This window comes from Pteronotus mesoamericanus, unplaced genomic scaffold (genome assembly GCF_021234165.1).
Source record: "Pteronotus mesoamericanus isolate MK-2021 breed Mesoamerican mustached bat unplaced genomic scaffold, CSHL_Meso_final scaffold_507, whole genome shotgun sequence".
Taxonomy (NCBI): Eukaryota; Metazoa; Chordata; class Mammalia; order Chiroptera; family Mormoopidae; genus Pteronotus; species Pteronotus mesoamericanus.
Genome location: NW_026555319.1, coordinates 16,360,844 through 16,419,077, shown reverse-complemented (window position 1 = coordinate 16,419,077; position 58,234 = coordinate 16,360,844). Strand labels below are relative to the sequence as shown.

Below are 58,234 nucleotides of genomic sequence, written 5' to 3'. Positions count from 1 at the left end.
CTAAGTTGCTCACACCCTCAGCTGGCGTGAAAGAATGCTTCAAAGACCTGAGCTGGAGTTCTAAATCCTCCAGCGGACTTCAGCAAGTGACTTCCTCTCTGAATACAAGCTTCTTCATTTACTCAGTGGATGTAGATGATCTGGACTTCCAGTCAGCAGGAGAGGACAGAGCGAGTTAAATTACACAGTTCACTCAGTGCAGCACCTAGCACAGGGTTCTCCGCCGTTCCCCTCCCTAGGTCACCCTGCACACACTCCCTTTGCTGCCTGCAGGGCCAAGCTTTGACCTCTGGGTGGAGATGCAGGGTGGCCGAGAAGGAAGCCACTGAGAAAGGCAGGCCTGCTGTCACCTTATCTGTTGCCTCACCCCCTTCTCTGTTTATATCCAGTGGCCAGAGCTGTGGGTTCCCCTGTGTACCTACAAGTCTGACTGTGCTGCCATACCCCAACCACAGCCCCTTTCCTCATGGACTGAGCCACTGCGTCCTTTCAGAGCTCCACAGCCCTGCCCCTCTGCCTGGCTCCCCTCCCCTCCACTCTAGTCCTACTCACCTACCATCACATGCCTTGGGTCATTCTTTCCTCCTACTGTGTGCCAGGCCCTAGACACTGGTCTGGGGACACTGAATGAATCAGACACCATCCTGCCATCCCAAAGATAAGACACAGGCACCATCAACTAGAATGCAAGAGCCAGATATATGTCCCAGTACGTAGGAGCTACAGCTTAAAACAGGGGCTGTTTGTTTGGGTTGGAAGAATCATGTAAGTCTCCCGGGAGGAAGTGGCATTGGAGCTGGGACTGAGAATGTGGGGTGGGGAGAAAATAGACTCGTTCATTCCATGATGGCACAACAACATGAGCAAAGTTTTGGTGGTTTGTGGGAAGCATGGCTACAACCAGAGAGGAGAGGAAAGAAGGAGTAGGCAGGAAAGACAGACAGAACCTTGATGTGGCCCCGTTTAGCAGAATTTGTCCTGCTAGACTGTGAGGTCCTGGGGCATAAGGCCCTGTTCTGCTCATTTCTAAATCTGCACAAGCTCTCAATGCCCAGCAGAGTACATTGCACATGAGCTGTTAAATAAATGTATGCTGAGTGAATTAATGAAGGAATGCAAGAATTGTTCCAATAGTCACAGAGCCAGGTGCTGGGGGTGCGCTGGGAAGGAGGCATACGCATTGATCATTCAGGGACCAGGCAGCTCCCCTCACTTAACAGCTATGGAAGCTGAGGCCCAAAGAGGGCATGATTTGCCCCAAATCCTTAGTGGCATGATAGATGTGGAAAGTCTGGCCTGGTGCCTGTTACGTGAAAGATGCTCAGTCATGCCCCGGCTTTACTACCTAGAATTCATGCAGAGCTAAACCCAAGGGACTGTGGGCGCCCTGTCTCTAAGGATGGGCCCCCGCCACTTGCACACTCACATCTCCAGGAGAGTAGAAAGCAGAGCCCCCCCAGGCTCTCAGGGACAGAAGGCAGAGGCGAGCCACAGTGGGCCCATTAAAGACACTCAGGAGGCCTTCACTCTGCACCTGGTGTGGCCCCACCAGAGAGGCCTTTTGCAGGGCAAAGCGAGGAGGTCTCAGGTCAGCCCTGTGGCTGAGGGCCCCCACCCACCTCTGTGTGTTTTCAGGCAGTCCCAGAAGTCCTACCCTAGTTAAGGAATCATCAGTTTCTGGTTTAAGGCAGGGCACGGCTGCCTTCCTTACTGGATATGTGGCTGAGACCTTTATTTAAGACCCTTCCAGGAGCAAGATGTTCCCTTCAGCATGCAGCCTACTCAAAGGAAAATAGAAGAACAACACTTATGTTGGTTTAACACTTGACAGTTTACAAGGATCTAGCTTTTCATTTAAGCCCATGGTGACCCTCTCAGTGAGGAAGGTCCAGTGATTTGTTGAGGAACCTGAGGATAAGAGTACGTGCAGAGCTGGGAATCCAAGTTCCTGGTTTCTGGGCCATTGGCTCCCAGGTGCCTATGGGCCAGGGCATGGACTCACCTGGGAGCTACCTGCAGAGGCTGCCCTGGAAAGCACATGGAAAACATTCACCCAGGAGGAAATAGTCTCCAGCTCCAACCTACCCCACCGTGTGGAATCTGGGGTTATCCACGATAAAGACCTAAGTTAAATACCCCTCCTCCAGTCTGCTCTTCCCAGGTCCTGTGGCTTCCTTCTCCTTCCACCCCTGAACCTTATCTATCTCCAGCCCACTACGGAACAGCTAGTTAATCTGATAATATAAATGCTGGAATAATAATCTGGTAAACTCCTCTGAGCTAGTTACTAAGAGAGTCCCTCCTCCCCATCCTCACCTTTTCTCTAACCCTCAACCCCTGCCCAGCAGTTCTCCTTCCCTGCTAGGTTTGTTGCTCCTCTGCTCAAGACTCTGCAGTGGCTCCCTAGTTCTTTGACTTGCATTCCAGACCTACCCCATTCTCCTCCCAGCATCCTTTGTGGCCTCAACTGCCACTCATTTCCCCTCACACACTTTTGTTTCAGTAGGAGCAGCTTTGTGCTGTCCCTCAGATGCACCTCTGCCTGAGTTGCTGCCCTCACCTGTTCCCCCTGCTAGATATCCCCTGGCCTTCAAAGCCCTGATCCTGCCCTGGCCCGTTGGCTCAGTCGGTTGGAGCATCATCCCCTGCACCAAAAGGTTGTGGGTTCGATCCCTGGTCAGGACACATACTAAGACTGCAGTTTCAATCCCTGGGCAGGGCACGAATGGGAGGCAACCGATCGATGTTTCTCTTTCTCCCCACCCCACCCCCCTCTGATCAATAAACATTTCTTGGAGTGAGAATTTTTTGAAAAAAACAAAAAAAACAAAAAAAAAACAAACCCTGATCCAATGCTGTTTCCAGGAATCTCTCCCTGACCTACCCAAGTCAACATGGCCTCTGACAACCTGCAACCTCTCTCTCCTGACCATGACACTGACTACTTTATGTTACAGTGGTGACTTTCAAGCAGTAGCCTGGCCCAACAGGAAAAGCCCAGCCTCAGGGGTTAGACAGGCCTGACATGAGATCCAGGCCCTGCCACTTGGGATGAGTGTACTGTTTTGTGTACTCTTTGCTGGGAAGGTAGTGTGAATAACTGAAAGCAGGCTGCCGGAGCATAGAGGCAGGGGAAGAACATAGGGTGGCAGTTCTAGCCTCAGGAGTTATTGCCCTCGGGTTGAGATTTGTCTGGGAAGCAGCTCCAGGCACAGACAGGAGCACTGGATGGGCTGCTGGACCAAGTTCTTGAGTAAATGCACTGCAGTGACAATTCAGCGATGAGCACATGGGGGCCTCCTCAGGGCTGTTTGCCCTTGACCTCTGGGTCTTGGACGCCTCTCCTTGAACACAAGGGCATTGACCTCGAGATCAAAGGCCGCCGGGTTCCCTGTCCTCTGATTCTCTGGTGTCAGCGGGAAAGGGGTGGTGCAGAGACTGGCACAGTGAATTGAGCGCTGGGGAGAAGAGTCTTTAAATCCTTCTACAAATATTTGTGGAACACTCTACTTCCACAAGGACAGCAGGAACTCTCTGGAAAGCCCCTGTGCTGGCAGGCGCAGGCGACCATGCAGAAAAGCCCTGACTTGGGCCTCCCGGCTTCCTTGCCTCCTCCCAGCCGTGCTATGTGCGGCTGCCGCTGCCTCAAGTCCTTTTCCCACAAAGTGGGGACGGAATGAAGAAATCAGAGCTACCTGGGACTGCACGGCAGGGCCTCGACAGTAGAATGAGGAAGCAGGGCGATTGACTCACTCCTGTACCTGCTCTCCCCCTCCAGGTAGCCCAGGCTTTGGCTCCTGATCAGACCTGGGAGCCACAGCACCTTTCATTCCTTTGCTCCATAAGCACTGTTTGTGCAATGGGCAGGGTGCCTGGCATGGGGACACCTCAGAGGATGAGGTCAACTAGGCCCTGCCCTCAAGGAGTTCCTGGTCTGTAGGGACTACAGTCAAGGCAACTCCTATACCTGCCCTCCCTGTCCAGTACAGGCAGCCAGTGCCATCAGTCAGAGCGTGGGGGCATCCCAGGTTCCCCTGAGAAGGGATGGCTGAGCAGGAGCCAGCCGCATTACTGAGGAGGCCTTTTCATCTTTTTATTCATACATTCATTCATTCATTCAACATGTATTTAACTGAGCACTGTGCTAATCATGGAGTGAAAAATTGCCCTTGTAGCCCTGACTGGCATGGCTTGGTCGGTTGGAGCATCGTCCAGTAACTGAGAAAGATCGCCAATTCGATCCTGGTTCCATTCCTGGTCAGTCTACATGCCTGCGTAGTGAGCTTGATCCCGGTTGGGGCATTCAGGAGGCAGCTGATCAACGTTTCTCTCTTGCACGATGTTTCTCTCCCTCCTTTCCCTCTCTCTCAAATGAGAATAAAATAAGCCTTAAACACACACACACACACACACACACACACACACACACACACAAAACTGCCCTTGTGGAACTTAGAATATTGGGGGTGGGGAACATTCCCAGAATATGATGGGGCACTGGTCTCTAGGTGACTTCATTCCAGTTGCCAGCAGCGCAAGTTCCCATGGAGCGCACGGCAGCGCCTGGGCCCGGCGCGGGCCTCCCCCCTGCGCAAACGCTGTAAGAGCAGAGAAAGCAGCCCTGGGCCAGCAGCGGAGAGGTCTGGAGCCAAACCCCAGCTCTGTTGGTAGCAGTCACCTGCCTTCTCTGGGTGCCAGTAATCTGGGGAGAAAAGTAATCCTTGTCTCTTTCCCAAGGCCATTGTGAGAATTCCAAGTGAAATAAAGGCTGGAAAAGTGATGGGTGCACAAATGTGAGGATTATTGATGCTATTATGTGTTATTTCTGAAGACACAACAGAATGAGAGAAACTGAGCCCCATCCGGCTCCTCCCCAGGAGCCCAGCTCCTCCTCACTTCCGCAGTCCACCCTGGCTTTGTGAGGACGCCAATCCTCCCCCTGCCCCGCTTCCCACACCCCAACCCCTCTGATTAAGTCCCTTACCCTCCCAGATATCCTCATCTAATCCCTAAGCCCTTTCTCACCAGTCTCCAGTTGTCTCCTGGAGTCAAATCTCTTTAGAATGAGGTGGCCCAGTTCGCTGTGAACAGAGAGGCTGGGGGCAGGGAGCTGGGACTTCAGAACCCCCGCCCCACCCCTGGGGATTGGGGAACTGGATGCAGAGGGTGAAGGGATTGAGAAGTACAGATCTGTAGTTACAAAACAGTCATGGAGACATAAGGTACGGCGTAGGAAAGAGTCAATAGTATTACAGTAATTATGTATGGTGCCAGGTGGGTACCAGAAATATCAGGGGTAACCACTACTCTGTACACCTGAAATCAATACAAAATAATATTGAATGTAAACTGTAATTGAAAAAACTATAAAGTAACTCTGCCAGAGGGTTAGGGAAGGGAGGGCAGGAGAGGCTTGGAGACCCTGCGCCAGCTCTGACATTAGCTGGCACAAGCCTTCGCTTGGGAAGAGCGGGTTGTCATTCCTGTCCCCACGCCCTGCATTCAAGATAGAACGCAGAGTCTACAGCCAGACTCAGTCATTCCGCATTTGAGAAGCCGAACGGCACCCACCGACCCTGCAGCCGACTACCTGGGCCCAGGTCCCGCTCCGCTCACCTGCCAAAGCTACTTGACCCCTTGTTCCTCAATTTCTCATCTGTAAAATGGCAGTGATAATCTTACTACCTTATAACGATGTGATGAGATTACATGAGCCAATTCATGCAAAGGACCTAGGACAGTGTCTGGAACACAGTAAACGTAGCAGCTGTTTTTACTTGAACTTCCTGTTTCATCCCTCAGATACTCTTACCAGTCAGGTCTCAACACCACCTCTCGGAGAGGCCTCCCTTCGCCTGTACCAGAGCCGAGGCAGTCCCCCGGCCCCAGTCACTCTCTAATGTCATTTTGTCTCTTTCATATGGCACTTACCGTGGCCTAAAATTATCTTGCTTGTGGATGCAATTGTGGTTGACTATCAATTCTCAAGGGCAGGGACCACTGCTGGTCATGGTCACTGCTCCATGCCCTGTGCCCGGAACCCAGCAGACACTCAATGTGTATTTGTGGGTATGACCAACACTCTGCCTCCACCATCCCTCCGCTCTGTAGCCCTCCCCACCCCCCGCCCCGCACCCCACAGTTACACTGCGGCTACTCTGCACCTGTCCTGTGTGATCTTGGGTGAGTCTCCACCCCTCTCTGGGTGTCTGGAGGGAAATGGTGACTGAACTAGGCAACCAAGGGACAATCTAAGATTTCTTTAAGACAATTTGTGATATGTCCCGAGGCTCATGCCTAGAGTGAAGAGCTCTCAGCCCCTCAGCTTAACCCTTCCTCGTTGTCACTGGGCCTGAAGTTCCCAAGGCGAGTGTGTCCCTGTGAGCTAGGCATTGCCTCCCTGAAGTCCCCCTTGGTCAAAACAGCAGAGCCCAACGCTGAGCTCCCGCATGGCCCCTTTTCCTGTGGACTAGCCTGCCACCTAGTGGCCACTTGTCTACATTAGCCCCCTGCATCGTAAAGGGAGCCAAGGTTCAAGCTCATTGCAGCAGGCTCCTGTTCCGAATATGGATTTCCCTGCCCTTCAGCCTCCTGCCAGCACCTCCACCCGTGGGCTCATGGAATGCCTCGCTCGTGTTCATGCACAGCCTGGCGCCATATTGAAGAATGCATTTCATGCCTAGGGAATTCACCAGCCTTATCACACACCACATTCCTGGTACTGAGGCTTAAACATTTCATCATCCCTACCTTGTTCCTGTTTGGGACAACATGCTCCATGACTCACACTTTAATTAAGAGCTTCATTTCTTCCTAGGTCCCCCACAACTTTAGGATGTGAGGAGGGATGGGGCAGTGGGTGCCCCATACAGTTCACAGCCCAGCCCCGGGCCAGGTAACCTTGTATTCTAAGACACAAGCCCCACTTGGAATTACAGCATGTCTGTTGAAAGGAGCCTCTCCGCCTCCACAAATCTTTTAGTCCAACTCCCATTTTACAGTTGAACACAGGCCAAGAAAAAGGAATTGGCTTGTCTAGAGGTATGTGGTGAGAGAGTGACAGCCCCATCCCTGCCAGGTCCCCACCCAGCCCGGGACGCAAAAGGAGCTGGGACCTGGGGGCTCAGCTCCCTGACTGAGCACTCCGCCTGCCCCTCTGGGAGCCTGGCGGCCTACCTCTTCTCCCAGCTGGGATCCCTCCCTTCCCTCAGGGGTCCCCTGGCCTCCCCTGCCTTAGATGCTCTGTTCCCAAGCAGGGCTTGGCCTGGCACTCACCTTCCCGAAGTCAATCTCGGGCCCTTTGCTGCGCTGCCCCTGAGCTTAGACTCCCTCCAGCAGCAACTTCCACCTTTACTGCTTCTCCTCCAGCCCCGCTCCCACCGCACCCCAGGCAACAGCAGAAGGCCTGGGCTGGGCTGCACCTTCCCACACTGAGACTACATCCTCGAGTACAGTGGTACCTCGGTACTCATCGCTAACTCATTCCGGAACACGAGACGAGTGCAGAAACCTATGGATACCGATGAAGCGTTTTCTTTTCGGGGGTGGTGTTGTGACTCATACAAGTTCTAGCCAGTGTGACAAGTCCTGAGCAAGCGCTGAGTGCTGAAACATTTTTTTCTCATCAAAATACGACAAGTTCAGGGTTTGATGAGTTCTGAAGCCAGCAAGTACCAAGCTATGACTGTACTTGTCTCTTCCAGGATAACCAAGGGTTACCCTGTAGGAGGCGACCACAGGGTAATGAGTCTGGTTACTCACCAGGTTCACAGGGGCCCTCTGGCTCCCACTGATGGAAGGCTAGGATGTGTCTATTTGTGGGGAAACAGAAACGCTTTCTAGGCGGGGGACCAGTGTTAGCAAGGATATGTGTCTGGTCGGTGTATGAGTGTTGGTGAGGTAGTGAAGACCCCCTGCGTGGCTGGGGGGTAGGAGGCAAGTAGTGGGAGTAGATATAGGCAGATGGTGAGGCCAACAGACAGGCTAATTACAGGGTGTGACCTTGCAACCTTGTCATTGGGGCTGACAGATGGGCTGGGAGATCCACAGAACTGGAGATGCAAGACTCTCCCATGGACACCAAGGGGCCTCTAACTCATGAAGAGTGATCTCATACATACAAAAGAACGTTAGTAACTTACACAAAGAATAAAGAACGATATAATGAACACTCGTGTGACTTAAAAAGCAGAACGTCACCAACACCATTGGTGCCCCTAGGTGCCCCTCCCAATGACATCTCACTTGGGTGGAGTGAACTCAGCGTTTTTCATTCCCTTGATTTTCTTTATAGTTGTGTTACATGTGAATGTAATTCCTAAAAAATATAGTTAGTCCTGCATCTTTCTTTTTATTGAAGCGAAATTCACATAACACAAAATTAACCCTTTAAAGAAAAACTGCAATGAGCTTCATAATGTTGTGCAACCATCACCTCTATCTAGGTCCAAACATTTTTATCAGCCTGAAAGGAAATCCTGTATCCATTAAGCAGTCACTTACCATTTCCCTTTCTTCAGCCACCAGTCTGCTTTCTGTCTCTACAGATGTACCTATTCTGGATATATGATACAACAATACGTGTCCTCTTGTGTCCGGCTTATTTCATCTAGTGTAATGTTTTCAAGGTTCATCCATGTGGTAGCATGTGTCAGTATTTCATTACTATTTATGGCTAAATAATATTCCATCATATGGACATACCAGATTTGTTTATCCATTTATCCATTGATGAACATTTTGGTTGTTTCCACTGATGTATGAATATCTGTTCAAGTCCCTGCTTTCAATTCTTTGGGGTATATACATAGAAGTGGAATTGCTGGATCATACGGTAATTCTATGTTTAATCTTTTGAGGAACCACCATTTTACATTCCCACTGGTCACCAGTTCTGAGCTAATTTTTGAGTATGGTATGAGTTACGAGCCTAACCTTTTTCTTTTGCATGTGGATGTCCAGTTGTCACAGTATCTGTTAAAGAGGCTGTTCTTGACCTTGGCCCCTTCAATGTTGTTGAAAAGCAATTGGCCATAGACGTCTGGGTTTATTTCTGTCAATTCTATTCCATTTGTCTAATATCTGTCTTTATGCCTGTACTACACAGTTTTGACTACACTGTTTTGTACCATACAGTGTACTACACTGTAGCTTTGCAGTTTTAAAATTAGACAATGTGAGTCCTCTTTGTTCTTCTTTCTTCTTCTTCTTCTTTTTTTTTTTTAAATTCAGTATCCGTAGAGACTGTCAAAAATTGCCAATGACAACTATATTTCAAGTTGTCATGGCAGGGTATTGGGACAGTTTTCAATTAGCAAAAATCACACCTTGGATGATCCTCATTGGCTATGATACTGCCACTGCACAAAGTTTGTTCTTCTTTTTACAATATGAGCTATTCAGAGCCCCTTGCAATTTCACATAGACCTTAGAGTGGGCTTTTCCATGTCTTCAAAAAAGGTCATTAGAACTTTGGTAAGGATTGAATTGAATCTGCAGATTGCTTTGGGTAGTTTTGCCACCTTAACAAAATTAAATCTACCAATTCATTAAGATGGATGTCTTTCCATTTATTTAGGTCTTCTTTGGTTTATTTAAACAATGTTTTATGGGTTTCAGTGTGTATGTCTTTCACCTCCTTGTTTCAATCTGTCCCAAGTATTTTACTCTTTTGGATACTATTGTAAATAGAATTGTTGTTTGAATTTCCTTTTGGATTGTTTATTGCTGGTGTATAGAACACAACTGATTAATCTCATAAATCCTGATGGTTTTGAGCTTCAGTAGAATGTCTTATTTTGAGACTTGCTTTTTGTGCTCAGCATTGTTAGAATATCCATGGTGAGAAAGACAAATACCATATGATTTCACTTACATGAGGAATTTAAGAAACAAAATAAACGAACAAGCAAAACAGAAACAAACTCAGAGATACAAAGAACAAACTGATGGTTGCCATATGGGAAGGAGTTGGGGGGATGGGTGAAAAAGTTGAAAGGGATTAAGAAGTACAAACTGCCAGTTATAAAAATAGTAATGGGCCCCTGGCTGGTGTGGTTCAGTTAGTTGGAGCATCCTCCTGTAACAGAAAGGTTGTGGGTTCGATTCCCGGTCAGGGCACATACTTAGGCTATGGGTTTAATTTCCAGTTTGGGTGTGTATGATCCCCAGCCCTTCTCTCTCACATCGATATTTCTCTCTCTCTCCTTTCCTCTCTTTCTTAAATCAATGAGAAACTGTCCTCAGGTGAGGATTAAAAAATAAAAATAAAAACAAAAATAGTCATGGGGATATAAGGTACAGCATAGGGAATATAGTCAATAAAATTGTAATGATTATGTATGGGGTCATATGATTTTAGACTTATCAGGGTGATCGCTTTGTGAGTATATAAATATCTAATCACTATGTTGCATACCTGAAACTAATATTATATGTCAACTGACATTGGAAAATAAAATTTAAAAATAAATAACTATCCACAGCTAAATACATAACTAATTCATTCATTTTTTTCTATTGTGTTGTATTCTATACATGAAGTTACCACAGCTTATCTCTTCCAGGGATAGAGAACTGGGCTGTGTTCAGTTTTTACAGGGCTGTTCTGCACATACCCAAGAAATGGTTCTCAACCAGGGCTGCACATTGAAGTCACTTGGTTGAGCATTGGAGCAAGTTTTTCTGGTTTTGTTTTTTTTTTATCACTTCAAGCAACAAGTTCCCACCTCCAGAGATAACAATTCAGTTGATTTAGAGTAGAGGTTGGGTATCAATATTTTGTAGAAAATCCTTAGATGATTTTAATGTCAATCTCTGTTGAGACCACTGCTCTCAGCAGGAGTGGAATTACTGAGAATGTGCATTTGGTTTTATTTGATGTAAAATAGTTTCCAACATGGCTATACAACCAGGCCGTATGCCCATCAGCATTGTATAGCGTCCATTGCTCCACATCCCTAGCAACAGTTGACATTGTCCAACTCTTAAATTTTTGCCAGAGAGGGTCTAGGAATACTAGGCTAGATGGAGCAGGCCAGACACTGTTCCTCAATGGGGCTAGTGTTTTAATTTGTATTTCCCTGATTAGGCTGAGTATCTTTTCATATTTATTGACCATTCTTGTTTCCTCTTCTGTCAAATGCCTATTTGCATCTTGTAGCCCATATCATGTATTTATATTTTCTGCATACGAATCATTTGGGTGCAAATAACTTTGCCCAGTTTGTGGCTTTCTTTGCCACTTTATTACAATGTTTTGATTAACAGGAGTTTTTAATTTTATTATTGATAAGTTTTTTTTCAATCTTTGCCTTTATAATCTGCTTTTCTGTATTAAGAAATATCTCCTGATCTTAAAGTAATCAATATAGTCTATGTTTCTTTCTGATAATGTTTAAAGTATGACTTTTCATATTTAGATCTTTAATCTACATGGAATTGGTATTTTGTGTATGATATACAGTAGGGGTCCAATTTAATTTATTTTCTTACAATTAATCCATTTTCTTAGCACAATTTATCAAACAGTCCATCATACTTCCTCCTTCCCTCCCCTCGAGTTGCTTCCTCTGACATACTCATGTCTATGCATCTCAGCTTCTGTTTGATGCCCCATTTGTCTGTCTTTGGGCTAATATCAGGCCATCTTATTCTCTCCGTCTTATTATTCTGGAGCATCTTGATGATTCAGTTGATGTTGGTGGTTATACTGGTGTTCACTGTGAGAGTCTTTAATTTTCCTGTATGTTTGATATCTTTAATAATAGAGTATTAGAGAAAGGAGGGTCGTGGCTCATCTGGCTTTTGCCTTTTTATCACAGTGCAGATTTTTTCAATATTTAACTTTTATTATATTTTTTCCATTACCATTTAGTCCCCTTAACATTCCTCTCCCCCTCACAGTGCAGTTTTTAAAAGGCTTTCAGACTGAGTCTGCTCTTAGCAGCTGTAACCGTTGGAGAAAGGGACGAGTTTTAGGACATTCCGGTAGGTGTCAGAAATTACTAATTGGGAGAGTCTTACGTTGTGCCCATTTCACGGCTCAGGAAAGCGACTTCCCCAAGGACCCAGCCTTTCCGCTCTCTGTCACTCCCAAGATGCTTGCCTCAATCTCTACCGTCTGCCTCCCATGCCATTCTCTGGTTCTCTGCCTTCTGGAGTTCGGTCTGGAGGAGAAACAGAGGATCAAGGAAGAGGGGGTTACGATTTGGCCCAGGCCACACTGTGGGCCACTGCAGCCTCCAAGCCCCTAGACATCCCTCCTTCCTGCCCTTCTGCAGCCCTGATTGTATTTCCGCTCCCTATCCCCCGTCACCCCTTCCACACAAGTCACCCCTTTCAACCATCTCTCTTGCTCTTCTCTGTCCTGTCTCGGCTTCTGACAATCCAACAGCCTGTGAACACCTTCTCTCTGATTTCGCTCTTCAGCCACAGTGACCCGAAATCCGCTCTGCTGTAGCCCTCCCGGGTCGCCTGCTCCGGAGTTCCCCGCGACCACGAGGGGGCGCGCGTGGCCTGGCCTGAGCGCCCAAGCCTCCGAGAGCCTACCCTGCTCCCTGTGCCCCGCCCCGTCCGGCCACAGCCCCGCCCCCTCTCAGCGCCCCGCCCCGTCCGGCCGCGGAGTCCCTCCCTCTGCTACCCCTCGCACCCGGGACCCCCCGGACCCTTGTCTCGTCTGCTTGCTGGGTCCGGCAATGGGCCCCACTGCCCGCCCCGCGCTGAGGTCGCCTTCGCCACCTCCTCCTCCGCCGCCGTCGCCGCTGTTGCTGCTACTGCCACTGCTGCCGCTCTGGCTCGGCCTGGCAGGGCCCGGGGCCGCGGCTGACGGCGGCGAGCCCGCAACTGGTGCCGAGCGGGGAGGGGCCCGCGCTGTGCGAGTGGACGTGAGGCTGCCTCGGCAAGACGCTCTGGTCCTGGAGGGCGTCAGGATCGGCCCCAAGGCCGACCCAGCGCCCCCGCTGGGCGGCCGTCTGCTGCTGGTGAGCGCCGCTGAGCCATCTGGCCCTGGCCGCCACGTAGACCCCCGCACCCAGAACCGGCCTTCTTCCTGGACCAAGACCTGGCAGTCCAGCGCCCCTTCCCCAGGCTGCCCAGGCCCCCAGCCTTCCTTCCGGCTTCCAAAACCTGGGATCCAGATGCTTTCCCCTCCAAACTTGTTCTCAGACCCTGGCCTTGCATCCCTGTGTGCCTGATGCTCCTAACTTCCTCTCCTCCCCCTGCCTGTGGCCCCTTGCCCCACAGATGGACATCGTGGATGCTGAGGAGGAGGTGCCGGTAGATGGCTGGATTGCAGTGGCATACGTGGGCAAGGAGCAGGAGGCCCAGTTCCATCCGGAGAGTCAGAGCAGTGGCCCCCAGGCCTATCCAAAGGCCCTGGTCCAGCAGGTGCAGGGGATGTATGCGGGGAAGGGGGTTGAAGAAGGGGGGTTCAAGGCATTTGCCAGAGGCAGACTACCAAGTGGAATCCTTCAGAGCTTCCAGAAAACCCTTGGGTCTGGGTGGGGAAAGAGACCTCAGTTTGGAAAATTGAGTCAGTATAGTGTGGAAACAGGTTGGGGGAGGCCAGAGTGAGTCAGGAAACTCCACCAGGCCCTGAGAATATCCAATGGGGAGTTCCTGATGGGAGTCGATGGCAGGCCTGCCCTGCTAGGACCAGGGAAAGCACAGCATTGTTTGGGTCCCACAGAGCCTTTGGGGGAAAGGCAGAAGGAATAAGGGTTTCTGTTCTTAACCTCAAGGAGCTTATAACCAGTCTGTCCAGGAGAAGGGAACACTGCAGTGCCAGGACCTAAGAATAACTGTGGCGACAGGTGTATTGGTGAGGTGCAGGTAGGATGTGGACTAGCTTCTATCTCTGTCCTGCAGATGCGGCGGGCGCTCTTCCTGGGAGCCTCTGCCCTGCTCCTCCTCATCTTGAACCACAACGTGGTCCGAGAGGTAAACTGATTGAGGCTTTGGGGGCACACAGGCTGGGGGATGGGGGACCAAGGCCAGCTGACATCCCTGTTTCCCTACAGCTAGACATTTCACAGCTTCTGCTCAGGCCAGTGATCGTCCTCCATTATTCTTCCAACGTCACCAAGCTGTTGGAGGCACTGCTGCAGTGAGTTGGGGTTTGAGTTCCAAAGGGCTGGGCCTGGGAGCCTAGGTGTTGAGGATCCCTGTCTTTACCATGGGCTCAGGGGTCTTGGGACCGGGGCCTTTCCTATTATCCTTAGGACTGATCTGAAAAGTGGGTGAGGAGACACAGGAGTTCCTCACGGCCAGGCAGGGTCTGGCATGAGGAGATGGCTCTGTGAGCTGAAGAGGATTGGCCCTGGCAAGGAGGAAGCTGACTTCTGATTGACAGGCTCTTCCCTGGGCTTGTGGGCCTCCCTGGCCTGGCTGATATGAATGGGAAAAACCTATAGATGGGAAAGACCTGGGGGCCAAAGCAGAAGGGCTGCACAGTGATACTTGGCGTGTGCGGGGCTCTGGGCCTCGTCTCCCAAGAGCCCTTCCATCGGGCTCCTCAGTGGCTTTCCCTCCCAGGAGGACCCAGGCCACAGCTGAGATCACCAGTGGGGAGTCCCTGTCGGCCAACATTGAGTGGAAGCTGACGCTGTGGACCACCTGTGGCCTCTCTAAGGATGGCTATGGCGGATGGCAGGACTTGGTGTGCCTGGGAGGCAGTCGGGCCCAGGAGCAGGTGGGTGCTTGGGAGAGGTCGGTGCTTGGGTGGGCCCGCACACATGCCCTGTCTTGAATCCCGTAGCCTCTCCCTGCCTGGGTGGAAAGGGCTGCCTCTTCCACCTCCCAGAGCTATTGTGTGTGTTCAGTGACACGGTGGGTATTCGGTATGGTGCCTGATCCGGGGTCATGCACAATCAATGACTGTTGCTGTTGTCATGTCATTCTTTCACTCAGAAGCCTTCTTTGGCTCCCCATTGCCTGCAGAATAAAGTTCAGCCTCCTTAAGCTGGCTCTCACAGCTCTCCTGATCACTTGCTTTTTCCTAATATTCTTACACTCCACCACCTTGTGCCATTTACTGGCCTTCACACACACCCTGGTCTCCTGCCACTAAACCCTGCCCATGCCTTCTGCAGGCATGGACCCCTTATTCTCTGTCTCCATATGCCCCAATCCAGCCAGAGCCCTCACAGCTCATCCTGCCTGCCTTCTTTGGAAAGCACCCTAAGACCCTCAGCTCCCAGTCCCTCTCTCCCTCTTCTAAATCACAGCAGCACTTTGTGAGACCCTTCATAGGGCCCTCAGGACAGCCCGTCCTGTATATGTTGGAGAGCATGACCTTGTCTCCTCAAGACTGGGGTGTGTCTTATTTGTTTCTGGATTCCCCAGTGCTTGGCATCAGAGGGTTCAAAGGTATTCTGTCTGCAAGCATTTCTCAAGTCCCTACTTTGTGCAGGGTGGGCGTACTCCATGTGGTACGCAGCCTCCAGCAAGTGTCTGAGGACATGGGCCGTGCAAGGCAGCTCAAGTCAGGCAGACTTAGGTTCAGGTCCTGGCTCTGAAATCTTAGCTGAGTGATCTCAGGCTGAGTGTTTAACCTCTCTGGTCTCATGTTCCTCATTTGTGAACAAAGATAGCACATGGCCACAGGATTGTCAGGGAACTGTGTAGGCAAAACTCACGGTAGGCACTGAGCAAATGGGCAGCTACCGCTACTCTGAATATCTTTATTGCTTAAGTGCTTGATTAAATAAGCAGTCACCAAGTAACTTTTGAGATCCTCGGGCACTTGGGACTCTATGGGACGGGCTGTGGAGATACAAAAGGCTGTAGGACCTGGGCTCTGCCCTTGAAGGGCTCAAAGACAAGCAGGGAAGAGGAGCTCTTACCCAAAGGAGGCCTTGGAAGTTCAACCCAGACAGCACGTACTAATTCCTGTGTGCACTCCCTTCTGTGGAGGGAGGAGGTGCTGAGGCTGCAGGGAATAGAAGGGATTTCTAGAAAAGAAGGGAACCCCACTGTACCTCCTCTTGGAGGGCAGCCCACACAGACCTCTGGGCGGGACAGACATTTGTCTATCAGTTGAGAGGCCGGGAGGAGGTTTGGGCACAGAGGATAGAGCTAGAGGAGGAGCAGCCTGGGAGCGGGCCTGAGAGGTCTGCAGGTCAGTCTGGCTGGTACAGAGGGCAAAGCTGAGCAGCCATACCGCTGGCCGGGGTGGGCCAGGCAGGTGCTGGGTGGCTATAGGAGCTGAGGTGTCTGAGGGCTGCGGGGGCCATCTCTCAGCTCCAATGCCAGGGCCCCGTCAGCACCCCCCAGCCCCTGGGAATCAGCTGCAGCACTGGTGTATCAGAAAGGTCCGGTGAGCCACAGCCTTACTGCTCTGATAGACAAGCCCCAGCCCCACCTTCCCTCTTCACCTGGAGGTCCCCGAGACGCACTGAGCCTGGGGAGGCCAGTGTGTCTTGAAGCCAGCCATGCCTTCGGTCCACCCAGCGCTCACTGGTCCGCGCCAGGTCACGTAGCTGCAGGTTCTGCCCAGAGAGCTTACACTGCAGTGGCCACTCAGTGAGCCCTGCCACGTGTCAGCCTAGCTCAGCATGGCAGGGGGCACGAGAGCAGGCAGCTCCAGCCCTGGCTCGTGGGGTCCCCCTCTGGGGAGGATGTAGGCCAGAGATGCTGCCACTCTGCTGGGTTTAGTGCTGAGCTGGCGGTGGCACAGGCCTTCTGGGGCATAGTGAAGGCGCCTGAGCTTGGCTTAGGTTTGTAGGGAGAGCTTCCTGGAGCAGGTGCCACCACCCCACCGTGGATGGATGATGGGGACACAGAAACCAGCGGGGAGAGGAAAGGACAGAGCGGGGAGCTGGGACTCACAGATGCCTCTCAGCAGCGGCCCCCAGAGTGCCTCTGCCCTGAGTAAAAGCAATGTCTTATGACACTAGCAGCACCCAACCTTGTCCAGAGTAGTGGCCTCTTTTAACAACAAATAATTTCTTGGTTCCTCTGCCCCCGCATGGTGGTAGTTGAACTTCAGCATAGACTGGGGAAGAACATGATGGCAGAAAGCTACTAAGAATGTAGAAAGCCTTTAAGTGAATGTGTTTATTAGTCATCACACACCCACGGACGCTGTGGAGCAGCGGGCCGTGCGGTGAGCAGGCCGGGTTTTGCTCACAACGCCGTATCATTTCCTAAGCCAGCTGTTGAGTAGTCAAAGCCTCGCTGCCACACTGCATACGGTGGGAGTGAAGTCAGGGCAGTCCCCCAGGAACTGAGCCCCCCACACCCACCCCAGGGCCTCTCAAAGACTTGAGTGAGGCACGTCAGACATGGCTGGGCAGGGGTGGCAAGCAGGGGAGCATCTGTCCAACCCTGGTGGTCAGGGATTGCTTCCAGAGCAAGGGGTGTCTAAAGACATTAGCCAAGGGAAGGGGTCAGGAAGAAGAGGGTTCCCAAGAGGGACACAGTGTATGGAAAAGCAAAGACATAAGACGGGACAATGAGCAAGGGACACTGAGAGGAGGAAGGGCTGGGAGTTTGAGGGCCTTGAGGGGCAGGCTGAAGGGGTTTGGGTTTTTTCCTGTTGGCGGGGACGGGGATGGTAAAAAAGGAGGCCTGTTAAAGAAAGGTGTGGGGGTGGGGATCAGGTCACAGATGAGATGCCTGCGGGGAAACGGGTGGGTGAGGCAGGAGCAGGGGACCTAAAAGGCAGTAGAGAAGAGGGCGGGAGAGGAGGGCGATGAGACCCCTAGGAGAGCGAGGCAACAGTCCCTGGGGACTGGTGCCCTCTCAGAGGGTGTGTGAATGCTCAGCCTGGACGGAGGTGGGATGGTGGGTGGGTGACGGGGGCTAGAAAGAGGACCAAAGGGCGGGTCACAGGGTCCTGGGTTGGGGAGTCTGTGAGGCTGCCCAACAGACACTTCCATGAGTGCCAAAACAACGGGGTAGCTGCTCAGAAGAGGCCTAGGCTGGGGACAGCTGTGGGTCCCCTCACTGTGGAGGAGGGAGCATAGACAGCTTGGCAGACCCTGGGACGGAGGCTTCAGAAGAAGCCAGGAGCCTGGTGCTGAGGGACACAGTGCCCATGGACCTCACCTGCCCGGTCCTTGCGGTGGATTTACTGAGGGAAGAGGGTCGGGTGGCCCAGCGTCCCTGACACCCTGCTCCCCTCCGCAGAAGCCCCTGCAGCAGCTGTGGAACGCCATCCTGCTGGTGGCCATGCTCCTGTGCACAGGCCTCGTGGTCCAGGCCCAGCGGCAGGCATCCCGGCAGAGCCAGGGGGAGCCCGGAGGCCAGGTGGGAGCCAGCCCAAGGGAGTCCCGGCGCCCCCAGCCCTCGGGCCTGCCGAACTGTACCTGCCCTTCCCCCACAGGTGGACCTGCTCAACCGCCGCGTGTTGCAAAGACTGGCATCCCTCAAGACCCGGCGCTGCCGGTTGGGCAGGACGGCACAGGGTCCCCCGGAGACTGGTGCCGAGACCTGCGCCGTGTGTTTGGACTACTTCTGCAACAAACAGGTTAGCGCCCTAGGCGGAGGCCAGTCATTGTTCCTGTGATGTTCCCCAACCTGCTCCGGAGGCCTGGGAACCACCCCAACCAGGCCCTTCGCTTCTACCCCTAAAAGCAGGATAGAAAGCAGGATGCGGGAGGGGGCAGGCCACAGGGGTTTTAGTTCTCTAGCTCAGGTGAGGACACGGGGCCAGGCACCCCCACTTGGAGGCCTGTCACTGGGGCCTGAGCCCTCCCCCCCACCTCACAGTGGCTCCGGGTGCTGCCCTGTAAGCATGAGTTTCACCGGGACTGCGTGGACCCCTGGCTGATGCTGCAGCAGACCTGCCCACTGTGCAAATTCAACGTCCTGGGTGAGCATCAAGGGTGGGGGCCCTTGGCTGGCTCCACCTGGTGCCCACCTGACACCTCCTCCCTGTTATTCTTCCTCCTCCCTGCAGGCAATGGCTACTCAGATGATTAGCTGCCCCAGCTGGGTCTCTGAGCATGGAGATGGGGACCCCCTCCTCCTGCCCGTGCTCCGGCTCTCAGCCGGGGCTCTTGGAACAGGATAGTGGGATGGACAAGACAGAAAACCCCGTGAGTGGGAGGAGGGATACGGGCTTCCCCTGCTGAGGAGCAAGGGACCCCACCACTTCCACTCTGGCCAAGAGGTGCCCACATCCCCCAGGCCGAGGATGCAAGGCCCAGGCCTGCTGGGAAGTGAGAAAGAGAGGCCCCGTGGGGCTCTTTTGTACCATCCTGAGTTGTGTGTCTGCCTTCCTTAAAGGCAGCTCCCAGAACCCTGGGCAGGGGCCTGGGGAAAGAGGACGTGAGCAGCACAGCTGCTCCCAGGGCTCTGGATGCTCTCTGGCCTGCCTGTGAGCACCTCCTGGGGGCGGAGGCTGCCGTAGCCAGTTTCGTGCTTATTTATTGGGGGTGGGTTAGGGGAGGAGCTGTCTGGCCTCAGGGGCACCCTGGTCTGACCGTCTTTCAGAACACATCTTGGTCAAGGCTGTGATGTTAAACCCAGAGGCCTACGACCCTCGGTCCTTGGGCACTAGGAGCCACGTGTCCCACTGCCTGTCCAGCTGGGCTCCCTTCCTGGCCTGGTTGAGACAAGAGGCCTTAGAAACCATCCAGTCCTGTGCTTCTCAGTGGGGCTATGGCTTGCTGACCAGGATACTTGAAGCCACAGGATTAACGTGGTGCATCTTCCAAAGGCATCCTTTCCTTTTTTTTTTTTTTTTTTTTTTTAGAAGTTTTGGGGTAGGGGAGGTTTAATATTAAAATAAACATGGATATATTTTAACATAAGAAGTAAAACGTGTGAATGTTTTAAGATAAAAACAAATCACCTTGGGCTCTACTGCCTATGTGAAGCGGATTATAAGACAGCCCCCAAGACTCCCCCCCACCCCCATGAACAAGCCTGTATAACCCTGGTACTATGGCACTAATGGACTTGACTCCCACGATTAGGTTATGTTATGTGGCTCCGTGGACCTTGAGGGGGAAAGTATCCAAGCAGGCCTAACCTAACCACATGAGAAATTCTTTGTTGCTGACCTGAAGATGGAAAGGGCCATGTGGCAAGGAAGGCTGTCTGCCTCTAAGAGCTGAGCAGTCCCAGCTGACAGTAGCTAGCAAGGAAATGGACCTCAATCCTACAGCTGCAAGACTATTCTGCCAAGGATCAGAAGGAGCCTGGATGCTTCCCCAGAGTCGCCGGAATGCAACGCAACCTGGCAGACCCTGAGCAAAGAATCTGGCCACACAAGGCCTGGACTTCCAAACCACAGAACTGTGAGCTAATCTGTGGGTGCAGAAAGGAGCTGAGCTGTGACAGGTCCTTCCCCTGCACTCAGACCCAGGCCTCCTGCTGCAGGGAGCCCCCAGCCTCCCTCAGGAACCCCCAGGCTCCACAGGAGCAAGAGTTGGACAGACGCGGGCCATGCCAGTTCAGCTGCACACACGGCCTCTCTTGACCCTTCTCTATAAACGGCGGTGCCCTACCTGCTGGCATCAGCAGGGGAAAATATCGTAGGAAGCTGGGAGCACCCACACTGAGAAGTCCTCAGCAAGGTGTTAGGGTCTGTCCCTCACATATGAGGTGAGCCAGGAAAGACTGGAGGCTTCATGAGAAAAACTGGACTTCACCTGGAATGGCTGGTGGCATAAATGCCTGGGCCCTCGGGTTGGTTGAGGCCTTGCCCTGCTTTCACGGGCATTCTGGGGATCCCACCTCCTGGATCTAGAGAAACCCTCTGTAGCTTACCTTTCCTGAAGAGGAGGAGTTCCTCAGAGAAAGGAGGGCTAATTTTCTTAGGTTCTTAATGTCCCCACCCCCAAGTCCAGACCTGGAGATGGGGAAGGTGTCATTGCCCTCTGCCAAAAGCCCAGAGCAGGGACCCCAGTCTCAGACTGCTTTCTTGTCCTAGATATCCCCATTGGGCCCACCTCAAACTGCCCTCCATCCCTGCCGACCCCCTTCATTGATCCTGCCCCTTGTGGGTGGGGATGTCACTAAGTCCATGCTACCCTTTGACTCTTGTTATAGGGATCAAAAGATTGACTTTCACCTGGCCCAGGTGCTAGAAGCTTCTTTTTGCCCTCTTCTCCCATTGCCCATCAGGAGCTCCCATTACTGAGGATCCGGGATGTGCTAGGCCACTGCTGGTGGATGATCTGCGATGGTGGGGGACTCGGGTCCTTGCCCAGGTCGGGGAAGGAAGGACTCTGCTCCTGGCTCAGGCAGTGCTGTGAGGCCAAGGTCGCAGTGGGTGGGTGGCCAGGGCTTTATTATATTGGATGGGTTGCCAGCCCTCCAGCCCCACCCCACTGCAGGCTACATGGGCCGCTCCTGGGGCTGGTGTGCAGGGCCAGCCTGACCTCGGGTTGGTGACAGTCTCCTCCTCAGCCTAGCCAAGACCCGGATGGGGTTCTGGGCACAGGCGGTTGAGTAGGTCACATCTTCCAGGGAGGATTTGCTGGGCTGGCCACAGGACTGCGCCCAGGGCTGTCTCGGCGGGGTCCTGCGTGCACTGGCAGACCTGCTGCCAGGTGGGTGCTGCCTGCCCAGAGGCCTGACGGAGGACAAGACAGCAAGAGCCCCGGTGAGCAAGAAGGACCAGCTCAGCCCCTGTCCGCCCCGACTCTGGCAAAGCCTCACTTACCCTGGGGAAACTCTCTGGGCCTGGACTGCAAGTGCTGCCCCCTGGATTCCCAGGCTGGTCCGGGTGCAGAGCTGGTCCTGTGGGATCAGCTGCAAGGAAAGCCAAGCTCAGAAAAGCCCAGGAGGCCCCTCTCCACAGTTCAGCGAGGGGAGCACAGCCAGACAGGGTGAGGGGAGGCCCAAGCCTGTACCTAGCTAGGGCCCCTTCCTCTGAAGGGCAGGGTTTGGGAAGCCTTCCAGGGCCGCTTCAGCTGCAGTAATGTGGGAAGGTTTGCTTTCTGATAAGGCTCCTTGTTTCACTTGCAATAAAAGTATGAAGGGCTGGTGTGTGTGTGGCGGGGGTGGGGGGCAGGTGGCAGGCACATGGGTAGTGCGGATTTGGAGCTAGAAGGCACTGTAACATCCTCTTATCTCCTTAGAATGTCCAAGATGTTTCACAACAGTGCAGTCTAAAGCCACATGTGATGAGGTGGGCTCTCAATATGATCCTGGGTGGTGTCTGAAGACCTCAGCTGGATCAGGGCCTTCCCCAAGTCCCCAAGGGCCAGCCCTCTCTGGTGAGGACCCAGGCTGCCCACCTTGAGGCCCCCCTGATGGGCTACTTCCCGAATTTTGGACAGCGTCGACTGGAGCCGCCCATTCTCCTCCTGCAGGACCCGGATGCGGATGTTGTTGGCCTGCACCTGCCTCTCCATGTCGTCCGTGACATTGCCAGAGCCTGTAGGGATAGGCTATCTGGCACCTCGCCCCACCAGGTCTGCCTCTTATGCCCAGTAAGGCAGGACCTTCGAGGGCAGGCATGGGATGGTGGCCCAGCAGGCACAGAGGAGCTGGGCAGGACCAGTGTACTGGGCCTCCCATCTCATCTTTCTTCTGAGGCCTTGTCCTTGCTCCCCATCCCCCTACCTGCTGAAAGGCGATCTTAGCATTTTAGAATTTGAGAACACGTGGAAATTAAGGCTCACTGAACACTTAGCAAATAGACAAGGACTGTTTTTGGAGGGCCAGAGAGACAATAAATTGTCCAGTCACACAGCCGTTCTTGGGTATGAATGAGGAATTCAGCAAGGAAGTTCTTTCCCCCTACTTGGGGGATGGATGCTCAGACAACCTGGGCAAGTCTCTGCTCTCTCTGGTTCTGGGTTTATAAAAAAAAAAGGCTGCTGCCTGCCTGGCAGGGCACTTGAGAGGGCAACAGAAGGGCCTGGCATGTAGTCAGCACTCAAGAGTGATGACTTATCATGACCAGTTAAATTATAGTGGATCTTCCTGATGATTCTGTGAACAGATTCACCTCTAGAGCTTCAGAGGGCTGGAGGGGCTGGGATGAGGACCCGGGTGGCCTGACATCCAGTCTTCCGTCAAGATGGGTCCACAGCATTCCTGTGCCATGGGGTCCAGGACACTGGACAGTTGAGGCTATGCCCCCGGAGCAGGCTTCATGGTGTGGTTTGAGGCCACAGGGAGGTCAAGTGAGGCATGTGACATGGTGATGAGGACAGGCTGTAGAGGCAGCCCGAACTGTGTCTGGATTCAGCTGTGTGACCATGGGCAGTTACCTCACCTCTGGGCTCCCATGGCCCAGTCTGCACAGAGTGGGTAACACATGAAGCTACTGTGTGTTGCGGGGGGCTCTGCAGGGACCACACTGCTAGCCCTCCCAGCTCTACCACCCTTGCTGAGTTGCAGACCCTAGGGTTAGGGTTAGGGTTAGTATCCTGCCGCCCAGGGTCCCAGTGTGCCCTCTGTACCATCCCTGGGCCCCTACTTTGGATCTGGGCCTCGACAGGCCTGTGCAGGTCTGGGAAGGCCACCAGCAGCCGCTCCCGCTCCCTCAGCTCCACAAGCTCCCGTTCCAGCTCCGAGACAGTCAGTTGCAGATCCATCATCGCCTGTTCCAGGTCTTGCTTCTCCCCCTGCAGGCTCCGCAGCAGCTCCTGGGACAAAGGGAGGCTCAGACCTGGCCCATGGGACACCTCCTGGCTCCCTTGGGGACACCCCACCCCTTCTACTCCCCAGCTGGCTGGAGCATCACTGCAACCTGCTGGGCCTGGAGCTGGCACTGCCCCTGCTCCCTCTCGCTCTGCACGCTCTGCAGCTGCTCCTCCACGTGGGCCCGCTGGGCCTCGGCCTCGTCCAGGCTGCCCCGAAGCTCTTCACGCTCCTGGTCCAGGCTGTCCAGCTGCTGCAGCAGGGCTCGCTGTTTGGCCTGCAGGGACTAAGCCAAGGTGGGCAGGTGGGGTGGCCATGAGGCCTATGGGGCTAGGCCCAGCCACATGGGACTAAGGAGGCTATAGTGTCTGTGACCCCACCACGTTCTCTCCCTTTAGCTGCAGCAGTCTGTGTAGGGAGAGGCTGTGCAAGTGTGAAAGACAAGGGGCAGAGGGAAGAGAGCAAGGGGCGACCTACACCCCAGCCTGGTCAGAGCCAGAACCCCCAGCTTGCAGACCCTGCCCCCTTGGAAAGCAGTTGGCTATTGACCTTCTCTATTATTTTTTTTTTTTTCCAGTTAGAGTCTCCCCTCAGAGAGGAATTTTAGGAAATGTTTTTCTTCTTCTCCTTAGGTCTTCAGGGTCTATGTCATCTGGAACCCACATTTCCTCAAACCCATTGAGTGCAAAGCAAAAAGAACCAGCCCCAGTCATCTCTGAGTCCTAGGCCCAGCTCTGGCTAACTGCGCAACCTTGGGCAATTTCCTGACTCTCACTCAGCCTCAGTTCCTTCATTTATTAAAAGGCAGGGGGGAGCGGGGGAGGGGGACAAGAGTATCTGCTGCCTCCTGTTCTGATGAGGAAGAACGAGAGGGATGCAGAGGCTGAACCCAGTGCCTGGCTCACAGAGCCACCTGATGCGTGGTGACCATGGCTGCTTTTGCGGGACACTGGGAAAAGCACTCACTTGGGGTTGAAAGGCTTTCCTATCCTGGGCCATGCCTGACCCTGGGGACTTTTTCCTGCGGTTGTGGCTCCCTGCCCAGCCTCTGAGGATGAGCCCAGCTGGGATAGTCCCCAGACCTGCCCCTTCTCTAGGTGAAGTGTGACCAGTCACTCACTCTCTTAGCCACCCCAGTGGGGACTCCTGCAAGACTCCATTGCCCAGGGCACAGCTCTCTCCTGGGCCCCGGCTCACCCTCCGTCCTCCCTGCCCTTCTTCCCACTGATGAACCTGGGTATGTGTCGGAGAGCAGGGGCCCTACGCAGATAAACCCTCATCCCCCACCAATGGATTCCTCTCTCCCTGGAGCTGATGTTCCAGGTGCCCAGGGCGCTGGCAGGGGCCCCGGCCTCACCTCCTGGTGGCGGACCATGCTGTCGACGCGGGCCTTCTCTTTGTCCAGCTCTGTGCTGGCCCAGTGGATCTGCTGGCTGGCCCCATCCAGCCGCCCTGCCAGCAGCTGTACCTGTTCCTCCAGCTGCTGAACCTGCCTCTCGGCCTCCACCCTGTGCTTGGCCTCCTCCTGCAGCTGCTCGGCCTTTGTCTCTGCGGGATTGAGTGGGCGTGGGAAGGGATAGGGCAGGGGAACCCTGGGTGCGAGTCACTGCAGTGCCTTTGACACAGGATGGGGCCAGGGGTGTATGTGTCACAGCATGTCTCTGGGCCTCAGTGTCATTAGCCACAGGATGGTGCTCTGAACCTCATCTAAGGTGGTTTCTGAATATAGACGGTAGCACCCCAATTTGGGTCATTACCCAATAGGGTGGCTGCTCAGGCCCACCCTCCTTCAGTGGTTGCCTTTATCTTTGCCCCGGAAGCTCAGAGGACAGGATAGAGGGTGCTCGTCTTGCTGCACCACTGAGCACAGGACACGCGGTATGGGGTTGTATGACGGGGTCCTCACCCATGGCCTGCATGGACTCCTGCTGCTGCTTCAGCTCTCCCTCCAGGGCGGCCGCCTTCCTCTTGAGGTCACTTGTTTCTGTGCAGCCAAGAGAGTCCCTTCAGAGGGTCCTTTGAGCCTGGCCAGTGGCCTTCATGGCCAGTGTACCCTACGGAGTGGTGGCAGCCATTGCCTGGCCTTGAGGGTGAGCTCTGGGGAGGTGCCAGGAAGCCTAGGCCCCTGTCTGCCCTGCTTCCTGTTGGCTAGCTGCCATGTCTCTGTACCCCTTTGGGCCTCAGCAATGGGCAATGGCGGCCTTCCAGTGCCTGTGGCTGCATCTCTTTGCCTAACCACTTTTGCCGAAGCCAAAGAGGACACTGATGGCTGGAGGTACCAGGGAGAGAACTCTGCCAAGAGTCACATTCAGTGAGCAAGAAGAGTGAGTGGATGAATGGCCCAGCTGCCTTGCTCCCCTGTGGGGGTAACTCTGAGGCATGTGTCCTACGCCGGCTCCAGTGTTCCCAGTGGGATGAAGCTCCATTGCCTGTAGTGTAACTGGCTTGATGAATGCATTTTTTTTTTTCCTGCCTTCCCTTCTCTGCATCTCTGGCCCACTCCCTAGCCAGGGTTTCTTCCACACCAACTACTTGTACAGAAAGCAGCCCTGTCACAGGGTCTGCTAACTGGGAGAGCCCACACCAAGGCTATAGCAGAGCCCCAGGCACTAAGGGTCCAGCCTCTGGGGCACAGACCTGTGAGCAGTTGCTGCTTGTCACGCTCCCACTTGACCAGGCGCTGCTGGGCTTCGTCTGCCTGCCGCCGCCGCTCCCCCTGCTCCTGCCGCAGTGCCTGCTCCAGCTCGCCCACCTCCTTCCTCAGTCCATCCTTCTGCCCCTCAGCCTCCTCCAGCTGGGCCTTGAGGGCCCCGACAAGCTGAGTGAGGGTCCCCACGTGCTTACTGAGGCGGGTCAGGTCTTTGCTCTGTTCTGCCGCCCAGTGGCCCACAGTGGCAGCGGGCAGTGGCCTCAGCCCCATGGTATCCTGCACCAGCTGCTGGAACTGTCCTAGGGACGAGGGCAAGTTTTGGCTCTGACACAGGCTGATGACCACCTTGCCCACCTCCCGCAGGCTGCCCTGGACACTGGCGCACGCATCACAGGGCACCAGGGCAGTCTCCACGGTCTGGCAGTGGACACTCTTGGTGCTCTCGGTGGTCCTGCCTGGAGACTGCAGGGATACTCTGACGGAGAGGCTGCCAGGTTCTTGGCAGGTCTGGGGCAAGCCTGGAATTGAAGAGGGGGGCTTGATGAACTTGGCAGTCACGAATTCAGGGCTCTTGGCTGGCTCGCCCTTGGCTGTGGGCTTGGAGGTGGGAGTCTCCCCTTGGATCGCCTTCTTCTGTGTTCAAGAAAAGAAAGGGAAAGCAGGTGAGGGAGACAGGCCTGGGAGGTGACCACTTCCCTGGGGATTTCTGTGATAGCCTCTCCTGATGCCCAGACCCTCTGATATTATCTAACACCGATGTGAATGAAAGAGAACCTTTCCCTTTCTTTCCACTGCCTCCGGTTACAAAGCTCAGGCCTCCTCTCTGCTGCCCAGGCCTCCTCTCTGCTGCCCAGGCCTCCTCCCTGCTACCTACCCCTTCCCCCCCCCCCAGGCTCAATGCAGTTACACGCATGGTACTGGGAGAGTATCAGTGAAAGACACAGCTGCCGGTTACGGGGCTCTTCCTTAGCGGATTTGACTACTCACTGTAGCAACTCTCAGTTTTAGTTTCCTCTCCATCATGGTGACAGTGATCCTTCCCACTGGCTGGTTGTGAGGATTATGGGATAACCCTCAACAAATGGCACTCACATTAACCCTATTACCCAACAATGCCCTGAGAGGTAGAGATTGTCATTACTCCCACTGTAAAGGTGAACAAACAGGTTCAGAGGAGGAAGGATTTTTCCAAAGTCCCACTGTGTAAAGAGCAGAGCCTAGGAGCCCAGGCACGTCCCCTGTGGCCTGTGCTGAAATAGAAGGCCTTGACTGGGAGGCTCCAGAGCTGACACTCTCCTTCAGGCAGTGCAGAGCCAGCAATGGGTGCGGTGCTCGCATGGGGTGCTAGGAAGCCGGGGCACAGTGGACTGGTGTGAGGGTGGCCACAGTGGGGGAAAGCGGGGTAGCTGACCCACCTTGGGGGGCATCTGCTGATAGAGCATGCCCAGCTTCAGCAGGCTGTTCCAGAAGCGCCGGACAGTGAGTCCCACGGACATGCAGGGCCCCACAGCCCGGGCAGGGGGCACTGTCTGCTCCGAACTGAGGTTCTCCAAGTAGTTCGCACAGCTCTGAAGCAGCAGCAGGAGCCTGGGGCAGAGACAGTAAGGTCAGCGAGGGCAGAGCCCAGTGCCACTGTGCCCTCACGCCTCACGGTTGGGAGTCTCTGGCTCTGGGGAATGGGTCCAGGCATCATGGACTTGGAGCATCTTAGAATATGCTCTGCCAGTCCAGGTTCAAACCCAACCCAAGAGCCATTTCTTCCAGGAAGCCCTCCATGAGGGCTGAGCTTGGGGGCCTCTTTTGGGCCTCCTGGGTGAGCCCACTTCTGCCTGGCCGTTTCCCACTGTTGTTGCTCTGGGAAGATGCTCTGGGAGGCTGGGCTGTATCCTGAATGCTGACAAAGTGCTGGGTGAGTGGCTGCCTTACATCACATGGCACAGAGCCTTCACCTTAGAAGACAGCTGAGACCCAAGAGAGGAGGGGCTGGTCCACAGCCTCAGGGTCAGCAGGCGCCTTGCAATTTCCTGATTCTAATCAGAGGCTTCTGGAGGGCAAGCTGCTCCTCTGACAGTGGAGACTTGGAGTGAAGAGAGTTGGTCTCTATCCTAACCTCTGAGTTCAAAATTATAGTCAGGGGCTTATTTTAAGGAAAAGTGGCATTGGAAGGATATTTGTATTTGCATGGAAACCAAGCTATTTTAAAGGAAGAGGTATTATGTTTACAAAACATACCAGGCAGGTAAGTGACCTTCTCTTGTTGCAGGTGCAGGGGGGTCATCCCAAACCCACTGGGCATTGAGCAGAGAGGGCCCAGGGGAGGGTGTGCCACCTGCCTCTAGGCTCTGCCTTTCTCTGGGTCAAGGTGTCCTCCTATGAATGGGGACAAGCGTGCCTGCCGCACTGGTGAGCAGCAATGGGGAGTGGGAAAGCACTTGGAAAGAGGATATGATGTGTCCTTGACAGCAATTTGTCTGCTCAGATAGGCACACCTTCTCAGTGGGAGACTGCTGTGCTCTCTACATTACCTACATCCTTAGCCATAACCCCACCCCTGACGTGCATCAAGCACCTTCAAATGCGGTACCCTGAATCAGTGATGATGGCCCTGTTCTCCAGGATCCCCAGGCTGGTCTAGGTCTCAGACCCAGTGGTCTCCTCCAGGAGTTCTGTACACACACAGAAGCCCTGGGGAGGCTCTGACTAACTCAGCCAGAGGTAGACAGAGAGATGAGGCAAGGGGTGGGAAGACATGTCAGCTGTGCAGAAGGGGAATACCTAAAGTGGACCTTGATGGACAAGTGGAGCTGGGCCAGACCAGTGGGGGTGGGCGGGGCATTCCTAAAAGAGGGCAGAGCATATGCAAAGCCAAGGAGGAAGGACGGTGTGTTCTCTGCTTACGTGTTCAGCCCCTCACAGGATCCAATGGTGCTTTTACACCAAGGGCTCCTCCAGGCCTCCGAGTGGTTACCCTGGCTTCTTTGTCATCAGGCAAGTCATCCTCAACCTGCTGAGGTCCCTGCTTGTCAGGCCCCTATGACTTCATTAGCATGTAAGGTTTTGAAACACGGGGAACCTGGGTTGGGGTCCCCAGGGAGCAGAAGGCTAACGACCACGTTACTGTTAATAATAGCACAGAAGTGGTAGGGGTGTGGGGGAATCCACTGGCCTCTTCCCAGAAGGACCAGGATTTGGAAAAACACACCCCACGTCTGGCCACATGACCTAGCCCACAATGGGAACAGCAGAGCCCACAAGACGCTGGGACAGAAACTCTGAACAGCAGCTGTGGTGTCCCCAACACTCAGAAACCCTGAGGAGGTAGCTGGCAGCAGCCAGAGACAGCGGTCAGAGCTGGGGTGCCACAGAGACCAATAGGGTAGCCAGCAACTCCCTGAGCGTGGACAGTACAGGACAGCAAAGCACAGCACACGGCACAGGCGAGGTCACTGTGAGGGCCCCGGGCTGACCTGGCCCCCGATAGTACTCAGCCAGAGGGGATTGTTGCTCCCATCGTCGTCAGCACCCCTGGAGGGGGATCCCATGGCTGCTACTGGTTTAAGGGGTGGGTGTCACAATCCCAGGCTGGTCAATGCCCTCACCTGTCAATGACAAGCTCCAACAGCACAGCATGAGACAGCTGTGTGAACTCAGGGTCACCTGGCACGTGGTCATAGTGCTCCAGCAGGGCCACCATGTCCAGGTCACAGGCCACACGGTCAGGAAACTTCCAGGAGGGAAAGCGCACGGGGCCAGCACGGGAGAAGACGTCTACAATGGCACCCTGCAGGTCAGTGAGGTCCTTGCGCAGGCTGTCGATGCAGGCCTGGCTGCCGAGCAGGTGAGCCATCCTCAAGGCCCCTGGGGTGGGCAGAGAGGAGCCGCATTAGTCAGAGCCATGTGGCCACTGCGCGAGGAACCTTCCTACAACCTCTATCTGCCCAGGTTCTCCTAGGCCCAAGTCTGTCTTACACCCAGGGGAGAAGTGTGCTGACCAACCCCAGGTCGCCAGGCCCTTTGGAAGCTGGCTGTGGGTGACCTCGTCAGCCTCCCTTCCACCCACCCTACCCCATACCTACACTGCCGATTTCATTGTTCCAGAAGTATAATACCTCTCAGGGCTTGTGTATGCCAGGTCCCTGGTAAATGCTGGGCAGATACCGCTATGAATGAGAACGTACCTGCTGTCCTTCCCTCCCTGAGTGAACCGCTGAACAGGCAACTAGCTGACAACTACAAGGCAGTGGTACAGCATGACGGGGACTGCTGGGCCACACCAGGCCACTGTCATTTCCACAAGCCTGCCTGCCCCGATCTGATCCACTTCCGCTCCAGAGATCTGGGCCAAACCCTGTCTCATCACTTCACACTGGCCAATGAACCCTCAGGACTCCCTGCTGGCCTTGGGAGAAAGTCCTCCTCTGGTTCTATTCCTCTCCCCTGCCTCTCTAGTTGCTCCCCTCTCTACCTCACATTCTCCACTCCAACCACCATCAGCTGTGGGGCAGCTAACGCACAGGTACTCGTCTCCGAATCTATGCCTCTCTCTCCCCTCTATCTGAATTATGTTTCCCCTGTCCAACTCCCATCACCTGGCTAACTCCTCTCATCCTTCAGGGTTCCCGGATATCACCTCCTCCAGGAAGCCTTCCCTGAGTACCCTCCAGGCTGGGTTAGATAATTTGGCTAGGCTTCCCTATTTCAGCCCTGATCCCTATGCTAGAATGGCCGCCCCTCTGTAGGCCAGGTCTTTAGTCCACCTGAGTCACTACACTATGCCCACTGTGGCCAGCCTGCGGGTTGGCCCATTGTTGATGCTCACTGGCAAGTGAATGACTAAGTAACCAAATGGAAAAAAGAAAAAGAATCCCCAAAAGACTTTTAAAATAAATTGATTTGGGGAGGAGAACAAATCATAGTAAGAGAGGAAAATCTGAAAATTGTATACCTACCCAAACCATTCTGGTGACAGGAGACCCCGTTATACATTTATACACAGAGTCCCAGCTCTGCACCTTCCTAGCTGTGTGGCCTCAGGCAAGTCACTGCATCCCTCTGAGCCCCAGCTGCCTCAGTTGTAAGATGGGAACACCATCCCTCCCACAACTGGACCAGGTGGTAGTGAGGCCTTTAAAGGTGTCTACAAGTAAAGTGCTTGGTTCAGTGTAAGACAACAGTAAAAGTTCTCCAGCAATGGTAACTTACTATCGTGATTTTATTATTAGCAGTAACAACAGCAAAGCCCATCTTTGTCTGGAACTGTTTTGCCCCTGTGGCCCACACAGAATGCTTCTTGTCCATCTTCAGAGTCTGTGGACATCTGAAGACAGTGATTTGGATGAACTGTTCATGGTCCTTGACTCAGAAGGTAGAGAAGCAACACTGTTCTGGCCCCTCCTGTGGCTCATCGCATGTCTCTGGCGGTTGGTGTCAGAGCTGCGCTCTGTTCAGAGCTGGGCAGCCCTCTGGATGCTGAGCCCTGGCCCTTCCCCACCATGTAGCAGGGGCCCCCTTGCCCGTTGCGGATTTCTCAGCAGCAGGAAGTGCTTCCTTGCACCACAGCCATTCCCTGCAATGTAGGGGCTGCTTAAGCAATAGTTAGGCCGTGGCCCCTCTTGCCCCCAGCAAGTCCAGGCCTAGCTGGAAAAATCTCTCTTCCTCCTACCTGTTTCCACCTCTCTCATCTCAGAAAATGGCACCCCCACTTAGTTCACCCGGGCACTTCCTCAAATCCCCTTCCTTTAACCCCACATCTAAGCAGAGTGCTGCCAAACCTACGTCCAGATCACACTGCGAACCTACCACTCTCATCCATAGACCGCGCGCTGCACCCCATCTCCTTCTTTCCTATGCCCAGCAACACCTTGCTCATTGGGTATATGGCAGCCAGAGTGATAGTTTAAAAAGGCAAATCATGCCCTGGCCAGGTAGCTCAGTTGGTTAGAGTGTTGTCTCCATACACTAAGGTTGGGGGTTTGACCCCAGGTCAGGACACATACAAGATTCAGCCAATGAATGCATGAATGGGTGGAACAACAGATAGATGTTTCTTTCTCTTTCCCTTCCTCTTTCTCTCTCTAAAATTAATAAATTAAAAAAAATAGCCCTGCCTAGTGTGGCTCAGTGGATTGAGTGCCGGCCTCGAACCAAAAGGTTGCCAGTTTGATTCCCAGTGAGGGCACATGCCTGGGTTGCGGGCCAGGTCCTCAAGTTGGGGGTTGCCTTCTCACAGAGAAAGGCAACCAGTCAATGTCATCTCTCACACATCGATGTTTCTCTCCCTCTCTTTGTCCCTTCCTTCTCTCTCTAAAAATAAATAAAATCTTTAAAAAAACTTTAAAATGAATGAATGAATGAATAAATGAATAAAAAGACAACTCACCCCCTCACCCCTTCCCACTCTTTCCCTCCCTGGCAACCCCTCCCAGGGCCCCGGAAAGGCTTTCTGCAGCATAAAGACTAGAACACTGCCCGGAGCTCCAGGCTCCAGCCCTGGGTGATCTGCCCCCACCTCAGCACCTCACCACTCAGATTGTGCCCCTCTCCCGACTTCCCCTGGATGAGATACCTCCCTCAGGTCTCTGGGCCAGGTGAGCTCCCGCTGTTGCGCATTCTCAGAGTATCCTGTTCTTTTCCATCTCAGCAGATACTACACTGGCACTGAATCATTATTTGAGTAATCATTTCTGGGTGGCGGTCTCTCTAGCTGTGAGCACATGGACTGTCTTTTGAGTTCACTGGGATATGACCCGGCCGCCTGGGCCAAGAGGCCTGAGGGCCAGCCTGTGTCCGCAGGTGCTAGGATGCTCAGAGGCACCAAGGGGTAGTTCCTGAGGGCTGAGCCTCCAGCCCATAATCCTACAGAGGATTATGCCCTATTCTCACCTCTATGCGCTGCCTGCCTGTGAAGCTGGTCGTCTGCACAGGTGCCTGCCTAAGCCTCAGACTAGCCTGTAGGCTCTGGGGCTCAGGGTCAGCGGCTCATCCAGGTGCCTGATTTCCTGTCTCCAGTGCAGGGCTGGCCCCAAGCAGTTCTTCAGTACCTGGGAGTGAATAAAGGCAAGAGTGCATGAGTGAGCACTCAGGGAGGGTTTCCTGAGGGGCCAAGGAAGAGGCTGTCCCAGAGGAAGGGGAGGGTGTTCCAGGCTGGAGGAATAAAGTGAGGGAAAGGGCAGGTGGGGTCGCCTGCCTTGAGCCTGAGCACAGCAGGCTTTAACAGCACTAGCTCTGACCACAGGATCTACTATGTGCCACTTTCCAAATCTACTTCCTTACACAGATGAGAAAACTGAGGCTCTGAAATGTCAGGGAGTTAGCCCAAGGTCACTCAGGGAGCTGAGATTCTTTTCAGTCTAACGTCTCTGCTCTGTCTTCAGGCTACGCTGCTTCTAGAGCAGCTGTGTGCAAAAGAAATACAGTGCAAGCCACATGTGGGACTTTCAATTTTCTACTAGCCACATTAAAAAGGGTAAAAAGAAGTAGATAAATTAATTTTAATAATATATTTAATCCAATGTGCCCCAAATATTATCACTTAAACATCAAATGAATATAAAATTATTAAGATTTTTTACAGTCTTTTTAAAATTTTTTTACATTAAGTCTCAAAATCCAGCATCCCTTTGACATGTACAGTACATCTCAATTGGGATCAGACACTGTTTTCAAATGCACCATCACATAGGCTGGTGGCTACTGTATTGGACAGAGCAGCATAGAGGGTTAGAGCCTATGTGTTTATTCAGCAAATGGTGACTGAGTATTTACTCTATGCTGGACAGAGTGTCAAGCCTGGAACAGAGCAGGGCACAGGGAGCCCTGGCCGCCAGGAGCCACCGTCTGTATCTGAGACTCTTCAGGGAGCAAGCCTTAGGTGTGTCAGCTTTGCCAGTCCCACCCACAGGGCAAAGAGTGCCCACCCCACGACACTCACATGCACACACAGGCCCCCACGCTGCACACATATGTTGCCCCAGTCAGTGCCTGCCTCTCCTGAGCCATGGCCACACATGAGATTTTATGTTCTCAAAATGAGGCAGAAACAAACAGAAAAAAAAAAACCAAAAAAAACAAAAAAACCAGAGTGAAACATCTTGGGTTTCCTTCCTGGAAAGGGAGGATGGAAAAAAATAAAGCAAGCAAGAAACCCTATCCTAGGAGGAGGCCCTGGAAGTAAGGAGGTTGCTTGTGAAGACACCAAGAAACATTGACCTGTTCACCCTCAAATAACTACAGCTGTCACCTGGGGCCATCTGAGATGCGAACTCCTGTTAGATTCTGGTGCTGCTAGGCAGCAGAAATGCCAAAGAAGCAAGAATATGCAAGAGGAAAACACAGCACTGACAAACAAGCCAAGTGTACCTGTGTCAATTCTTCTGAACATTGGAGATTTACAGATAACAGCATGGTTTGAAAACCACATAGGTTCGTGTCAAGTGAAGGAGCATTTAATTCACAGGCTTCCTAATTCCTGGGTCTTGAGTGGAGCCCTCAGCCTGAGGCTGCAAGTCTCCTGAGATCACATAGGTTTCTATGTGATGGCACTAACTGAGCCAGTGCTGCCCTGAGGTAGGAGGGGCAGCTAACCGCCTCTCCTTAGTTCCCTTGAGCTCAAGGTGGACTTCTGACTCACAGGGAAGAGAGGGCACCTCCCCTCCACTCCCGCTCAACATTCAAGCCCCTTCCCTCTCTGAGTCCCAGGACCCACCCTCTGGTAAAGTATATGCCTACCTGCTACCTGTGCGCCCACTGAGATTCACCAGAAAAAGACATTCTCGAAACTCTAAAACCACGTATATGGCAGTTGTTAGTCTCTGACTCAGGACTGCTAATTGCCTGGATCGCTGGGGTGACTGAAGACAGTGAGTGAAGACAACGGAGTAAGTAACTGCACAAGCAGAAGAGTAAGAAAGGCCTGGGTTGGGGTTCCCACTCCACCAACTCTGAACTTCACTGTCCTCATCTGTGAATAAACTGCTCTAGGAAATAAATGATGTAATGCCTGTGGTGGTTGGCAGTGTCTGGCTCACGGTAATGTTCAATAAATCCTAGCTCTCACTATTTACATTAATAATAACAATGACATAAACTAGGGGTTTGTGTGAGAGAGCTGGAGAGGAGACTTGAGAGAACATCTTGCTATCGCGCCCCCATTTCATAGACGAAGAAACTGAAAGCCAGGCACGGGCTCAGAGCCCCCCTGCATTCAGCAGCTGGGAAGGAGGAGAGAAAGGACAGGGAGAGGATCTCAGGAATGGAAGCTCAAAGGGCGGGTTTCCTCCAGGAAGCAAGATAGTGTCCTGCAGGTGGGCACCTGTGGGAGTGAGGGGTGGAGCCTAAAGCAGCAGCCCTGTTTGAGATGGTCCGTGGGGACTCAAGGCCAGACTACGGCAGGCAGGGGGTGGAACCTAGGAATGGCCGGCCCAAGGGAAAAGGGTCCAGTAGTAATTAGAGCTTGGGACTCGGGAAAGGGGCCCGGAGGAGGTGAGCCTGAAGCGAAAGGGGGCTGAAAGAGTAAGGATGTAGGGCTTTGAGGAGGCAAGCCCGAGAGGAGGGGGCTCTCCAAAGTGAGAGGCCAATAGGAGGGAGCTGAGCGGGGCCCTGGAAGGCGGGATTGGAGGGAGTCAGGAACCCGCCCGTGGAGTAAAGGAGAGGGGGGCCAGGACGGTGGGGTGCACGCTGGGAGAGTCCGGCGGATAATGTAAAACTTCTTACCAGTCTCTGATGTCGCAGCCTCAGCCCCTGTGTCGTCTGGATGGCTCATGGAACTGCCCCTGGCGCGCCTGCAGCTCCCGGGAACCCGGCAAAGCCTAACCCGGCGCCCCGACCGCTGCCATGGCAACGGCGTCTGGGGCCGGTTGTCCCTTGGGGAGGAGCGGAAATTACGTCTGGGAAAAGGGGAGGGTCTGGAAGTGCGTCAGCCTCGCCTCCTCGGTGACGGCTCGCTCGGCTGCCGCCATCTTGCGCACTTGCTGTCCTACCGCAGCGGGACAACTGCTTTGACGCAGCACCGCTTACCTGCACCGAGGCGGACTGGCAGCCCTGAGCGTCGCAGTCATGCCGGCAGGACCCGTGCAGGCGGTGCCTCCGCCGCCGCCCGTGGCCACCGAGCCCAAACAGGTACCGTGCCCCCCTCACCTCAATCGGCAGCCCGATCCTAGGCCTAGGCGCGCCTCACTTGTGCGTGAAGAAGCGGCCACTTAGAGGGGCTTAGAGAGACTGCAAGTCCCAGGAGGCAGTGCGCTGCTTTCTGGAAGGGAACCGAGGTCTCTGGAACGGTGGTTCTCAAAGTGTGGTCTGAGGACCACAGCATCACCATCACCTGGGAGTTTAGCAGGTTCTGTGTAAAGTACAGCGGAGAAAATAGTAATATTGCAATAACTATGTATGGTGCCAGGTAGAAATAGCGAGGCAGCCCTTTGTAAAGTGTATGATTACCTAACCACTATGCTGTACACCTGAAATTAATACAAAATAACATTGAATGCAAACTGTGATTGAAAAATAAAATAAAATGTAAAAAAGGGAATGGTCTCCTCCCCAGATCTTCTAATGGGAGTCTGCATTTTAACAAGATCCCGAGGTCATTCATTAAAGTTTGAGAAACATTGGTCCAGCCCACCTATTGGTTTTGTGTGGCTATTCCGCCCACCGGCCTGCAGCCTTTGCCCAGTAATCCCTAATTTCCCATCCTGCAGGGTACAGTTTTGAATGTTAATTTTTCTGCATCTGCTAGGTGCTTAGTGTAAGGCAGACACCGAGCCAAGCTCTCATGTTACTGGAATGAATGATGCACAAGTGCTGCCTTAGAGAGCCAGCTCATAGGCTAGTAAGGACACAGAGACAGGTGAATATTCAACAAATGTGTGTTGCCCAATCACTGTAAATAATAGAGTTCCAGACAGTCCTTAAAAAAAGATCGCAATTAGTTGAGGGGGAAGGATTTACATAAATAATTGCAGTATGGTAGGATTTATGAAGGAAACAGTAATCTAATCAACATTGCTGGTGGAGAGATTAAGGTAGGTGAAACCCACAGGAATGGGAGGTAAATTGCTTTTAGAAGGATGAATAGGAGTTCCCAGGTCGGTGATTGAGGGCAGGAAATAGTATTTTTTTATTCATTCAGCAAACATTGAGCATATATTGTTGGCTGACCCCTGCTTTGGGTTCAGAATACAGTGGCGAGCATGGCAGAAGAGGTCCGTGCCCTGTCCACCATATTTAAGTGCCTCTGTACCCCAGTATTTTCCCAGTCCCTGGGGGAAAATAAACAAGGTAATATCAGATAATAAGTGGAAAGGCACTAATATAGGAATCAGTGCTTCTGATCAAGGGTAAATAGTGTGGTTGAAGCATAGTGTTGGGTAAATGATAGCTGGAGATGCAATTTTGAGGACTTGAGCTTTTCCTAGTAGACAATGGCGAGAAAAGGAAGGACTTTAAGCAGGACAAAGGCATATTTGTGTTTCAGAAACTTAGGTAGATAGGCAGTGATATGGAGAATTGCTACACGGATGGGGGATTAGTCACTTTATTCAAAAGATGCTGAGGTCCTGGCTAGATTTGGGGGGTGGAGGTTGGGGCAGGGGGCTTAATGACAAGCTCATGTCACAAAGTGGCTGATAGTACAGGCTGTCCAGCCACAGTGATGTGTTAGAAATCTGATCAGAAAGCTACCATTTGGGCTAGGGAAGCTCTCTATTCCTCAGTTTTGTCATCTGTGAAATGGGGATAATTAAAGTACTTACCTCATAGGGCTCTCATAAGGACTGTAATACTCCAGGGTGTAAGACAGACTTGGGCCTAGGAGAATCTGGGCAGATAGAGGTCTTAGGAAGGTTCCTCTTGCAGTGGAGCATGGCTGTGGCTAAGCACTTTTATTTAAAGCACCTACTTGATGCTCAATAAATGTAATTGTCACTGAGTTTGGAGCCTGAGGAAAGAGGACGAGGTCCAAGTTTCTGGCCTGGTTGATTGGATCCCTGTTTGACCATTCATGAGGAAAGAGGTTAGAGATGACCAGAGTGCCTAGGAATCAGCTGATCCAGAACTCTGGCATACAGAGTGATTGTTGGACATCAATTTGGATGGGATTATTTAGGCGAAAGTTAATAGAGGAAATGGAGGATGTGGTTGTCATCTTCACAGTATGGACACTGTGAAGAGAACCAAGAACAGAATTTTGGGGATGCCCAACATTTTAGGGCAGGAGGTGAAACAGAGACCAGGAAGGAAACTTGGATGGAATGGTGAGCAAGAAGAAAAGACAGCTGAGCATAGGGCCTGCGAGTTGAGGAGTGGAGAGTTTTTAAAGGAGTGGTCATTGATTACACAGTCAGATAACTGCTGTTCTTGGCTGTAGGCAGTTGTTTTTGACTTTGGCCAGTGCACCTGAAATGGATGGGGACCAAATGGGAGGTGAGGAATTGGGAAGGGCAAGGCTGAGAGAACTCAGGATGTTTAGCTAGCAGAGAGGAAGGGGGGTGGGGGAGGAGAAAGCAGTAGCAGAAAGGAACATGAGGGCAAGGGAGAAACTTTGTTTTTCTAAGATGAGGGGTTTGACCTTTTGTTTACCAAAGGAAGACTGGTGAGGAAAGAATGTTAGAACTTAAGGGCAATTAATGTTGAGTATTCCAGTGCAGTTTCACAAGATATTTGAGCATTGAGTAGTGGTTAAGACTATGGAATGGGTGCAGAGGGAAGGGTCATTTAAGGCAGAAGGAGCTGCCCTCAAGGAGTTTCCTGTGTCTTTATTAGGCAAACAATCCCTAAATATCCCATACCAGGCACCTCCCTTGGTGTGGAAGCCTTCTGGATTCAAGAACATGGCTTCTCAGAATGTGGTCAGAGACCCTCTGCATCTGAATCACCTGGTCACATAGTAAAAATGCATGTCCCCAGTGTCACTGACAGTCTAGCTGGTGGAGCCAGAAAAGTTGCTTTTTAATGGATTACCCAGGAGGGGCCTTTGCAAGCACAGTGCACATAAGAGAACTCGCCTTGAGCAGGGGGCTCTAACCCAAAGGAAGTCTGTGGGAGAGAGTCGGATGCTCTGGGTAATATCCTAGAAGGGTTTAACCTGGGGGATTGGGGATTCAGCCCCAAACCAGGAACTTAAAGATTTTCTTTTCTTTTTCTTTTTTCACAGCCCACAGAAGAAGAAGCCTCTTCAAAGGAGGATTCAGCCCCTTCTAAGCCAGTGGTGGGGATTATTTATCCTCCTCCAGAGGTCAGGAATATTGTCGACAAGACTGCCAGCTTTGTGGCCAGGTAATATAGCTACTTCTGTGGCTTACGGATGGATTTTAGCACCAAGAGCTCCTAAATGCGCACAGGTTAACAACACTGGGTTTGAGAGAAATGTCAGGGTGGCGGTCTAAGTGGCATTGATGGTTAATGTACCTTTGAAAGCACAGGTCATCTAAGCAGTTAGTACATCTGCCAGGGAGACTGAGGCCACAGGTTTGATTCTTATAGAGAGGCGTTGTCAGTGTAGGCCCATTGGCTCATCTCAAACCACAGCGTGGCAGTGAGGTAGGCAGTGGTCAGGACTGGTACCTCTAACAGCGAGACAATGGCAGAGTGTGAGTCACACCTAGCCCCAGAGTCACCAGGAACCTGTGCTTCTGAAACAGGCCTGAGGAAATGCCTGGAAAGTTGCTTTGTTCCAAATAGGATGTGTATCTTTGTCTCACCTAGGGAAGACAGAAAAGGGGGTTGATCATTCTCACTGTGCAAGGACTGCATTCCTTAGAGCCTCAGATGACCCATCTGCAAAGGAATAAAATGCCACCTCAGGGTTGTTGTGAGGCAGGAATGAGATAATCAGACTGAAGACAGTTCAGGTACATCATGCAGGTGTTAGCTGTCTTCTCAGATGGCAAGGAAATCAGTCCAAGTTTCTCTTATTCCCCACGCGCCCCCCGCCCCCCATTACACTTATATACACTCTCTCGTCCTCAGATGGGTCTTAATGGCCCCTTGACTCCAAAGGTCAACACATCTCCTAGTTCAGGGTATTTAAAGTATTCCTTTGGCAGCCAGAAGGCCACATCCAGCCTACAGATCTTTTTTGTTTGTCTTTGCAATATAAATTTTTTAACTCGAATTAGTTGCCACTTTTTTGTTTTCTCCCTCCCTCCCTCCTCTCCTTCCTTCTTTCCTTCCTTCCTTCCTTCCAAGAGGGGATGGAAGGAGAAAGTGAGGGAGGGAAACATCGATGGGTTGCCTCTTATATGTGCCACAGCCAGGGACCAAACCCGCACCCTAGAAATGTGCTCTGATAGGCAATCGAACTGGGGACCTTTTGCTTTGCAGGACGACACCCAGCCGATTGAACCATACCACTCAGGGCAAATTGCCAGTTTTTAAAAATGAGGAGATTGTACAATAAGTCTGGATTTCTGACTTCTCTTGACAAACTGGATAACTCCATCCATAGAAGCGGTAGCTGGCCGCTAGCAGACTGCTGTCCTCTGTCTGGGCATGCGCTCTCCAGGGGGCCGTGCCTTGACCTCTGAGGCAGCATCCCGGTCACAGTACATCATTTAATAGATACATTCTTTCCCAACTTCCCAATAAAACGAAATACAGAAAGAGGTTACTCTGGTTATTGTCTTCGATTGTGTCAGATGCCATGTGGATTTGTTTTATCACATTTCAAGGGCTTTGATTAAACTGGGTATTTGGTTAAAATTGTTCTGTTCGTGATTAAACATTATCAGGCCATGTCAGATTTAGGGCAGCAGGTGTTGTATTCATGATAAATGTTTAATGTCTCATAGCAACACTCATGCTTCCCCTTTTCCCCTGATATTTTAAAAACAATAAATAGGAAAAGGATGTTGGAGGAAGAATCAACACAATCTCTCTACCAGAATAGTTTCTGCTAGCTCTTTTCACTTTTTCCTGTTTCCTTCTGGCCCTTGGCATCCTTTTTTTTTTGATCCTTGTAATAGTAGCAGAGATACTTTCACATCCTGCTTTTTCCCTGTTGTGCTGTGTTGTAGGCATTTTTCCATGTTGCTTTATGGTCTGATGCTGTGCAGTCCTCTCTGGAGAGGCTGCACCACGTTGAAGCAACGGGCTCTCCTAGACTTGGCCGTGTCCTCTATCTTTTCCTTTGAGATTGGTTCCAGCATTTCAGTTTGGCAAATGAAGCTCTGGGGAAGTTTCTGAGCATTTTCTTTTCCTTTTAGATTGCTTCCTTAGAAGAAAATTGTGTGGTACATTACTGGCTGAAAGAGAATTTTTGAAGTTTTCTTAAACATTTTGCCAAGTAGCTTTCCAATAGTTTTCTGCCAACCTCTTTGTGCCACAGAAATAAGAGTCTATCCAAGTTCCCTTAAAAATAAATCTATACATCTACACTCTGGATCTATTTTTGGCTACGGTGATTGCCTTGTCGGCATTTCTAAAATCTCTGAACTTGCTTTTGTTTGTGTTGCAATGAAGGGACAGATCAGCATCTCACTCTGGAATAAAGCAAACGTGCAGGAGGCTTCTTTTCTCCTGGGTTCACACATACTGATTGATGGAGCATACAGTAAAAATCAACCAATATGGTTTTCCAAAAGACTTTTTTTCCTCTGTGGGTTAGGTATTCCCTTTTCTGCATTTTCCTGTCAAGGAACTGGAGTGGAAATTACCCTTCCAAGTCCTACCAGCTGGATTGAGTCAGAATCCTGTCTTTTCCTGTGGAAATCTATTCCTTGTGTGAAAGAATACAATTCTAAAATTAACATTAAATTAATTTAAAGCAACAGAAGAACTAGAAATGAACATGGGTGCCTTTCATTGTTTTATTCTTTCAGATTGTTCCTAGACGTGAGGTTATGGCTTCAGAGGCAGGGGTAGAGGACACAACCAGAGCCCCTCTTTCTGGCAGCCCTTTGTCTGCCCTGGGTATTTGCTGGATATCGTGATGCGCATTCACTCTCTTCCTTGTGTGTAGTTTGCATTATTTAAGAAGTGGAACAAACAGTTCTTCCCCGAACATGAGGTTCTAGTTGGACTAATTCACTGTCAAATTGAGACCTCATGGTGTTAGTCATGCTGTGGAGTGTGACTAGAACTTGCGGAGGAGCTAGCCCGGATGTTGATGACCACCACCATGGCGTCGGTCATTATGGTGGCTAATTTGTGTACGGCATTGCCTGTACCCTGTCTACCCCCTGTCCTCAACTGACAGGGCCAGGGTGTGAACGTGGGAGGAGAGTGAAGCAACCTGGCCGCCGAGCAGCCCCCGGAGCTGCCCATTGGTGTGTCCAGGGCATCTCCAAGTGCTGGGCTCTGGCTGGAGGAGCGATGGGAGCCCCCACAGTCATCTCCTAATACCCAGTTCATCTCTAATGTGTACGGAGTAGCCCTTTGGACTTTTATAGGAGTGACAGCCCTTTCATTTGTAGGCCACTGTATGATTCAAGAAGACTTTGCATCTCCTTGACTAATTTGACCTTCTTAGTACTTCATGATAGAGATGGTAGGGTTAGCCACGTATTACACGTGGGAAATCGAGTCAAAGAGAGGTTGGGTAACTTGGTGTTCAGTAGTGAACCTAAAACTTGACCGTGTTCACACCTTGTGTCTTTAAAGGTTAGTGCACCCTCTAACTGACACAGGTGTTATATGCAGGCTGGGGCAAAAGTAGGTTTACAGTTGTGAGTATATGAATCACAAGGTTTATTTTTATGTTTGTGTTTATTAATGCCATATGAATAACTCTAAAGCTACTTTTGTCCCACCATGTGTGTGGCACATTGAATATTGCTATTAAAACTCTTAAAAAGTCAGGGTTTCCTGAGCACTGTGAGACATTTTTTTAAATTCTGAGGTTATTAAAGGCATGCAGGCTGGGGACATAGGGTGTACGTGGGAAACTGTCCTGGGTACAGAGAGAAATGGGAGACCTCCCCGCCGGTCTCACTGCTCCCCTGTCATCTGAATGTGCCTTACACAGCAGCACAGGTTTGCGTCCTTGGAGAGGGTGTGTGTCCTTGGAAAGTGTGCTTCACCCATTAGTACATGAGGTAATTTTAGGCAGTACTTAGACAAGACATAAATATAATTGTCTACATTTTCATGTTTTTTCAGTCCACCTTGTTACCCAGAGGGCAGTCTCACTTTGGTGCTAGTCTATCTTTGACACCTCTCCAGCACTAAGTCCCCCTTCTTAACTAAGAGAACAGGCCTCAGTCACAGCAAACTTGGAGCTAAACTTTAACAATTCTATTACTTTTTTTCCATTATATTTAATTTTAAATCTGCCTTTTTTTAGTAAAGTCATACTGATTTTTATTTGAAGTAGTAATATATCCCTTCCCACATTTTTAAAGGTAAATTAATCTTTTTTTAAAAAAAAAAAAGTTCAGATGGTTTTTTGAAATGGCAAGACTGGCAGAGAAGCTGCAGGAGTGATGATGTCTGGGGGGCCCGGTGGTACAGGAGGCCTGGGTCAGGCCAGAGGAGGCAGGTGGCACTGGCCGCTGATAGGTCTCAAGGAAGACCTCTGCTGTGCTGAGAGGGAGACTAGTTTGAGCAGTGAGTGGGAAAAGGTGGCTTGAACTTCTGGGTCTCAGCAGTTGCATGGGTTGTGGTGTTAATTCTTTTTTCCTCCTTCTAGAAATGGACCTGAATTTGAAGCTAGGATACGACAGAATGAGATCAACAACCCCAAGTTCAACTTTCTGAACCCCAATGACCCTTACCATGCTTACTACCGCCACAAGGTCAGCGAGTTCAAGGAGGGGAAGGCTCAGGAGCCCTCTGCTGCCATCCCCAAGGTCATGCAGCAGCAGCAGCAAGCCACCCAGCAGCAGCTGCCTCAGAAGGTTGGAGCCAGTCTCTCCCCTTACTTCCCCAGGCCTGAGAGGGAGAGGCCAGGACAGGGAGGGTGGGGAGGATGGGAACTCTGCTCTCCAAAGCACACAACCACCCAGAGAGATGTGAGGTTTTTATTCCCATCTTACAGAGGCAGATGCCGAGGCTCAGATAGCAAAGTCTTGCCAACAGTTGGCATTTTTTTAGCATTGCTTGTCAAGCCATGTGCTCAGTGCTTCAAGGGCCTTGTCTCATTGGCACCTCACGGGCTGCATGAGGAGGCCAAGAAAGTGATCATTTTACGGATGAGGAATCTGGCTCAGGGAAGTGTGATTTACTTTTAAGTCTGTGCTCTCAGCCCGCTCTCAGCCTTGCCGAGGCTTGTTGGCCCTTTCTTGTGCCATCATTCTGTCTTGCTTTCCCAGGGCCCCTTTGTCTGGCCTGCCCTAATACCCCGCTCAGAACTAGGGACAATTAGGGTCGTCAGTGAGGACAGGAAGGGCTGGCACATTTTGCTTCCTGTGTAGACCTGGACCGGTCCCTTTTCTTTGCTCTATTCCTGAACCATAGTGGCAAAGGCCACTCCTTGTTTTACGATGGAAAATAAAGGTCGACATAGGTTCTGAGACCTTGCGTTGCAGTTTACTACTTGTAGGGCCTCAGGCTACTTCAGTTTCCTCATCTATAAAAAGGATTCATGGTACCTGTTCTCTCCGCCTCATAGTTCACATGGAGGCCAAATGAGATAACAAATGTGTAAGTCCTTCACCTAGCAAGGTCCTCTGCACACTTAGAAGGCCTACTGCAGCCTCTGTCCCCCTCAGGTGGGATTTAACAAGCTATATTCCTGTCTGCTCTCCTGCTACCCAGTTTTGGCCTTCAATTTCAGGGCAGCAGCAGAGATACAGAGGGGCACGGATCTCACTGGAAGCCTTTCAGGTTGTTGAGGCCAAGAAAGTTGGCCAAGAAAGTGCTGCCCTTATGAGTTAGGATTCTCTCACAGCATGTACCAATGCTGTACACATTAACAGAATCATAGAGTCCCTCTCTAGAGCCAGTTCACTCCTGCACTTCTTGCCTCACACACCTTCTGCATCATAGGTCCAAGCCCAGGTGATCCAAGAGACCATCGTGCCCAAAGAGCCTCCTCCTGAGTTTGAGTTCATCGCAGATCCCCCCTCCATCTCAGCCTTTGACCTGGACGTGGTGAAGCTGACGGCTCAGTTTGTGGCCAGGAATGGGCGCCAGTTTCTGACCCAGCTGATGCAGAAAGAGCAGCGCAACTACCAATTTGACTTCCTCCGTCCACAGCACAGCCTCTTCAACTACTTCACGAAGCTGGTGGAACAGTATACCAAGGTGCCTGGGCAGGGTGGGGGCCAGGGTGCTGGGCCCAGGGAAGGAAGGCATTTTACCATAAGCATTCTATCCACTCACTGTCTGCAAGGACACTGTTTCTCTGTGGTGCCCCTAGGTGAATGTTAAAATTTCATTTCAATGTGAAGTCTTGATTTCTATTCATTTTCTCCTTTTCAATGCAACATTAACTGCTGTTTCTAAAGAGAAATGAAATGCGTGATTGGTAACTGCCATGGGGTGAGTGCCTGCCATATGACAAGGCCAAGTGGTGCTAGCTGCTTTTAAGTACATTTAAATGTTCAGGTTCCTAGTGTGGAGCCTGAGAAAGAAGCAAGGCCTTAATAATTGTCTCCTATTACCTAATTCAGTCCTCACAAGAACTCTTGACGTGTTTCCCGCCTTTTCCAAAAGTAGGAACAGGCCCAGAGAGGTGAAGTCACTTACTCATGGACTCTAAGCTAATAAGTAGCTACAGTGAAATATAATCCAACATTTGATTCTGAAACCAGTTATTTTTCACCATGAAATGTACAGTACTTGAATTTGAAATGTCCTTTAGGCATTGGGAAACAATTTAATATAATATAGCTAGTACTTATGCAGTATCTTATTTTAATGCCTAATAACCTATAAGGTTGTTATACTCATTTTACAGAAGAGGAAACTGAGGCACAGAGGCGTTAACTTGGCCATTATCACACAGGGGCTAGGTCACAGCTGGCATTTTTACTCCAGACCCTAAGATATTAATTACCATACTGCATTGTCGCAGTCAAGAATCTGGGCAAGTCAACACTGGCATTTAAAATGATCATATTGTTAACATGTACACCGGTACATACTTTCCTGTGGTATAGTTGTTTTTTATAATCTGTTCCTGATATCTAGAAATAATATGTTAAAGATCTGATTTGAAAGGACCCACCTGTGATTTCCTGTGACTTAACTCACTGTATAAGTAGAAAGAATTGTAAAAATGTGTGTGTTTAGAAAAAGACCAAATCTAGAAGTTAGTAGCTAAAATAACAATGAAGGTCCACAACCAGAGGGTTACTGTACTTACATAATGTCAATTTTAAGCAAGCCCTGGGTTAATATCTACTAGTGGACTGCTTCAGAGGTTGAAGGTCCCCAGATTTCTTTTTGTCCTGTTACTTTCCTGTTCCTTCTCCCTCAGAGCTTAGTGTTGACATTTAGTACTCTAATTTGGGGGCACTGGTGTCTGCTCTTTCCATGAGGACTCTAGGAGCAGATCGATTTCTGGGGTAGCATTACAGGGAGGATGGGGTGAGGCTGAGGCACTTTGCTAGTGATAACAGATAGTGTTGGGGCAGTCGGAATGACTGGCTATTTTGAAAAAAGCTAGCAAATATACATTGAGTGTCAGACATTGTTCCAAGTGCTGGCGATAGAGCGAAAAAAAGAAATCTGTCTTTGTGGAGTTTCTGGTCTAGTGAGGGTGTGACAAGCAAGTGCAGTCTCAGTGTATGTCAATGTCATAAATACTGTGGAGAAAAAGAAAGCAGGGAAGGGGAATGTAGGGAAGTGGGGCCACTGGGCTGTAGTCTTAAATGGAATAGTCAGGGGAGGCCTGGTAGCATGTGCGGAAGTACAGGAGCAGATCTGTACACTGAAAGCAGCCATTGCATACCAACCGTGTGCTGACTGTTTGGCCTGTGGTTTTGCATACTTAACTGCTAATTCTTACCAGCAATCTTTTAAGTTGAGGGTGCCAACTTAAGTGGTGATATCACCATTTTGTAGAAGGAAACCAAGTTACAGAGGTTAAGTAACTTGGCCAGAGTCACACAGCCGAGTGGAGCTGGGAATGAGACCCAGAATCCCATGTTCTCCCTTCTGTGCCTTTCCACAGGCCCAGGAAGGCTGCCTCTCTGTCCCATGTTGTGCTGCACTGACAGTTGCATTAATAACTTCTGTGTTTCAGATCTTGATTCCACCCAAAGGCTTATTTGCAAAGCTCAAGAAAGAAGCTGAGAACCCCCGAGAAGTTTTGGACCAGGTATACTCAATTTCTTATAACCAGTTACTTATAACCAGGGCAAGTTATATTGTGTGGGTTCTGTTTCTCGTTTGTAAATAACCTCTGAGGCAGTACCTTGTTATATTCTAGGCATAGTGGTAGAAAGAAAGGCCTTATGGCTACAAAGGCCAAAGAAACCGGGATTCTGAACTCTCTAACGTTCTGCTCAGCCCTCAGCTTCACTAGGTCTTCGTCTTTTCTACCCTCATTAGAAGCCCACTCCTGAACAGGTTCTCCAGCAGCAGATGCCCTTTGAAGCCCCTGGTCTTCAGTGTCGAGGACAGAGGGCATATTGGCACTAGCTGTTCTGGATGGCTATATGAAGTCTTGTTGCGTAGGCTGTCAGACTACCACTTCTTTTGTGGGCCCTTTATTGTCACGCAGACTTCCTGGGAGGGAGGTAGCTACTCTGTGAACACAGCTCCTTGCTAATTCAAGCAGAAAACTGAGGTTATAACAAATGGCTGGCCCTGGGGCCCAGGGAGAAGGTTTCTGTGGCATTTAGAATTTTCATCCTTACCAGACTCTGGCCCTGGCTGAAAATTTATACAAATACCATAGTTTGCTTCATGCAGTTCCCTCTTTGTTGGCAGAGCAGCCTCTTTTCTGTTCTGGAGGAGCTGCTGGCTTTAGTAAAGGCCTTGGAGGTGACGTCCTTATCAAGAGCAGACCCTGATTCAGCTCAGCACCTTGCTCTTTTCCATCTCTTCAGGTGTGTTACCGAGTGGAGTGGGCCAAGTTCCAGGAGCGTGAGAGGAAGAAGGAAGAGGAGGAGAAGGAGAAGGAGCGAGTGGCCTATGCGCAGATTGACTGGCATGATTTTGTGGTGGTAGAAACAGTGGACTTCCAACCCAATGAGCAAGGTAAGTCTGTGACTCCAGATGGGGAGCAAGGAGCTCAGAACCATCCTGGGAGAGCTCGTACAGGTGTTCCCAGAGAACAGCAGAATTCTCAGAGGGCTGTGTCAGTGTCTGTTTCATCTCTGCTTCCAGAAGACTTCGATTCTATGACATTGTCCCAGTTAAACCTCAACAAATACTTACTGTATGAGACCTCGGATGGGCCTCTAGAGATAGGAGAGAAATCAGCCCCAGCTCACGGCGTACTCACAGTGTGAAGAGAGTAGATAGATGGGCCTATGATAAGGAACATCTGTGGAGGCCTCCCTTTGACTCTGGCTCACCCTCACCCAGGGAACTTCCCTCCCCCTACCACCCCGGAGGAGCTGGGGGCTCGAATCCTCATTCAGGAGCGCTATGAGAAATTTGGTGAGAGTGAGGAGGTCGAGATGGAGGTCGAGTCTGATGACGAGGATGAGAAGCAGGAGAAGGCAGAGGAGCCTCCTTCCCAGCTGGACCAGGATACCCAGGTGCAAGACATGGATGAGGTACGCTCCTGCAGGATGACCTTTTCCCCTGGAGTCAAGGAGATGGGGGTGCTCTCCACCAGAGTCAGAGATCCAGTTACCTTGTGACCCTCGAAGGGAGGCATGGGTCCTGAATAAGGCATCCTGGCTGAGCAGCTGCCCAAACCCAGGCAGCACAGAGCCTCTTTCCAGCTTGGGTAACAAAGATTCATTCACAAGCAAGGGTCTGGAAGCTGTGCCAGCCCTGTTCTTTGACTTTCCCCCTTTGCCCAGAGGCCCTATCCCCCACCACCCCCGTGCTAGCGCTCAGTTAGGGAACCCTCTATACCTCAAGCTTTGATGCGTTTGAGCTTAGGCCCAAGTCATCAGCAGTTCCCAGCGCTTTTCTACGTGTAGCCTGTGCCTCTTTTTGGCCACCTCTGCCCTCTTTGAGCCAGGCCTTCCAAGCAGGCACAGAGGCTCCAGAGCTAAGCTATTCTCCTCCCCTCGGAAAGAATTTGTGTGCAGCCTGAGAAGAAAGGCCCCTGTGTCTGTGGGAATTGCCTTTTTCTCTCCCTCCCAGCATTGCTCTATGAGCAGCAACCATTAAGCGCCGACTTGCTCCCCGCACCCCTCCCTGGCATGTTAAGTGCCCTTGGCCTCCTGGGACAGCTTGGTGCCAGCTGCTGGAAATGCCTGGGTGGAGTGTTAGCACCACAGCCCCCAGCATTCCCATTCATGCTGTGAGGAAGCAGCTTGGCTGGCTGCCGGCTGGCCTCAGCTGCCCGGGGAGGCTTAGCACATGGACGCTGGCTGGCAGGCAGGGGCCTAGGCAGCTTGCTGCCCTGAGAACCACCAGGATTCAGCTGCAGAGGGGTGGCTTCTCGGCCCCTCTTTGGGTCCTGCCACTGCTTCACTTTTCAGGGTTCAGATGACGAAGAAGAAGGGCAGAAAGTGCCGCCACCCCCAGAGACACCCATGCCGCCGCCTCTGCCCCCGACTCCAGACCAGGTCATTGTTCGGAAGGACTATGACCCCAAAGGTAGTGTCTGCTCTCCTGCTCTCATGTGTTCCTCAGACCTGTCTGTTTCTAGTATGGCTCGAGGTGGCTTGTTGAAGGCATTGATAGCCCTCTGTCTCAGGCCTTGCAGTGGGGAACAGGACATAGTCATCTCTGGTGCCCTGATAACTTGCACAACTCCAGATACAATGTGGCACTGAATAGATGTGTATCTTGAATGAATGATGCACAAATGAAACACCACTTAACCCAGCCTGTCACCCAGTGTTCTCACTCAAGCATCTCTGTTTCCTTTTAGCTTCTAAACCCCTGCCTCCAGCCCCTGCTCCAGATGAGTATCTTGTGTCCCCCATCACGGGGGAGAAGATCCCTGCCAGCAAAATGCAGGAACACATGCGCATTGGGCTTCTCGACCCCCGCTGGCTAGAGCAGCGAGATCGCTCCATCCGTGAGAAGCAGAGCGATGATGAGGTGTACGCTCCAGGTGAGGCGGGGGTTCCACCACCCAGTCCACACCCCTTCTCTGACTCAGCCCTGACTCACTTTGGCCCATGGGAATCTCTAAACTACAGTTAACTTGCTTTACGCAAACATAGAAAGCAGCAATTGAGGTCAACAAAAGCTTTTGAGGATAAGTACAGCCTATAGGGCTACAAAAGAACTCCCGATTTTCCAGAATGATTCTATAGACTCCTTCAAAGGTAGGCTCCTGATGAGGATGGCATGTGCCCATTGACATCACAGAGCCAGATCTGACTATAGCTGGGAGAGGTGCTCCAACAAGCACCTGGAAATGAAACATGACACAGTGGTCCTGTGACTGCTGTGTGAGAAGCAGCCGATAGGGAGGAAACTGTCATAGAGATAGGAGACCAGACTTTAGGTCCTGACTCTGCTGCTTGCTGCTCACGTGAGCCTGTCTTCTCAGTTGCCTTTCATAAGTTAAGGAGTCGGACAGGCCCTGGTTTACAGGCTTATTTAGTACTGATTGGGCAGCTTTCCTTGGGCTCGGAAGATAAGCATGCTGGGTTGGGATTCAGAATTAGCCTTGTCCCATGGGACTAGCCTCCTCCACCCTGCACCAGGAGAACTGCTGCCTTGTTGGAAGGACACCTGGTTTAGAGTCCCTCTGTTCCCTGTTTCCACTCTGACTGTATCCAGGTCTGGATATTGAGAGTAGCTTGAAGCAGTTGGCCGAGCGGCGTACTGATATCTTCGGTGTAGAGGAAACAGCCATTGGTAAGAAGATTGGCGAGGAGGAGATCCAGAAGCCAGAAGAAAAGGTGCAGTTTGGATATACACTAGTGCCTTCCCTACCCTCAGACTCCCACATTGGGCTCAGTTCTAGGAGCCCTAACAAGCTGTGGCTTTGCTTTCCCTTTCAGGTGACCTGGGATGGTCACTCAGGCAGCATGGCTCGAACCCAGCAGGCTGCCCAGGCCAATATCACCCTCCAGGAGCAGATCGAGGCCATCCACAAGGCCAAGGGCCTGGTGCCAGAAGATGATACGAAAGAGAAGATTGGCCCCAGCAAGCCCAATGAAATCCCCCAGCAGCCACCACCTCCGTCTTCAGCCACCAATATACCCAGCTCGGCCCCACCCATCACCTCAGTGCCCCGGCCACCGACAGTAAGCCAACAGCCACCTTGTCACTGATCTCTTAGAGCTTGGCCCTTGGGGTTGGACACTAGTGCCTGAGAAGCGCAACTGCTTTGTAGCAGGGCCCAAGTGCTGAGTGGGTCAAATAGAAAGAACCTTTAATTGAAAGAACCTCTAGCTTGACCCTCTGTCTGTGTGAGAGGGTTGGAGTAGGAAGGGAGGCAAGTGGTAGATGTGTAAAGCCGGCTTGGGGAAGAGAAGAGCTACAGGGCTTAATGGGTCTTTGAGGACTGCTGGCTCATCTCCAGGAAGCTAAGTCAAGGTCAGCCTCTTTAGTGGCTTTCTCAGTATCTGCCATGAGCAGCTGGTTGAGTCCCAAGTGGAAAGAGTGTCACCCTGGGCAAAGTTCCTGTCAGAGCCTGGGGTGAAGCTGCAATCTCAACCCCAGGGGGCTGAGCTGGAACTGTCTAGCCCCATCCTTTAAAAAAAAATTTTTTTTTAATTTATTTTTTTGGCGGGGGGAAAAAGAGAGGGAGAGAAAGATCGATGTGCAAGAGAAGCATTGGTTGCTTCTCACATGCCCCCAGCCAGGGACCTGGCCCGCAACCCTGGCATGTGCCCTGACTGGAATCAAACCAGTGACCTTTTGATTTACGGGACAACACCCAACCCACTGAGCCACACCAGTCAGGACCAGCCCCATCCTCAAAGCCTACAGGTGACCAGTTGCCAGCTGTGTGAGTCCAGCCTTGGCTTCCTATGACCTATGGGTCCCTTCTCTCCTACAGATGCCACCTCCTGTCCGGACCACAGTGGTGTCTGCAGTACCCGTTATGCCCCGGCCCCCTATGGCGTCAGTGGTCCGACTGCCCCCAGGCTCGGTGATTGCTCCCATGCCGCCTATCATCCATGCACCCAGGATCAATGTGGTGCCAATGCCTCCTTCAGCCCCTCCTATTATGGCACCCCGCCCACCCCCCATGATTGTACCAACAGGTTAGTGTCTCTCATGCTGTCCTCACGGGCCAAGCGCTGTGAGCAGTGCAGTGGCTGATGGTAGTGCTAGCTGTTCCAGCTGGGGACCTAGCCCAAAGGAGAGCCATGGCTTCCCCATGTGAGAGATCCCCGAGCTAGGAGACGGGGAGCCGTGGCTCTTGGAGGAGGTAGGCTGATTTGGCAGAGCTGGGATTTGTGCAGCCAGAGGAGTCAGGCGCTAGGCAGGTGCAGAGGCAGTGCTTACTGTCAGCAGGCACCCACCCCACCCATCAGTCCTGCCCCTCTCCCAGTCCCCTGCTGCCCATCTTCGGCAGCCTCCCAGGTCCCCTTGCCAGGGAACTGACTGGCTGCCCAACTCAGCAAGGAGTGGCCCTTCACATCTGTGAGTGGGAGAAACAGTAAACCTTTGCAATCCCCCCTTTCACTTCTCACCAGCCCTTAGTCCTGGGCCCCTTCCCCCGCTCACACAGCTGCTTATTCCTGTCCTTCCAGCCTTTGTGCCCGCTCCGCCTGTGGCACCTGTCCCAGCTCCAGCCCCAATGCCCCCTGTCCACCCTCCGCCTCCTATGGAAGATGAACCTGCTTCCAAGAAACTGAAGACGGAGGATAGCCTCATGCCCGAGGAGGAGTTCCTTCGCAGAAACAAAGTACGTGATCCCAGGGTGCTACCTGTGGCCTGCAGCATGTGTGGCTGGGGTGTCCAGTCCCGCCTCAAACACTCCCTGGCCTGCCCTGTTCTGTTCCCACAGTTTTGGCTTCCAGGACCTAGATCAGCCAATGGAGGCCTATGCGGGCTTCTGAGCATACACTTGATGCAGTGTCAGCAGTCAGAGGAGCAGACAGCAGTGGAGATCCCCAGTGGGAACTGTTGTTGTAGAGGCCACCAGGGAGACCTGGCTGTACAGGCAGCAGGACTTGAGTGTGAAAGGGACCCTAGACCCTAGTGCTGCAACTTTCAACCTTTTTCATCTCATGACATACATAAACTAATTACTAAAATTCTTCACACCAAAAAGTATGTATTTTTTTTGCCAGTCTGACCAAAAAAAAAAAAAAAATAGGTTTAATTTTGATTCATTTACACCAGGCAGCTGCTGTTCTGTTAGCTGCTGTCATTTTTTTTATTTGACAGTCAAGGAAGAGAGGTCAGTGCGACTGGCTAGGTAGTCAGAAATTGCATGTTTAAAAAATTGTTTTGGCACGCTGGTTGAAAATTGCTGCCCTAGAGGAAATCCTGGGTGCAGCTCTTTGCGGCCTTCTGTTTAGGAGCCATACCTGCCTTTGTGGGGAATCCTGCGGGGGTTCTAGAAATAAGGGGAAGTGAGAATCTTGGCACTGCCAGTCCCTAGGGAAGCCGTTAGGCGCCAGTGATGAGGCAGGAACAGTCCTTGCCTCGCTCTCCCAATGCATTCGACAGAATCTTTTTTTCTTCTCATTTTTTTTTTTCTGATAGCGTTTCCCATCTCTTCAGTACTCAAGTGCCAGGGTAGAGCTACACATTATATGGGCACTTGTCCATTTAGTGCTCACAATAATATTGTACCATGCCATGGTTGTGATCAGCTACCTTATAGACATGGTATTGAGGCTCAAAGAGACCTGGTTAGCAGGGAAGCTGAGAACCCAGGTGTTCTGATTTCACTATTCATACTCTTTTTTCTCCTGTGGTAATTCTTGGGATTTGCAGAGCATTTTCATGTCACTTCTTCAGCTGCAGACACACCAGGAGGCAGGGTAGAGATCATTTGAAAGAGGAAAAACCAAATCTTGTGCTGTGTCACAAGCTACATCAGTAGTGAACAAGGGACCAGAGCCAGGAGCCCAGATGGAGAGGTGACATTGTCTAGACTGGCGCAGGAATAGGAGAGCATAGTTCCTGATTGGCCCAGGGATCCCAGGCATAGTGACCACCTCTTATTTTGCAGGGTCCAGTGTCCATCAAAGTCCAGGTGCCCAACATGCAGGATAAGACGGAATGGAAACTGAATGGACAGGTGCTAGTCTTCACCCTCCCACTCACAGACCAGGTATGAGTTGCTGCAGGGGAACCAAGGGGGCAGGGGGCAGCTTTTTTAAGCTTACCTTAGCAAGAGGGTAAATAATTTCTCCTTGGTCCTACAGGTCTCCGTTATCAAGGTAAAGATTCACGAAGCCACAGGCATGCCTGCAGGGAAACAGAAGCTGCAGTATGAGGTGAGTCAGGTGTCTGGTCCTGCCTCTTGGGTCCAAACGCCTCTGCTGTCCCACAACGTGGTCCTCAGTGGAACCAGAGGAGTGGGAAGACACCTGGATGTGGCCATCTGAGTTCATCTTAGAAGTGATGATGCTGGCTGAAAGTGCTGGGGCAGGTTATCTTGACAGAGTGAGGCTCTGGAAAAGTCATAGTACAGTATTGTGTGGGTTCCAAAATACTCTCTGCCTCAGTGACGAGGGTGGACTGTGGGGACAAGTATAAGGCGTGCTCTGGTGGGCTCCTGGTCTAGTGGTAGAGCCATCCCAGCCAGTGTGGTCTCGAGTAGTCTGGCTTTGTGCATGGACACAGAGGTGATAGTTCAGTTCAGCCAGGTGCCCATCAGGTTTCACAGGGCTGCTATATTCTCCCACTTTGGACTTTGACAAATCCCTACTCTGGGCCTCAGTTTTCTGCCTTGTAAATGAGGCTATTGGACTAGCTGAGCTCTAAAGGTCTTGAGATTTAAAATTCTGTGGGATTGCTCAGGGCCAGCTTCTTGGAGCATTGACAAAAGGGAAGAGCTTTGCTCGGTAGGAAGGAAGGAAAAGCAAAGCATTCTGGGAGAAACCAGAGACCTTCAATCCTGCCCTGTGCCTGCACCACACTGACCTCCCCATGCCCCTAGCCTTCCTTCAAGCCTTTGTTCACTAAGTTCAGAGTGAACGGATGTTGGGATTGAGGCTGTGCAATGTGCTGAAGGCCAAGTTGTTCCATGCTAAAACATACTATCTTGTTTTCCAGGGCATTTTCATCAAGGATTCCAACTCACTGGCTTACTACAACATGGCCAATGGTGCCGTTATCCACCTGGCCCTCAAGGAAAGAGGCGGGAGGAAGAAGTAGAAGAGAGGAACCTGCTGTCAGGTCCCAGCCACTGCCGTTTTGCCTCTCCTCTCCCTACCCCCTGTCCCAGACCCAGACCCAGGAAAATCCTGCCTTGTACATTAGTTTCCCTCTTAGTTTGGAAATTCAAATTATCCTGCAGTTTCCTTTCCCTACCTGCTTCCCACATTAGTTAGGAGAGGGCTTCCTACACCACTCTCCTCCCTGGTGGTCTCTGGAATTCCTTTATGTTCAAGTCTTGATTTGAAGGGATTCATTTCTTCCAGCAGCCCATTAGGAAATGTGAACCTATGGATGTTCTGCTGGATAGTGTCATAGTGCTGATTGGCACTTGCCTGATAGAATATGCTTGTTATCATCATCAGTCATTTTGTATCTTGCCACAGGCTATATAATAAATCTCTTAGACCCCTCTTAGACCCTTCTTGTGAAATCAATGTCATAAGACTTCTCTCTTGGCCACCTGTACCCTGTCCACACTCGAAGCAGGGGGAGCATGTCATGAAGCCTTGTGGCTCTTCTGCTCTGAGGATTGCTGGGCTTTTAACTAACTTATGGACACCATCAAGTCTTTCATGAATCTTTCCTGAAAAGATATATATTTACTGTCCTTTTAAAACTTTTGGACTCTAAAGGCATAGCCCTATGTATTTAACAGACTAATACAGGTGTCTTCAACACACCAGGACCACAGAAGAACAAGGATGGGTGAGATGCAGTTCCTGGGTCACTGAGCAGGAGTGAGACACAGGCAAGTGAGGGAAGCGGTTTCCTGCAGGCCTGAAATCACCCATAACTGCATTGGCTCATTGACCTTGGGCAGGTGGCTTAGCCTGAGTGAGCACAGGGACATGATGAGTTTTTTGTTCTTTTAAAAATTATTTTTAGCCCTGACCAATGTGGCTCAGTTGATTGGGCATCATCCTGCAAATCAAAAGGTTGCCAGTTTGATTCCCAGTCAGGGCATATACCTAGGTTGCCGGTTCATGTCCTCTCCAGGGCGAGTATAGGAGGCAACCGATCGATGTGTCTCTCCCTCTCTTTCTCCCTCCCTTCCCCTCTCTCTAAAAACAAAATCTTTTTAAAAATATATTTATTTTAAAAATACATAGTTGTACTGAAGCCATGACTATTCTAAGGACTATAAAGTTTAACCAGTTTACCTCTTACTGTCTTAAGCACTTCATCATTTTTTATCCATTTTAATTCATATAATCCTGCTATATTTGTTTTTGTAAAATAGCACCTATTTATTAGCTCGCAGTCTGTAAGAAGTCCAGACATGGCATGAATGGGTTGTCTGTTTTGGGTCTCACAAGGCTGAAGACAAGATATTGGCTGGGCTGCATTCCCCCTCAAGGCTATGTGGAAGAATGTGCCCCAAACTCACTTTTTTTCCTGGCTGAATTCAGGTCCTTCTGGTTGTAGTACCAAGATCCCTGTTCCTCTGCTATCTGTCAGCCAGGGGGGACTCTCAGCTTTGAGGCTACCTGCATTTCTTGGGACTTGGCCCTCTACGTCTTCAAAGTCAGCAATGGCATATTGAGTCCTCATGTTCAGAATCTCTCTGTTTTCTGAGTATGCCTGTTTTTAACCCTTGAGTAAACAGACATGTCATATACCCACAGTCACACAATAATACGGTGAAAAGAAACTGTGCAAAACACTTGTCTCAGTCCTAGCCTCCTATTAAGGGCCAGACACACAAGCTGGTATTTTTGGAATTGTGCCGTCACAGGGAGGCACGTGCTGCTATAAAGTGTTCTGAGGGAGGAAGGTGAAAGCCTATTGATAACTGTTGCCTGGTTTTAAATCTAAAGTTTATTTTATTCTGAATGTCTCAAGTGTATTTTTCCATAGAGTTCCCAATGCCTTTTCTTTGCAGTCCCTCCATTTAGTCTTCCTAGCTGCCCCACGAGGTCATCTCCAGAGCTCAGAGGCGTGAGGCCATTCCCAAGGTCATGGAACCAGCATTTTAGTCAACATCCTACCCTACTCCAGCCTCCACTAAGGGCAGAGCTCCCAACTTCACACCTGGGAAGCTCAAATGGCCCTTCTACAGTGCCAGTTGTATGGCTCCATTACAAACTGCTGGATCAAGTTTTTTCCTTGATCTATGGGATGTTATTCTTCACCCTTTTTGACATTCGCCTCCTGTTTGGTTGCTGGAAGTTTTCTGCAGGGGGCCAGGTTGAAATTTGGCTTTCTGAAGCGGGCTCCAGGGTTTGGGTGCCTAAAATGAGTCTACTACTAGTTGCTTCTCCATGGCTGGCCAACAGCAAAAATTGTGAACACCACCTGGGTCTCATCCCAAGAGGGAAGGGATCAGGAGTCCTTGGGGAGTCCCATACCCCAGGCCCTTCTTCCTGGAATTGGCTTTGGCGATGGAGAGGCCACTCTCTTCCATAGATGGGCAGATCCCACAGGCCCTCTTCTGTGACCGAGGCTGTGACTGGAGGTCAGGAATGCTGCTGGGTGGAATGGGAATGAATGGAACCTTTGAGCTGCCCCCTGGGGCCCAAACCCAGTTTCCTGGAGCTTCTGAATGAACGTATGTCCTGGATCAGTTGCAGAAGGCCCATTGACTACAGGCAGCCTTGTGACTGTCCAAGGCCACAGGCCCAGCACTCTGCATTTCTCGTTAAGGGCCTGTAGCATGCAGGCAGCTCCTTCCTTGCACAGCTTGTCTGATTCTCATCACCATCCTCTGATTATTATCTGCACCATTGTTTAGATGAGCTGTGGATCCAAGGTCATGGAGCCAGTGAGTGCTCTGAAGGC

At 51.5% G+C, this 58,234-nt stretch overlaps 3 protein-coding genes and 1 non-coding gene across 4 annotated transcripts; 2 read left to right on the top strand and 2 right to left on the bottom strand.

Annotated features, from left to right (window-relative positions):
* Positions 1-9,231: 9,231 nt before the first annotated feature.
* LOC129087518 (U4 spliceosomal RNA) lies at positions 9,232-9,371 on the bottom strand. The gene has a single exon (XR_008530905.1). It is a non-coding gene; the product is annotated as a U4 spliceosomal RNA (small nuclear RNA).
* Positions 9,372-12,695: 3,324 nt separating this feature from the next.
* Positions 12,696-19,360, top strand: RNF215 (ring finger protein 215). Its single transcript, XM_054594461.1, has 9 exons — positions 12,696-12,980; positions 13,243-13,386; positions 13,867-13,938; positions 14,019-14,104; positions 14,533-14,689; positions 18,130-18,249; positions 18,326-18,469; positions 18,712-18,814; positions 18,902-19,360. The coding sequence occupies exons 1-9, from the start codon at positions 12,696-12,698 to the stop codon at positions 18,922-18,924; spliced, it is 1,134 nt and encodes a 377-aa protein (XP_054450436.1). The 3' UTR covers positions 18,925-19,360.
* Positions 19,361-21,263: 1,903 nt separating this feature from the next.
* On the bottom strand, positions 21,264-30,044 carry CCDC157 (coiled-coil domain containing 157). The gene is made up of 11 exons (XM_054594455.1): positions 29,797-30,044; positions 27,613-27,784; positions 26,185-26,830; positions 25,454-25,531; positions 24,905-25,095; positions 23,657-23,833; positions 23,384-23,552; positions 23,260-23,279; positions 22,194-22,346; positions 21,617-21,705; positions 21,264-21,526 (listed from the first exon to the last, which is right to left on the bottom strand). Exons 1-11 carry the CDS (start codon positions 30,042-30,044, stop codon positions 21,289-21,291), a joined length of 2,181 nt encoding a protein of 726 aa, XP_054450430.1. The 3' UTR covers positions 21,264-21,288.
* A 6,069-nt stretch (positions 30,045-36,113) lies between these two features.
* Positions 36,114-56,686, top strand: SF3A1 (splicing factor 3a subunit 1). The gene is made up of 16 exons (XM_054594454.1): positions 36,114-36,313; positions 39,345-39,466; positions 43,818-44,025; positions 45,116-45,373; positions 47,319-47,393; positions 48,127-48,277; positions 48,608-48,801; positions 49,684-49,801; positions 50,079-50,264; positions 50,942-51,063; positions 51,166-51,411; positions 52,170-52,377; positions 52,870-53,024; positions 54,303-54,404; positions 54,499-54,570; positions 55,352-56,686. Exons 1-16 carry the CDS (start codon positions 36,251-36,253, stop codon positions 55,451-55,453), a joined length of 2,382 nt encoding a protein of 793 aa, XP_054450429.1. The 5' UTR covers positions 36,114-36,250; the 3' UTR covers positions 55,454-56,686.
* The last annotated feature ends 1,548 nt before the right edge of the window (positions 56,687-58,234 follow it).

What these genes read in the sequence shown, in the direction of transcription:
- RNF215 (XM_054594461.1), top strand. Translation starts at nt 12,696, where the DNA reads ATGGGCCCCACTGCCCGCCCCGCGCTGAGGTCGCCTTCGCCACCTCCT. An exon ending in GCAGTCGGGCCCAGGAGCAG is followed by an intron (nt 14,690 to 18,129) that starts GTGGGTGCTTGG and finishes TCCCCTCCGCAG; the next exon opens with AAGCCCCTGCAGCAGCTGTG. An exon ending in ACTACTTCTGCAACAAACAG is followed by an intron (nt 18,470 to 18,711) that starts GTTAGCGCCCTA and finishes CCCACCTCACAG; the next exon opens with TGGCTCCGGGTGCTGCCCTG.
- SF3A1 (XM_054594454.1), top strand. Translation starts at nt 36,251, where the DNA reads ATGCCGGCAGGACCCGTGCAGGCGGTGCCTCCGCCGCCGCCCGTGGCC. An exon ending in AGGTGCAAGACATGGATGAG is followed by an intron (nt 48,802 to 49,683) that starts GTACGCTCCTGC and finishes TTCACTTTTCAG; the next exon opens with GGTTCAGATGACGAAGAAGA. An exon ending in AACAGAAGCTGCAGTATGAG is followed by an intron (nt 54,571 to 55,351) that starts GTGAGTCAGGTG and finishes CTTGTTTTCCAG; the next exon opens with GGCATTTTCATCAAGGATTC.
- CCDC157 (XM_054594455.1), bottom strand. Translation starts at nt 30,044, where the DNA reads ATGGCTCACCTGCTCGGCAGCCAGGCCTGCATCGACAGCCTGCGCAAG. An exon ending in ATCAGCAGATGCCCCCCAAG is followed by an intron (nt 26,831 to 27,612) that starts GTGGGTCAGCTA and finishes TCTTGAACACAG; the next exon opens with AAGAAGGCGATCCAAGGGGA. An exon ending in TGTCGAGGCCCAGATCCAAA is followed by an intron (nt 23,280 to 23,383) that starts GTAGGGGCCCAG and finishes AGGGTGGTAGAG; the next exon opens with CTGGGAGGGCTAGCAGTGTG.